The following is a 72089-nucleotide window of genomic DNA, read 5'->3' as shown; positions in this document are numbered from 1 at the left end:
GTTAAACGAAGATGACCTTTTTAGTGTATTGTAAAATATATGTCATCATAGTTTTGGTGTTTAAAAAAGTGGAAAGATACAAGTTTTTATGTGTTTGAATTTTTGAAAAAAATTAATTAAAATTACAATATTTAGTTGGCTACATTTCTGACCTTTAATAAACCAACTTCTATCCTTATTCTCTCCATTTCATAATTTCGCTTTTGGGTTTACATAAAGAAAATGAGAAATAACCCGAACACAAGATAGAAAAACTGTATTTAAAAGAGTGAGTAAATAAAATAATATGATAATAAAATCAACAATAGTTGAATTAATATAAAGAAGAATTGATCAATATATAGATACTGGTTTAAGGATTAAGTTTATACAAAAGTAAAACAAGAATTTAAAAATTGTAATTAAGGAATCAACTCTAACTCTTGATATTAGTCCTCTCCCAGAACATTTGGCATTTAAACCCAGGGAACTCCTTCACTGTCATGGTCTGGACAAATCCAGTCTCATTGAATTCACGCTGGGACAACAAGGTTCTAAAGTATACAATTTGTGGTTTTAAAACTTGTTGATACTAAACTAAACCCTAAACTAAGTGGGGAATGGTAAGGTACTAACCTGAACCCTGAACTAAGTGGGGAATGGTAAGGTACTAACCTGAACCCTGAACTAAGTGGGGAATGGTAAGGTACCAACCTGAACCCTGAACTAAGTGGGGAATAGTAAGGTACTAACCTAAACCCTGAACTAAGTGGAGAATGGTAAGGTACTAACCTGAACCCTAAACTAAGTGGAGAGGGGTAAGGAACTAACTTGAACCCTATAAGTAAGGTACTAACCTGAACCCTGAACTAAGTGGGGAATAGTAAGGTACTAACCTGAACCCTGAACTAAGTGGAGAATGGTAAGGTACTAACCTAAACCCTGAACTAAGTGGAGAATGTTAAGGTACTAACCTAAACCCTGAACTAAGTGGAGAATGGTAAGTACGAACAGTAACTATTCTATTGTGTCCAACACTAACGCAAACAATATCCAGAGGTCTATCTGTTTCAGGTTCTGATCCCTAAATTAAAACAATTTTTAAGACTTTGGTGCCTTTTTAAAAAAGAGGAAAAATTAAATCTTTGAATTATTAGTGTAATTGTAATCTTTGTAATATTAAACCTAAAAAACATGGTCTAAAAATGTCCATATTTAAACCCCCAATAAACTCTATAAAAATATTCCTTTTCATTAGAAAAGGTAACTTTATTTTATTCAAAACATTATTTCCAAATTTTATCATAGTAAACCAGAGGCCGAATTTAAAGAATTTGAGCCGGGGTTTCAATTTAAGCCGCGGCTCAAATATGGTTGTTTCCACTTAAAATTGTATTAAATTTTTAAAGATTTAATTCTGCGCTTAATTGAAACCGGTTTTTGGGGAATTTGAGACGCGGCTTAAATTTTTTAAATTCGGACACAGGAGATATGTAAATATTGTAAATGGTACCTTAGTTACTTTTCCAAACTCAGACTCCCATTCCATATTCCTAAAAAACGTTAAATATCTAAAAATCTAGAGGCTAATATTTTTGCATTATGTTGGCTTGCTTGGTTTCCACAAAAAAAATGAGTTATTTTATACAGTATTTTGCTTTAATAAATTTAACTTATTATCATATTTATTGAATACTAGCTGAAGGGTGCGGCGTTGCCCATGGAAAAAAAATTTGAAAATTTGTAATACAAAAAATTTTTAAATGGAAAAAAAAAGAAATTTTGAGAATTTGTTTTTAGCCTATAACACCCCCGGCCACCCTGAGTGTCCACAAAAAAATGTCAGCACAATCGGTCCAGTCGTTTGGGCGGCTATAGGCAACATATATATATATACGAATGTCTTGTTTTATTATATAGATTTATGTATTATGTATCTTATATTTACCTGAAGTGGGAATACTGAAGTCGAAAACTCCAATGTTTGGGCTCCTAGAATTATATAAATTGCTTTAATAGTTTTTAATGAACCTTTCTCTTGCACAATTCTATTATGATATGATAGATAACAATTGTACAGCAAGCTTTAAAGTAAAGATTTACCTTACGCCGAGCTTCGAAGTAATGATCAACCTTTACCACTACAGAAGGCCAACTAAAGTATATTATATAATTGTAAAGATTGATTTTCAAGGAACAAGCCACACTTCACGTTGAAATGGACAAATACCTCCCTTACTATTTTTTCTATTTTAAACAAAATACGATCTGTTACACTAAACTATAGTACAGGGTGTCCCAATAAACATGGGAATTCAGTGACGTATTCGATATGAATAATTTTTTGATTTTGTATAGTGATACCTACTGAGAAAGCTGTAATCTGTAAGACTTTCGTCTGCTATGTTCACATTTTGTTTGTTTATGTTTTGACTGCAAACGGTTGTGCTTAGTAAAACAGGAAAATTGCAGTATACTAACAGTGTAAACTTGACCGTCTTCACTTTTAATCTTGCGGAGACATTACAGACACATCTTTACAGTCTTTTACCCTTTTCATAAAATAAACTCTAGCAGACATAGTAATATTATGGCTTTTGAAATTAGGTATTACAATGCTAATTCATAACAAAGACGATATCCAATTCGTCACTGAATTCCCATGTTTTTTGGGACACCCTGTATATTGCACTAAATCCCAACATTAAACAAACAAATTGGATGTTACAGGACCAGTGTGGAAGAAGTTGTTCTCGAAAGATAAAGAGGTTGTTATGAGTATGACAAGTTTTAACAAACTACAATAACGCATTCTCTCCATGATGTGTAATCTGTGATTGTAGATAAATACTGAATGGGACTGTACTTATAAAATCCAGTGACTCTACATTTACAGATGGACGGCACTATAAACCTTTATCTGATTAATGATGAGGAGAATATTCTTCTTGTTTTGGTTAAAAAGGTTTTATCATTGTTTCTGTAGCAGAAATCCGCAAATCACATTCAAAGAGAATCAATGCAGTGAAAATAATAAATTTTTTAACTGAAAGCATTGATCGAGATCTTATTAGTTTTTGTTCTTACAAACCTTTTAATGGTATCGTTGTGAATTTGACATGTCGGGACCTTATAAGTGGAAAATCAATTTGAAATTACGCTTACAATCCCTTTATTTACTGGATAGAAATAAAGTTTAAAAATCTCACGGGACATGAAGATATTCCAAAAGTTCTTTATAATGGTTTGAGTTGACGAGGCTATAAACTCCCTCCACCAGCTTCTCATCTAGATCATCGTTAGGATAGTCCTCTCCGATCTAGATAATAATAAACTCAGATCTAGAGAAGAGAACTTTAGAGTTTTCAATCTGCACAAGCTGGTTTTGGATTACAAAGTTCTGGGGGTAAATATAGCCTTTATCCCTTGGTCTTACAAACAAGATATAATCACTCAGTTAGTAATTTTAGACAAAGTTCTTTGAAAATAAGATGATAAGACTAATTTTTTTTCTACGCCATTGACAAACCTGGGTCCCTTCCTAGGTTTTCAGTTTCAGTTTTCAGACAAATATTTTTGCTCTCATAAACTATAAGATAAATCATTTAAACTAAAGTCTGTTGATACAACAAATGAACGTACAGAAGACAAAAACAGTTGAAATACGTAGACTTAGTTGAACCACTTTTTTAACTTATAAGACCAGAGACAAGTGGTTCAACTAATTCTACGTGGTTCAAAATTTCTCTCTTTTCAGAAAAGCTGGTCCCATGTATTAAGAATCTAGGAATGTAAACTACAATTAACCCTTAAAACTCAGTTATTTATTATTTTTAGCATTTTTATTAATTCATTGAAGTCAATATTGTTATCATTTATCTCTTTTTTGGTACTCAGTAGTTCTAGAAATATGCAGAAAGCTCAAAAATCTTTTTTTAAAATACCTTTTGTACTTCATCATAGTAAACACTGTATTCATTGCTATCATTCTTTTCTCCAGAAAATATCATGCTGAAATCCGTGGTATTTGCAGAAATCTTCTTCAATCGCTTGTTGTTTTTTTGCTGACGTTTCCATGCGTTATAAACCTAAACGTTTTTTATGTGATTTTCTTAAACTTAATAAACATAGTTGAAGTTTACATATATTTTATTTTATTGGCAACTAAAAATTATACTTTATTTTTCTATTGAAAACTCTTACTTGGTATGAGAAAATACAAATTAGAGCCCCAGAAAGAATTCCAGTGATATGACGAGGCGACAGAGAAACCATTTGAACTAATTTGCGGATTTTACAAAAGTAACTGGAGCATTTTCAGATATATAATTTGTTTTGGAATATTTCAAGTCAAGACGTGAAAGTTTAGATTTTACCGAGCACGTTTGAAGCAGTTAAAAGAAATTGAGTCTTTGCCACAGACTCTGATTATCTAATCCCTATATTTATTGCAACCTGATGATGAACACTTTCGATATTTTAAACCTAAATTATTTGATCTAACAGAATTTATAGTTTGAAATATCTAAAAGGTCTAAGACTTTGGGTTGTTAAGATATAGGGATTAGAAAACCAGAGTTTGTGGCAAAAACTTGACTCCTTTTCAAAGTAAATTATAAATTATGAACGAATAGATGAATTTATGAGGAATACAACTATCCATATAGCTAACCCCCACTGTTTAATGTCCCCTGTTATAATTAACGAAGCAATTATTCGTAGGATTCGTAACATCAGAAAGGATTATAGCATAACAAAGCTTAACCAACGTAAGCTCATTTATGAATGCTACACCTTCCTTTATGTACATTGTACACTGTGTGGTGGGGGGGGGGGCATGGGTGGGCAAGGTGCCCCCTCCTCACTAGAAAGTTTAAGAAAGAAGTCGTAGTATGTAAAAAGAGTTACTCACGAAGAATGAGACTTCAGAGACGACTGTTTGAAACTCATTCTGCATGTTTCCTTTTATTCTTGATCCCATGCAACTTAAAACTTGTTAACTTAACTCCTTTGCAAAATCATTAAATAAGACATTAAAAGACTATATTCCAGGCAAACGTCTTAATTTAACCTTGTGATCTTCATATTTCAGAGATTCAAGGCGTTTTTTACCGTCTAATCCCATGTAGGTAACCAGCTGTATATCAAGTAAGCACGGACCAGGGTATGTTTATATATGTATGATCGAAGACCCACGATTAAAATTTTTTCCGTAATATCAAAAGATTAAGTTTTTCTTTACATCTATCTTTATTTTCATATGCCCAAATATATGCCACAGATCCATGGCACGAAAATAGGGTTAAAGTTTGAAGTTGCATGGTTAATAATCTTTAGTTTCTACCTTTTGCAAAAATCTATATCTATTTCTAATTAAACATACATTTGCTACCCACAGCAAAACTCTAAAAACAACAAAAAATTTAAATTTTCTAATTACTTTTTTTTAATTCAGAATCTTATTATGTTCCTTCCCTTTGCATCACTTTTTATAATTAAAGTGCTGGAATCTGACAGTTTTTACATGGTTTAAGATTAAGTGTTTCAGATAATTTCTATTGAACACATTGCTTACATTGCTTACACACCATTATTTAAATAATAGAGAAATATTCTTTTTTACTTTAACATATCTTCACTCTTCAGTCACATACATCAATCTTTTTAAACATCTTCTTTACCTTTCTTCTTTTCCCTCTCCTCCTTCTTTTCCTACTTTTTATCATCCTTCTCCTTCTTCTCCTCCTTCTTCTCCTACTTTTTATCTTCCTTCTCCTTCTTCTCCTTCTTCTCCTCCTTCTTCTCCTACTTTTTTCATCCTTCTACTTCTTCTCCTCCTTCTCCTCCTTCTCCTCCTACTTTTTATCATCCTTCTCATTCTTCTCCTCCTTCTCCCCCTTCTCCTCCTACTTTTTATCTTCCTTCTCCTTCTTCACTCCTTCTCCTTCTTCTCCTTCTTCTCCTCCTTCTTCTCCTACTTTTTTTCATCCTTCTACTTCTTCTCCTCCTTCTTTTCCTACTTTTTATCATCCTTCTCATTCTTCTCCTCCTTCTCCTCCTTCTTCTTCTAGTTTTTATCATCCTTCTCCTTCTTCTCCTTCTTCTCCTTCTTCTCCTCCTTCTTCTCCTACTTTTTTCATCCTTCTACTTCTTCTCTTCCTTCTCCTCCTACTTTTTATCATCCTTCTCATTCTTCTCCTCCTTCTCCTCCTACTTTTTATCTTCCTTCTCCTTCTTTATCTCCTTCTCCTTATTCTCCTTCTTCTCCTCCTTCTTCTCCTACTTTTTTTATCCTTCTACTTCTTCTCCTCCTTCTCCTCCTTCTCCTCCTTCTCCTCCTACTTTTTATCATCCTTCTCATTCTTCTCCTCCTTCTCCTCCTACTTTTTATCTTCCTTCTCCTTCTGCATCTCCTTCTCCTACTTTTTATGATCCTTCTCCTTTTTCTACTCCTTCTCCTTTCCCTCCTTCTCTTCCTTCTCCTCCTTTTCCTTCTTTTCCTCCTTCTCCTTCTTCTAATCCTTTTCCTCCTTCTCTTCCTTCTCCTCTTTCTCCTTATTCTCATCCTTTCAACCTTCTCCCTCTCCTTCTCATTTCCCTCCTTCTCTTCCTTATCCTCATTTTCCTCCTTTTCCTCCTTCTCCTTATTCTCATCCTTTTCCTCCTTCTCTTCATTCTCCTCCTTCTCCTCATTCTCCTCCTTCTCCTTCTTTTTCTCCTTTTCCTTCTTCTCCTCCTTCTCCACCTTCTCCTTCTTATTCTCCTTCTCCTCCTTATTCTCCTTCTCCTCCTTATTCTCCTTCTCCTCCTTATTCTCCTTCTCCTCCTTATTCTCCTTCTCCTCCTTATTCTCCTTCTCCTCCCTCTCCATTTCTCCTCCTTCTCCACTTCTCCTCCTTCTCCACTTCTCCTCCTTCTCCTGGGGAAGGGGCAAAGCCCAGCGTGATGTCAAGAATCAGAGGGATTCCATTTGTTTGCATTCCTTCCTCCCAGGTATACCAGGTTTACAGGGTGTACCAGGATACCAGGTTTACAGGGTGTACCAGGATACCAGGTTTACCGGGTGTACCAGGATATACCAGGTTTACAGGGTGTACACTTATAGCAGGTTTACAGGGTGTACCCAAGTATACCAGGTTTACAGGGTCTGCCAGGATATATACTGTAGCTAATACCTACTTCATAAAAATTTAATCGAGACGTATCTATCCAGGTCTATCAGTTAACACAATCAAAAAGGACCAGCTCTAATAGTCACACAGGGACACAAGCATCCAATAATATAGAACTCAAGCTTAGACTCTATACTCAACCAGGACCGGCTCTAAATGCCACACAGGGACACAAGCATCCAATACTCTCTCAGGCTTGTTAACAAGCCGTATCTCAACTTGTATAATTCAACGAGGACCCAAGCTATCTTTCAAGTTATATTCGATTAAATTGCCAATTATCAAGGCAAGATCTATCCTTCTAATAATGTAATCAAAGCTGAGTCTCTATCAACTAACTTTATTCAAATAGCTTATGTTACAAAGTTAACAGGAATTGACCTAGTTCAATTCCTACGATGTTATCTATATCATATGATTAATACCATCGTATTACGTATTTTACAAGATTAGAGAAAATGTATATCACGCAGTATAACTATCTACGTACATATTTTTATCGCGTAATTCAATTATGTCGCATGATTCAAGCTAACCATATTAAATATTCCATTGAAACGCAATGTACAATGTACTGCAATTTCACAGAATATCATGTTTGCTACAATACCAGGTTTACTGGGTGCACCAGGATACCAGGTTTCAGGGTGTACCAGGATACAAGGTTTACAGGGTGCACCATGATATACCAGGTTTACAGGGTGTACCAGGATACCAGGTTTACAGGGTGTACCAGGATATACCTGCAGGTTTAGAGGGTGTACCAGGATATACCAGGTTTACAGGGTGTACCAGGATACCAGGTTTACAGGGTGTACCAGGATACCAGGTTTACAGGGTGTACCAGGATATACCTGCAGGTTTACAGGGTGTACCAGGATATACCAGGTTTACAGGGTGTATCATGTATACCCTACAGTGACATACACTCTACAGGGTGCATTGAGGGAGGTCTTGTATTTGAGAACAAATTTTAAAAGTGTCAGTGGTTTCAGACATTGATATTTGGTTAGATAGCAAGAGATACGGAAATACAGTATTACAGAGATTCAGAGATAAAGATACAAAAAACAGGAAAAGATAAAAAAATATATTCCTTGAACTTTACAGGGGTGTTTATTTCTAAACAGTAGACAGTAGACAGTAGACAGTAGACAGTAGACAGTAGACAGTAGACAGTAGACAATAGACACTAGACACTAGACAGTAGACAGTAGACAGAAGACAGTAGACATTAGACAGCGACAGTCGTTGTTTGTAAATAAAAGTGTTTGTATGTGACAGGGTGGGGTGATATTAAAGCTTAATAAAAGTTCCAAATTGACACAAAGTCCCCGCTAAATCCAGCCTGATTGATCAGAGGGCTTATAGATAGATAGATAGATAAATAGATAGATAGATAGATAGATAGATAGATAGATAGATAGATAGATAGATAGATAGATTGATAGATAGATAGATAGAGATAGATAGATAGATAGATAGATAGATAGATAGATAGATAGATAGACAGACAGACAGACAGACAGATAGATAGATAGATAGATAGATCATAACAAACTATATAGCAAGGTAATCCAGCTTTGCCTGAAAACTTAACTTTCTCTATCAAAATGTACCCAATCAAGTGGTTCACCGAGTTCCCCTATTAAAATTTTAGACAAAACGTTGAATTCACACTTTTATGCCGATTCCATTAGCGCCTGATCCAATCAGGGTTCAGTCATGTGTTTGTTGTCTATTCTGAACCAATAGAAATTGTATGGCGGTAGCGTATATCTTTCAATATCATTAGAGTTATGAATCCTTTGCTCGGCGCTATCGGTAAATGGAAATATTTATTATACTACTGAAACTATAGTGTGAAGGTGTTCATGATTGGACATACAACCAAACATAAATTACTACCTTATTTACTTTATTTTCTTCTCATGCAAACGACGGATATACTCAAAAATTGCACTGATTGATTCATAATCGATTTCTCTACCTTCTTTTTTTTACAGGACGATTCTCCCTTTAATCTTACTTCATAATTCTAATTATAGACTCCAGGGGGGGTACTTATCGTATATTAAGACTTTTAAATGGGCGTCTGGTACATCTTAAAATCCCCAAAAGGGAATATTTTCAATTTTTTGTTTTTATGCAGGGGGGTATTATAAAACAGCCTGCTTTAAAATCATACAAGAATCCAGCAACCATAATTAAGATTTATTTTGTTAAAATTGTGGAAACTAAAAATATACTAATTTTAATTAGCAACGTTCTTGATTTAAGAAAAAAAAATGCTAAATAAAGTTATTAAGATTGAAAGAGCCCTTTAAGGCTGTTTAACCCATAAAAATTAGGAGTTAAGATTTAACCCTTACCCCCCCCCCCCTCACTCCCCCTCCATATCTCCCCCCCCTTACTCGGATAACAAGGTATGAGTTATGCTCAGTTTTCTGAGCATAAAATTACCCAACACCAGTCTATAATTTGCCCAGTTTAAACCCCACTTTTCGAACCATTCACAATTAACAAAAGTTTTTAGAAAACTTTCAAAAATAAATTTTTTTTTAAGAAATAAAGTTAAATTAAATTATATAAATAAATGACATTTGATAAAGTTGTTGAAATTTGTTATTAAAAGTTAAAAAATATAATGTTTTTGGACGGATCCTTGGTGTGCATTAAGACATTAGAATTCAGGTCTGTTCTACGGAAATTAGATGTTGAAATCACTTTTTCATAGGTCAAAGAGGCTTCAGGGGTTGAGGGGGGGGGTCGGAGGGGGCAGGATGAAGATTTTTGTTGAAAATGCATCTTCCGCAAATTTGTTAATCCAAGATTAAATCTAAAAAAGAGGCAGCTATAGTTTATGCAGAAGGGCTGCTATTAAGATATTCATATAGTTTTTTTTTCATTTTTAACATTAATAAGAGTTATAATACAGTGTTGCATGTTGACCCATAAAGCTAGGCTGTATGTAAAGCAATTTTTGTGCATCCTCAATAGTTGTGTCCGATATTTCTAAAGCTACTTAAATTCATATCTAATTTTTCGAAAATACGCGAAATCAATGTGTTTTAGTTTTTAAAAATAGGCATTTTTAGCATTTAAAAATTCTAGCAGGAAAATATATTTTTTGGCCTGCAGATTTTAAATTTTTTTTTTTGTTTGTTTAAGGTCCACATTCACGTTTTTTAATCCCGTCGTAGTGACTTAACCTTTAAACAAACAAAAATATTAAAAATAACAAAAAAAAAGTTTTTCCCAAATGTTGACACAAGAAGGTTGAATATATAAATTTATTCAATTCACGTTCCATAAAAATGTGCGATTCTTTTATTTTATACAAATCAACGAAATATAAATAGAAGCCTGCTGTGCCAGTTATAAAATGATACTTATTTACTTAATTGTGAATATAAATGTGGCATATTGCTCTCAAAATTAAAAAAATATCTGAAAAATAGAGACTTGAGAAGCACCCCCTCTTTTCACTAGAATCTTAATTCCTTTAAACATTCTGGAGAAATTATAAATACATTTAGAATAAATCGACATAGGTACCAGTTGGTTTTTTTTTAGTCCACTTTCATGAGTGTTATGAAGTATGATTAGGATATATGTATGTTATAGTTATTTCTTTTTTAAATTCAATGCTTGATTCACAACGGTACCCTCAAAAAGCTTTGTTTGATCAAATATGAATAATGTATGAAGAAAGCTGATTATAGTTTCAGTAGAAGTAAATATTTCCATTTACTGTTATAGCTCCGATTGAAGGATTCATATCTCTAATCGGATAATGAGATAGATAGAAAGTTAGATGTTACCGCCATACTATTTATATTGGTTCAGAATAAACAACAAACACATGGATGAACCCTGATTGGATCAGGCGCTAATGGACTCGGCATACAGAAGTGATTTTCAAATGTGGGTTCTCTACAAAAGTGACTTGCGAGCTAATACAAAATCTTTCACATTTTTTGGCAGATAAAGGGTTCAAGGGTATCATTGTGACACCATTGTGACACCATTGTGACACCAATATTGTGAAACCATTCCAACCATTGTGAAACGGGCATTGCATGAAGGGTCACATGAAATTACGGTTACAGTCCCTTCAAATCTATTATATCTATTTATATATATTTATCAATATATATGTCCCCCTCCCTCTTCTCAGAAGTGTATTCCGTAATATGATCCTTTTCTATAAACATTGGGGATATGCAGACCACGTAGTGTTTATACTTGTCAATCTAAGCTGTCTTCATCTGTCATGAGCTGTCTTTAATTGCCTCAAGCTGTCTTTTGTTGTCTCCTGCTGTCTTTAGATGCCTCCAGCTGTCTTCATCTGTCACGAGCTGTCTTTAGTTGTCTCAAGCTGTCTTTAATTGTCTCCAGATATCTTTTGGTTCCTTCTGTTGTCTTCATATCTCACAGCTGTCCTTAGCTGTTATGACTGTCTTTGTTGTCTTAATCTTTAAGTAAATCTACGCTCATAGTTTCATTTAGTAGTTTTCTTCTCTAATATCTAGTTTTCTCTAGCTGTCTATATCTGTCGTTAGTTAACTTTATCATAATGTCAGTAAAGTTGTCTCCCATTTTTCTTTCTCCACCTGTCTCTTTAAAATAGCTGTCTCTGTAATTGTTTTTGCCTTTTCCTCGCTGTTTTCTCCCCCCATCTACCTGAAAAAATGCACCCCCATCCCCCCCGTTCAAATCTTAAAATTCTTTTTTTTTCACCTTTAAAATCAACTTTTAAATATTAACATTACGTTAATATTTAAAGTTGATAACATTTCATTAAAGATCTAGATGTTCCTTTTCCTTTCCCTCCCACCCTCACCTCCCTTCCTTATACACATCATCCTTTTCCTTTCCCTCCCTCCCTCATCTCCCTTCCTTATACACATCATCCTTTTCCTTTCCCTCCCTCTCTCCCCTCCCTTCCTTATACACATCATCATGACTCTCATGGTACTACATGACAGGGCGTTTTCCCCCATCTTCATCCTTCCCCCTAGCTCCTATACCCTTCCCCATACCTCCTTCCGCTTTTTAACAACCATGCTGAGAATATGTAAATACAGAAAGAAATAAGAGGGTTTAAAATGGAAGGGGGGGGGGGAACTTATAAACTTAAAATTAGAGAGTTTTCTACTTGATTCAGAGTAATTATAAACACTTTGTACACCACCTTTACATAGACATTGCACACACGTCAATCTAAAGTTAATTGAACGTAAGATTGAAATCTGACCTATATGCCTTGAATCATAACTCCTCTTATTGAAGAGCTACTGAGAAGAACTTGAATAAGTTTTAAAATCAGCTTATATCTTGTATTAGTGTTTAAAGTATAAACTACAGGAGCTACGAGATCCCTCAGTCGTTCCAGTAATTTCGCATAAATTTGAACATCTCCTTCACAGTACACGGATAACATCAGATTTATGCTAAAATTAAGTCCACATAGCGTTCTTGCAGTAGGACCTAGCCTATAGAAGTATCTATATATAAAGCTTGTCTGTTTGTCTGTCTGTTTGTTATTCCGATCATAACTCAGAAACCCCTGGACCGATTTGCCTCAAATTTAGTTTCTCTGTAAAATCATCCGAGTATCCTGGGCAACGCTGGGATCCCAAGCTAGTGTCTAATGAATGTATTTACTTCAGGTTGAGGAGGGGGGGGGGGGGGTGTTTAATGTGTATATTGAGAATAGGTTAGGATAGATTGATGTTTATATTTCTTAGATGTATAAACATATATTAGTGTTTAAAATATAAACATATGTAAAATTTAAACCTTAACTATACTTTGCTTAGATGTGAGATATCTCGAACTGCGAAATAAGATAAACTAAAATAATGCGAGATATCTTGAACTGCAAAAATAGAGAAACTAAAATGATGTGAGATATCTCGAACTGCACTAATAGAAAAACTAAAATGATGTGCGATATCTCGAACTGCAAAAATAGATAAACTAAAATAATGTGAGATATCTCGAATTGCTAAAATAGATAAACTAAAATGATGTGAGATATCTCTAACTGCTAAAAAATGAAAAATCTACTAGATATTAGTTATCTTGAACTTCTAAATGAGAGAAAATTTACGAAATGTCTTACTAAAAAAAGAACAGAAAAACTAACTATTTGTAAATATATTGAACTGCTGAGACAAATACAGTGAGACACATAAAACTGTGGAGTAGAAAGACTCAAGTTATTATTTCAATAAGTCATGTTGATACAATTAATAATCCATATAATCGTGTTTTGAAAAAAAAACAAAACCTCTTTTGTATGATATGTATATATATGTATCATTCAAAGTTTGCTCAAGTCTCCATGGATAAAGTTTGCAAAATGCATTCTGTGCAAAAGTTATGGCAAAGTTTAAAGTGTAGTCGGAAAGGAAAACGTGAAGGTATCTTACCTTTAAAATATGCAAATTTAACTTGTGCTGAATTTTTAGATATTTTCATAAAAAGCTATGTTTAGTAAATTATAGATACAGAAGATTTTGACTGTCAAAATATATGTGCACAGAGCTGAAAACTTTAGATTGAGATATCCTTAATCCCGATTACTTAATCTGAGTTTCCAATGGACATACTTTTGATTTTTTTCTTAAACCACTCTTTCTTGGGTATTGTAGAGAAAAATCAAAAACCGGGTTTTTTAAATAAGAGAGTCCCTCCCGTTTCAGAACATTAATCTTAAATGGCGTGCAAACTTTAAAATTTATCGGCTTCATATACAAGACTCTGATTGGTTAAATTTAAACACTTTTCAGGATAGAAGTACAAGATTAGGTTAGTCTCAATATTAAGAAAAATAATGGATCAAGCATAAATCTTGATATCCACCATTCTAAAGTTTTCAGCTCAGTACATTCATGACCACATAGGTCCAGGCAACTAGGAAAAGTTGCATCAATTTTCTGGATCAACGTGACACAACGTCTTGGTATTCCATTTATTCCTTACTCACTTTTACATTTCTATATGTCTATATTTCTATATTTCTATATTTCTATATTTCTATATTTCTATATTTCTATATTTCTATATTTCTATATTTCTATATTTCTATATTTCTATACTTCTATACTTCTATATTTCTATATTTCTATATTTCTATATTTCTATATTTCTATAGTCTTAACAATCTCAATTTGGAACCATAACATATATGTTTCTAGCTTGCTTCAATATGTAACAACCAATTGGCCAAATTTTAATTTGCATGATGAGAGCTAAAAAACGTTTGATGATTGTGAAGGGTTATACCAGAGGTCACGATATAGATTTTTCGGGAGAAAAAACTAGGTTGAATACTAAGCTTTTAGGGAAACTTAAATCCGGGTTTAGCCTTAAAATATTGTGGGACTAATTTTTCTTAGAGAATCTAATTTTAAACCTGCAAATCAATTCATCAAAACTTACCAAGTTGGATCTAACTTTGATCGTTAGAATTTGTGACCTCGTAGCTCCTGTAGTATGAGAGTCAAACAAAAACATGTAATATGTTAATAGAAAATATAAATAAATGATTTACCCAAAATCTCTTCAGAAAAAGGAAGCTATGATTGAAAACCTGTTAGATTTCAATTAGACCTGAAAGTTTACATTAATTTGATACTTCCCACTGTTAAAGTTAAAGGAAAAATAGAAATAGTAGTTATCGTTTTTTTTTACTGTCATCAAATAGATTTAATAAATCATTATATGTTAAAGGATTCGATAATGATAAATGATAAATATATTACCTGATTGCAAAAATCCATAATTTAAAATTTCTGTAAACAAAGGAATTGGGTATTTGACAAAAACTCTAGCTTTCCAATCCCAATATCTTTGTAACCCAATGGCGTTGACCTTAATTATTTTAAACTATGAATTCTGTTAAATCAAATTTATAAAGATTAAGATATTAGATGTTTAAACAATTAGGTAGCAAAGATATAGGGATTATGAAATTTCAGTTTTGGCAAAGACTTTTGACCTACACCATTAATGTATTTATTTATCTATGTGTATGTAAGTAAATTTTTGAAATAAAAATAAAAATAACCATATTTTTACTACTCGAGGTTTGGTGAATAACCATAACAATTTAAATTGATGAGGTTTTGTGATTTATAAACAATATTGACTACAGATGAAAAGGTTATACCAGAGATAAGGATTAATAACAAATAAAAGAGGTGATTGATTAATACTGCTTTTTATTTATATTTTTTATATTAATGATTTTTCACACTGTTGTCTGAAGACTTATTCATACTTTCTTATTTTAGGGTTTTCTTTTTTTTGTTAAAAATGACTGATTGTCCCGGCCTGTGCAGTTTTTATTTTTTATTTTTCTCAACTGCAATTGTACTGTATATAAAAGTTCTCATTTGGTGTATAATAAACACAAATAGTATACCAGGGGTATCAAACAAGTATGTTCACCTTTTTTATTTAGAGCTAAAATTACATTTCGTTTTTACAATTATAAAATACTAGCTGAAGAGCCAGGCGTTGCCCGTGGAAAAAATAAATATGAAAAAAAAATTTATTTTAAAAAAATTGAAAAAAATATTGAACTTTTTCGCCTATAACAACCCCCGGCCACCCATGAGTGTCCACAAAAAAAATCAGCACATTCGGTCCAGCCGTTGGGCCAGCTATAGGCAACATATATTAGAATGTCTTGTTTTATTATATTTATTTTTATTATATTTTTATTTCTTAACCTCTGTTCATGTCAAAGTGTGTTATTGTAATGTGGTTTTTTCCAATAAATAAATTTAGTTAAAGAAATATTTTGGAAAAAAATTCAGCACATTCGGTCCAGCCGTTTGGCCAGCTTATAGACGACATTTATATGAATGTCTTGTTTTATTCTTTAGATTTCTTTTTATTATATTTTTAATTATTAACCTCTGTTCATGTCAAAGTGTGTTTTTGTAATGTGGTTTTTTTTCAATAAATAAATTTAGTTATAGAAATATTTGTTAGATTTAGAACTTCCATTAGACACATTACATGATTGAATGCTTTAAACCAATAAAATTTTGGAGTTCATGAGTTATGATCGAACATACGAACAGACAGGCAGACAATTAGAAATGTCTACTTCATAAGGTATATAACGGGTGTCCAACCAAAAAACTGCATTTTTAGTTTTTTTGTCTATTTAAGAAAAATATACAAAATATGTTAAAAATATTCAAAATTTTCTTTTGTTTCCATAAATCCACCATTTTCTTTGTCTTTCCTTGAAAAAAATCATAAAATTGTATCGTCTTCTGCTAAAACTAATCTGTAAAATTGTTTTGACGGTTCTGATGAGAATTTTAAAACTTTAAAGGGAATGTAATCGTAATTTCGAGTGACCCTCCAATTACATACAAAGTCTCAACGGTACCCTTGAAACCTTCTTAATCTGATCTGTAATGTTAAATGTTTATTTCTGATAATTCCAATAAGTTCTTCTGAAGTAGAAGTCCTTTTGTAGAGAAACCCCAATTAAAAATAAACAGTTTTTAAAATAATTAAAATTTATATCCTTATTTGATCAGACAAAGCTATTGTATATTGGGCATTGCCATATTTTTATGGAAGGTCACTTGAAATATATATATATATGTACTCTGTATATATATATTTATTTATATATATATATATGTAAGAACCTATTACTCTGGAAGGTTGTGAACAAGGGAATATTATAGAAGATTTGTAGACTGTAGACTGTAGACTGTAGACTGTAGACTGTAGACTGTAGACTGTAGATTGTATGTAGACTGTAGACTGTAGACTGTAGACTATAGACTGTAGACTGTAGACTGTAGACTGTAGACTGTAGACTGTAGACTGTCGACTATAGACTGTAGACTGTAGACTGTAGACGTAGACTGTAGACTGTAAATGTAATCCTATGGGTTTGTATGTGTATTGTATATTTTAAAATTGAACCCCCCTGTAATCCTATGGGTTTGTATGTGTATTGTATATTGTATATTGAACCGCCTGTAATCCTATGGGTTTGTATGTGTATTGTATATTGTATATTGAACCCCCTGTAATCCTATGGGTGTGTATGTGTATAGTATATTGTATATTGAACCCCCTGTAATCCTATGGGTTTGTATGTGTATTGTATATTGTATATTGAACCCCCCTGTAATCCTATGGGTTTGTATGTGTATTGTATATTGTAGATTGAATCCTCCAGGGACTAGTTTGTTGCAGCATGAAGCTCTGTAGATGTGTATAGTGTGTAGAGCCAACAATAAATCCTCTAAACACTCCAAACACAAATAGTTATGTTCTTTTTTACAGCATGTACAGCGGGAAACATAAAACTATGAAATAAGAAAACCACTGTTAACTTAAGTCGAGGTGTTATGGAAACGGTTCAACACGGAAACTCCAATGAACATGAAACAGAAATTGTGTCCAGTATAAACAAAGCTATTTCACTTAATATCTTGATCTTAGATTCACAAATAAAACATGTATTTTATAACAACATTAGATAATAATACTTAGATGGTGCCTTCTTATTCCAAAGTTGTATGGGTCCCTAGTACAAAGCAAGAATGTTCTACATCAAACTAACTCTCCTATCTATATTTATTTGATGCTTTGAATTTATATGGGAATTTTTAGAATAAAAAATCTAACTGTCGAAACTGATCAACTGGTTTCTTCCAGTTTATTCAGACAATTCACATTTGTTCGCTAATTTTTATCTCTTCTATATCTTTCCTTTAATTTTGTTCCTATTTTGTCACTTTTCTTTTTTTGTTATTTTTCAACCATTTTATTCTTCTTTTGTCACTTTTTATCAAAATGTTAGTTCAACATTTTTTCTTCTCCGTCTTCTATATATAAATTTGGCTTGTCTGTCTATTTGTCTGTCTGTTTGTTTGTATCCAATAAACGTCAAAACGGCTGAACCGATCGGGCCCAAATTTTTTGTGGGACATCACGTTGTACTCGTAACGTTGTTTTTGAGACTTTAAAAACATAAAAGCTCACTCATATCCAGGGCGAGTATTCCCTTATAACCAGCGCACCACATTAATACACGAGTGTTATGTTTATATAAGCTTTATTGAAGTAGTTTATCCTCAACTTCAGCTCTCACACTGTGAACTGAAATTAAATTATTATAATATAACAGAATTTATACGTATATGTTTACAAAAATTTGCTCCAGGTCTCAATAAAGAAATTTAGTTTTTTGAATCATTAAAAATCATATTGGCAAAGAGTTCAGTATTTAAAAACACACTTACAAAGTTGCTCGGGCTGGGGTCTTGATATGAGCTACAGTTCAGAGAGAGATTATCTTATGCTTCATTCAGAGTCCTTTTGAGTCTAAAAGAGAATTCTCGGTGAGATTTGATCGACAAAAGATCAGCTTATAGATCACTTATCAAAATATTAGCACAGAAATTGCAGTGTACCTTTAGGTGCAATCCTTAAAGCAGAGAAGGAGAGTATCGGAGAACCAAGGGGAAGACGACGTCCTTGATATTGTTCTCTGATCTTGAGGAATCTAAACAAGACGGGGTTTAAAATCCTGTTCGTCAAGATCGTTATATATATTTCTCGTGTGATGAGTCTCACCTTAACAGGACACGTCTAAAGCATATGACGTTCCAACATAAGTCCTCGAAATCTGTGTTGTCCAGTCGGAGGCAGCTCGGTCAGATCAATCAGTACTCCGAGTCGTGATTCAGAGGAGGTGAGCTCACATTCATAAGCTCAGGATGATGGTCAGGATGGTGGAAGACGGCCAACGGAATTTAGAGTAGTTCTGAAGATAGAAGACGACATCAGAAGATTTCTCCAGGTGGAGAGTATTTACTCCATCAGATCTGTCAGACGGAGGAGTACACGAACATCAAGGTAGGTCCTGAATACATGTATTTAAGGTATCTGCATGTGCATAATATTATCGATGAACATTCCAAGGATCAAGGTTCAAAGTCTATTTATGATTTCGCATGGTTCACCTGAGTTTCATTTACTCGACGAATGAAGATTTGTAGATGAAGTTGTAGGTAATAGATTTGTAGGATGATGTTGTAGGTGGTAGATTTGTAGGATGGTTGAAGTTAGGGAGAACACGTTTAATCTAAGATCTGTATCACCATTATAAAACATCATTACATATATCAAAGTTTTTTTTTTTAGCTCAAGACCTTTTTTATTATTGGAAACAATCTTTAAAAAGATGTTTCATAAACCTCGTAAAAGTGGAGACCTGGAGACTTAATCGGGATATAAATATATCAACCCATTCTTCGTCTGAAAAAAAGACGATATATAGTTTTTTAAGTTAAAATTATCCTTTCCAAATTAAAATTATTATTATACTAAGCTAAAATCTTTACTTTTTAAATTAAAAACTTTCTTTCTTTTGAATTCTCAATAAGATAAAGAATTTTATATAAAACATCTCATGATTAACATTGCTCATGGCTTGATAAGATTAAAAGAATATATAGGGTTATATAATTCAGAACATTGATTTTTTAGTATAAGGATAAATAATCAAGAGTTTTAGAAACGTAGGAGAAAGTTCGAATTTTCATGTGTAGATTCAGTTTCAACCTTCTCCGCTCCAACTTCTTCACATTCATCACAAGGATTCTCCAGGTTTTTCAGAAATCCTGAACATTGAAAGTTTATTAGAATTCTTCAAATTCCACACACGTGACCACAGGGAAGGTTTATGAATGATCAAAATTTCAAATATGTGTCTCCATCAAAATTCGATCCTCATTAAATTTTTGAAAATTTTGAAAATCCACGAAATTTTTTGTGAAAATCCGTAAATTATTTTTGTTTTGTTTTACGATGTACACAAAGAGAACATGTTCACAATTAATTTAGAAGATGGGCGCGAAGCGCCCTCTAAGGCTAGTTTGTTAATATTTTGATAAACTTTTATTCTATTTTAATCTGTCTTTAATCCAAGTTTATCATTCTTTATTTCTTTACCCATCTTTAGTCTCTATTTTATCCATCCTTAGTATTTTTGTCGCCTTTTTACCAACATAACCGACCTATGATCCACCCATCATCAGAGGAACGTTACAAGTTACTTTACGTGCCGTGGGACAATTAAGTAAAATAACGACCTGCTCTTTGAAGTTTTCGAGAAAAAATTCTCGAATTTTCATCTCAAAATACGATAAAATTGTGTCAACTTCTTTTTCTGAGCATTGAAAATTGTACTTATAAACCACATTTTATTATAATTATTATCCATCTTTTTATTAATTTTATCTATATTGTTTTTCTCTAACCGTCTATAGTTTATCTTTAAACCACATTTATTTAGTCCTTTACCATTCTTTTATTCATACAATCAATCATTCCTTTTATACATCTTTTAAAACTTCATCTATCTTTATACATGCATTTAGATTTTTTAACCTACTCAACTCAAACACTTCTATCAAAACTACATAGTCATTACTTAATATGTATATTATTATCTATCTATTGTATAATATATGTTGTATATAAAAGTAGGGTAAGTATATGAACCCCTGTGATAAATGTGAACAATGAAGAGGATTGGAATGGGATGATGAAGAGACACTAAAAATGTCATAAAAGTGTTGAATTGACCATTGTAGGATAGGAACAGAGAAACTTCAGATATATTTCTTCATTCGGGTGACAATTGGTCTTCTAGAGGATTCTTAATGGTTGGAGGAAGTTAGGAGGGGATCAAGGGAAGGGGGATCAAGTAAATGGTATAAATTATACATGGAAAGGAGGAGAAAAAAGAACGAGGAATAAATTGGAAAGGAATGGAAGGGGAGAAGAAAGAATGAGAAGGGAAGTCGAATTTAAAAAAGAATAATGAGGATGAAGAAAGGGATTAAGTGGACAACCTATCCCCTTAATATTGAACAACTTGAGTTTCTTCTTTTTAAAGTAATAAACTTTGTAGTTTCCTTGAATTTTTCACTTTTAAAACTGTTTTATCATTATTTGGACGCCATGTGATTATGAAGTAAATTAAAAGAGAAATTGGGAAGAAATTGAATAGAAAGGGACAAAAAAGAAAAGGGAAATAGATTCGGAAATGAAAGAGATTGTAAAGAATAAAAAATGGAGGGAAGGGGAGGTTGTGCTTGAATTGAATCTATTTGCTGAAATGAATTCTAGAATACATATTGTATATTTCTACTTGATTGTACTCATCTAGAATCCTGTCAACAATTCTTACAATTCATACAATATACCCAGCTACAACCAGACTTGGGGGGAATTCAGTCAAAAAGAGGCTTTTTTACTTGATAGCTTCTCTTTATTTCTGTATATCCATGCTGTTTAAAAGCTTGATATAAATCAAAATTTAAATCGAAAGTCGTCTTCATTATATTGATATAATCGCGCGTTTACCACCGTATAAAAATTTCGAAATAGGTCAAACTTGTAGCAAAAATGCGCGTTTAAATGCATTTTACAGTTTTAAGTAGAGTAATTAAATACCAGAGACTCATTTACATTGTAAAAAGCATTTTTCCCCTTTCATTTTCATGATTTGTTTGTTACATACTGACATCAAATTTTTTCCAAAATTTTGCTTGGAACTTGATAAAAGTAGATATTCTTATTGACCAAATACAAAACTTCATGCAGAATTGAGGATTTGACATCATTCAAAAAAGCTTTTAAAAACGAATCAAAGTTTTTTTTTATAAACGTTCAGCGTAAATGAAAGGAATTGAGTCTATGTCACAAACTCTGATTTTCTAATCCTTATTTCTTGGCAACTTTATATCATTGAACTTGAATATTAAATAAAAGAGTCTAAAAAGAGTCTAACGTTTGAAATATCGAAGGTTTACACCAGCAGGTTGCAAACTTTTAATTCCCTTGCTGCAAACATGATCTGAAAAATTGTCATAGTTCAAATATCAGTGTTCCAGTTTAGATAAAATGAACCGTTCATTCCTTCCTTCATTCTTTGTAGTCAGTGTTAGTTAAAGCGGGGAAAATTCCCCCTCCCCCCCTGGCAAAATATGGGGCGCAACGAGAGAGGGTACCATCTTGTCCGTGTAATTTGTTTTTTTAGTTATTTAGTTAGCCGCTTCTATATTTAGTAACTAATGAACACTGTTGTTCATGGTAATGGCAATCTAATAAATCTAAATGCAGAACGTATTCTAAAAATCCTTATTCATAAAAATCTGCCAAATATTTCTTATAAATGCGCAAACATGGCGTTCAGCTCGAGAGTGTTGTTTTCTTCTTTGTGTTTATTTAATTGCATTTCATTATGTCTTGGACTAAATTACGGCAACATAGTTTGCAATCGCGATCTCCTTCGATGGAACTATAAAGAAATCATAAAAAGTAGTATGTATTCAGGTAATAGCTTTGTTTAAATTACAAAAGCCATAACTTTCCATCTACTTTTATATAAAGGTTACGACGAGAACAATATGTTTGTTATTGACTGGGCAGCAATGTTTGATGATGAAAACCAAGGTAACAATTCTTTGATGAAAACCAAGGTCATGTAAACGTCCGTAAGTGATGAATCTTAGAAAATTTTGCAGTGGAACTGTTAATTCAATTATGAATAAATACAAAGGTTATTTGTTTTTAAATTAACACAAGTTAAATTTTTTATCTAAAGGTAGCCATCCATCCTATGTTACCCAAGGCTGGGGGGGGGGGGAGAATACAGTGAAAACCAGAAACTCTGAAAGAGAAAGACGGCTTTTAGAATCAAGTTATGACTTTAAATTTAGTCCAATGAACATGAAACACGGCTATTGGGGAACGACCCCCTTTTAACCTCATAGGTGATTTAATATTTAACTATTTATTAACTATTAATTTAACTATTAATTTGCTTTGTAACAACATCAAATGCACTTTAGTATTGCTTTCATGTCGTCTTCATTTTCTACACATTTTTGGTTCTCATGCACTGTATGTCACATTTTTTTTATTTTTGTAACATCTATCTAAGTATTACAGGTTGGCTTTCAAGGTTACATAAAGATTATTTTTAAAGATCTGCTTTACATTAAAGATTTTGTCTTTTAATGGCTTTTTTTGAGTCATCATAAACATGAGTTTTAAAGATTTTGTACAGGGGTCTAACAGGGGGAGACTAAATACAGATGTACAGGGGTACAACAGGGGGAGACTAAATACAGATGTACAGGGGTATAACATGGGGAGACTAAATACAGATGTACAGGGGTATAACAGGGGGAGACTAAATACAATTGGGCCCAATTGTGAAAATAAAGGTCCGCCCTTTAAAGAATATTATTTGGATTTGTTGTTGTTAAAAAGCAGTTTTACTAGTTTTACTAGCAGTTAAAAAATCAACTTATTCGAAAATTGCAGCAATGTAGATTCTGTCTGTGTTCACTACACATATTAGTTAATATTGTGTTATTTAAAGTCATAACTTGAGTCCAATACTCGTCTGTACCCATAGATAAAGATAGATTGCGCATAAGACGACATTTTTCATCTTGAAAGATATAAATGTACAGAGATTATAAAGATTACTTAGGTCGGTTGTGAAAATTGGCTGTTGTTCTTATGTCATTGAGTGCTTGTGGTGTACATGAGTTCTGCAGAGAGAAATTTAAGTTAGTTTAGTCCTTCTTATGTCCTTCTTCAGTTCTCGTCAATATGATATATTGCTCAGTGAAATATTGTTGTTCAAATAGTTCCGTTCCCGGAGTTATTTTACACCACTCTATTATGAAATCCATTAAAACACCAAACCACCCCGCTTATCATTGAAGTACACTTTGACCCCTAGAAGTATGAATTCGCTGACTGTACAGTTCTTGTTGATTTTGCGTACATAAGCTATCAATCTATGCTTATCTATTTATCTATGTCTGTACCTTTTTCACTGTGTTCCACATATTTTAATAAAATTTTAATTACAGATATTTCTAAGAGAACGCCCCGGACAGGCGGTCCTCGACTTCAACCTGTACCACGCTACCTGATTTCAAAGAACCGTGAGAAATAATTTTATATATATCATTTTAAATCAAAATTTTTTTTTTTTTTAATTTCGTAAATTATTTGCTTGAAAAAGTATCTCCGGGTAAAATTAAGAAGTTTAGAACACATAAAACTAATTACAAGGAACAACAGGATGTTTGTATCGGAATAAATTGATCTCTCGTTCAAAATCAAAATAGCGTAAGAGATCATGTTATAGTTTTAAAAAAGTACTTAATATGAAAAATGAAAATCTACATTTGATGGATGAAACAGGGTTTTTAAGTTAAGAATCAATAGGCTTTTAATCAGGACGTCTGATGAACCTCAAAGGTTTGTCATAATTTTTGGGTCATCCTTCTCTCTGCAAATATGGAGGGTCACGTCACGTGAAATTACGTCTATTATATAATAATCTGTTTAAACAGAATCAAAAATAAGAACATGTTTAATCTTAAACAAAAACTCTCACAACGAGTCCCTAAAACAAGGTAAGGTAAAAAAAACTTTAAGAATCCATTTATAAAAAAATTGAGTCTTTGTCACAAAATCTGATTTTCTTATCAGCTTATATCTTTGCAGTTCTCTGGCATAGACATTTTAAATTATGAATCCTGTGAGATCAAACAACCATCAGGTTGCATAGATATAGGGATTATAAAATTTGAATTTATGACAAAAAAATCTTTTTCTTCATGTTTTGTTTAGCGTTTCAACCCTTACCTCATATGGGCTGGTGTGTGGATTCTATTCAAGTTGTATACGGGATAAACGATCAAACTTTAAAGGAAATGGACAGTAAGTTCAGTTTCATTTTCTGAAAACTATAACAATTTACTGAAAAAAATAGTAATTCAGGTAATATTTTCGAATTTGTCGAATGTCGAGCTTTTGTTGTGGCAACAAGAAATGGCCTGAGTTCGGAATTTTCGTGTACAGTATCTTAAATCTTAACCGCTTGAGCTCCATATTCGATGTGGGCACTTTTAAAATCAATTAAAGTTATCTTTGCAGGGTATGACACCCACGGAATTGTAAAGAAGAATTAAATGAATCCGTTAAAGACGGAGATCAATGTTTGATCCCGCGATTCACATCACAAAAGTTGTGACTTGTTATTTTTTATCTATATTTTGTTTAGTTTATAAATGTTGTGAGATGATTAAACGGATGGAACCTCCATACCAGAGAAATAAACGTAAGTATTAGTTTGATATCTAACATTTTTATTACAGGAATATATTCTCCATATAACGACGATATTTTCCATAATATTAATCAGATTAAAGGTTAGAGGGAACCACCCTCAACTAGGCTTTCAGTGTGTATTGCAGTAATTTGCAGTACACTAACCAAAGAAATAATGGTTTAAGTGAAGAGTGGTAGGGTTGTGTATCTGGCATGCGACGCCCATCTTGAAATAAAGGAATACTAGAAATTAAAACAAGACTTCATTATAAGTCGGAAAATATGTTTTTTAGTTATTGCTAGATTTTCATAATATTAGTCTTTGAGTTGGTGGAGTTTGGCTGATAGCGATAATTTTACTTCTAATAATCTATGTTCTATACCTCATCAGGTTCATGTTTTTAAACTCTTTAAGTTTAAAAAAGAAAATATTTAGTATGACTAACCCTGATCAGAAAACTACAAGGTGGAAGGAAAGGGGGCACTCAGATCCACACAACTAAAATTTTTAATTAAAATTGAGACATTTATTGGACTTAGGTTTTACCTTGCCATTACCTTTTTGTAGCCCTGGACATGTACAATTTTAAACTGTAACACGATTGTTTCTAGCTTCAGATTATATGGAGTAATTGACAAAATAATAATTGGTTTATGCTTGAGAACTTGTATAATTTAGTTAACAGTAAGGGAGGGGAGGGGGGGTGTTGAGGTGAGTATAGCACCCCCCCCCCCCGCTTATAGTTGCGCCGATATTTATTTGTTTTCTGCTTCATGATTTGTGTTCTAGGTCCAGAAGATAAAATGTGCGATTGTCCAAGACTAGGATATGCTTATAAGAAGGCTAACTACACAGTCAAATGGAGTGGCCTGGAACCAATTCGGTCAGATATATTGTTTAATTATGTATTTATCATTTAATGATTATTAATAGCATTTTTCTAGGCTTCCTATCTGCTCTGATGAAAGTAATGTGATCATAACCTTCTTCTATAATTACTGGTGGGAGTTCAGCTCTTATACTAATTATAGATTTGTATTTAATGAAACAAGATCTATAGACAAATGTGATTCGTATGCTGAAGCCATTCCAGGTACTCAAGGGACAGTTTACTGTGATTTCAAGTGACCCTTAATTTAAAGATATGCGTTCCTGATTCACAACGGTACCCTAGAAACCTTTATCCGATCAATAATGTGGAAAATAGCATCTTTTTTCTATCTTGTAAAGTGTTATTTCCGTTAATTACGCAGAAGTTACTTTTGTATGGAAACAGCAAACAAAAATACCCAGTTTCCAAATACAAAACATAGAAATCTAATTCATACTTGATTAAACAAAGCTTTTAGGGTAACATTTTGAATCGGACATGCCACTTTAATATTAGAGGGTCAATTTACTGTCCCTTAAAGTCTTAAATTTAAAATATTTCAACTCTGTCATAGATTATACAACGTTTAAACTGTATCCGAATTTAAAGAATTTAAGCCGCGTCTCAAATCCCCCAAAAACCGGTTTCAGTTGAGGGCCAGCTTAAATCTTGTAAAATTTAATACAATTTTAAGTGGAACCAACCATATTTGAGTCGCGACTCAAATACTTTCAATTCGGCCTCTAGATAATCTAACCTTCAGAAACCATTATTTTTATAAAATCATAATATTTGTCATGAATATGATGTGTAAGGAAAATAATATGAGCAATCATTTTAGTAAATATATTCTATTTTTAAAGAATACCTTTCCATCAAAGCTGAATATGGTTCAATATTTTTGTTCTAATATTCTGATGATTTATTTTATTTAATTGTATGAATTAGTGCAAGAAAAAACTACCAAAGGAATTCTAATTCCTATATCTTTTTAAACCCGATGTCGTAAACTTTTAGTATTTCAAATTTTAAATTTTGTTATAACAAATGCTCTGAGTTTGAAATATCACTGGTTCATCAGGTTGCAAAGATATAGGGATTAGAAAATTTGAATTTATGGCAAAAACTCAATTCCTTTTTGTCTGACAATTATTTGCATTTATGGATTATTGTATGGGTTGAGGCCGCCAAATATCTTCATAATAAATGCTTTGATTATCATTTTTAAAATATGTTTGCAACATTCTAGTCACAATGTTTAGAAAAGAGGATCGAAAATTGTATTTATAAAACGAAAGACAACTTTGCAGATGAAATTATAAAGAATTCAGGTTAGTGCAGAAGTGTAGAAAATTCTTGTTTTTATCTTTTATCAGTTTATCTGTGATTGGTTAGGAAAGAATAACAAATTATTTGCCAGAAAAATACTTTTTCTTTGTCCTTGTCATTATTTATAAGAAGAAATGTTTCCTTATTTTGTATTTTGTTATGTATACTTATTTTTTATACATCATAAGTACACAGTCATATATATAAATATATTTGCAATATTATTGTAAAAGGATAATATCGATATAATGAAGACGAATATTTTATTTAAGTTTTCATTATTAACAAGCTTTTTTAGAATTACAAGTTTACAAGTAATTGACAGCTTCTCTACAAGTAATTGATAGCTTCTCTTTGTTTCCATGTTTTTTGTCTCCAATAAACAATATAAATTAGATTGAAATCGAAAGTTGTCTTCATTATATTGGTATAATCGCCTACCACCGTATATATAATTACACAAAGGATACTGACCCGCACAAAAATAGGTAGAAGTAATTTAACACATGCTGCGTGGAGAGACGTATTTGTTCCCCAAAGAATTACAACACGTTTAGTATTAATGTTTCATCGGATATTCAAAATCTCAATATCATAAAAATGTGTGTACAAAAAACTCCTAACTGAATAGATATTAATGTTAGTCACAATCAGGTTTTAAATGTCGTACTTTTATGAAATATGGAAAACATGGAGGCATAAACTTTCACTTCCGATCATTCTGGTCTTCAGGGACATTTATGAGCGGGTAGAATGGTTGTGTTCCAAAGTCCCAAAAACTATGGTTATTGTAAGTATTCTGAAATAGGACTATAAACAAGAATTTAGCACAGGACAGATTAAATGTTGTAACAAGTTTAGTCCTATATTTAGAATATCTGGATGAGAAAAGACCATGGATGATAACAATGGACTGGACCAAAGCATTTCCAATTGATAGAGGTAACCAAAAGTCTACAGGGTAGACCAAAACTATTGTCATTTAAATTAAAACCAAAGAAAACAGCATATTCCGCTGAATATATGGATTTTTATGACATTATAATTATACAAATTTTTATTTCAAATTATTTATTAAAACTAAAATATTTATAATTTAAATTATCCGTCTTTTTGAAGCGATCACTAGGAGTCAGTACAACTTTATATTTAATTAATCTTAGTAACTTATGAGGTATGAAAGATTAAATGTGAGTTTAAAGTCGTAAACCTAATATCCCACACTGTTTCTAACTTCATTTCTATAATAATACAAATTGTTCCATTACAATTATAATGCTGACGATTATAAATATTTGAAGCTGCTAGGATTAAAGTTTTTCTTAACGGTCTTATAATTAAAGTGATAAACCCAATCATTGTTTTTAGTTTTAAGTTTTAAACAAGTAAAGTTGATATAATTTAAGTTTTAATTAAAAAATACTTGTATTTTTATAATTATGTTTTTTTTCTATAGTTACTGAATCACCTCTCTACAGTTAATTGTTTATATTAGATTCTGGGATATCGTATGCTAGATGTTTCCTGGATATATTTATCCAGTATGGACCAATACAGGCATCAGATCTAGACTCTATAAAAGGTAAGTTTTTACAGAGTTAGAATGATATTTAGCCATATTCAAATTCCTGTCGCCACGATCTCTGTATGTTTTTTGCCGGGATTGTTTTTTTTCTTGTTTGTTTTCACTACGTTCGGTGTAAAAGTAAAACAATTAGGTGTGCTAAATTTCCTCATAGTTTAATAAAATAAAAAAATAAAAAACTCATAATGCTATGATTTGTTGTTAACAGGAATATTTTACCGCCCAACGATGTCCCTGAGTCTTTGTCAAAAACTCAAATTTTGTAATCCATATATATTTTTGCAACCTGATGGTGTAAACCGGCCTTTGATATTTTAAACTTAAGACTATTTGATCTAACAGAATTCATAAATCTACGACAATAGGTTACTAAGATATAGGGATTGCAAAATCCGTGTGTTGTGACAATGATTGAATTCCTGTAGATTGTTGTCCTGAGGACCGTGGTCGTGAATACGAATATAATAAAGGATATCCGTATCTAAGCACTCCAATACCACCAGATACAGACAGAGGTAAGAGAATGTATTCTATTCAATTATAAAAGCTTATTTTAATCGGTAAAATCGGGTTAACTCTATTCATGTTAACGTTAGAAGTTTTTAGATTCGTAGTTTTTCATTTCATTATTTATTTTTAAAATTATTTTTTCAAAATTTGGTTCACTTTGTTTTTGCGTAATTACGTTGTAAATCAGACTTTCAAATTGAAATTGAAATTGACTTGAAATTATCCCAACAGTCTCTTTAAGGTTAAAACACAGATTAGTATTCAATGTTATTTGTTGGACACATTGTTTCATGTCTAAAAGACTACACGGCATATATTTAGGAGCTCTATTTGAGAATGATAAAACTAGATGTTCCTGTGATAATAAAGGAATTTATCTCAAGACAGAAAGACTTCATGCTAATATTGACAGAGACAAGAAGTTCATGTAAGTTTTTTTTTTATTTACATATTACTTTGTATGGACTTATGGACTAAGAGAGATTTTCTTAAATATCAGCACTTTGTGACTATCTTAATTTTTTTATATAAATATATCTGATTTTAGCCTTCCATAGTAGCTTATTGTCTGATAATTTTAGTCTATACTAAGTTAAATGTTTTTAATCAGTCCAATTAAGTAAAAGAGAAAAAGGGATTATAATAATTAAAATTACTTTTGCCATCTTAAAAGTCTACTGCTACTCCTGCTACAGACTATACTTCAAGAAGAAAACATTGCAGCTTTTTGTTCATTTATCAAAGTAAAATCTTTCTTTGACTTTAACAAGAGGCCCATGAAGAAAACTTATTAATGTTGTTATTTTTAACAATTTAATAAAACACCGTATTTAAACATAGGTTTGAGTTGTGTGGAGATGCCCCTGTTGTGATTATATCCTTCTACTATGGATATATTAGTGAATATGGTTTAATAAATAAACGTATAATCTTCCCACAACGAGACTGTCCTATCACTACAACAACAACAACTACAACAACAACAATTAAACCTCCTAGACCATCTACCGTAACACCAGCAACAGCCAGACCTCAGGTCAAGGATGAGAATGGAAATGCTGTTGTTATCCCCTGGGCAAAAACAGCTGTGTTCCCTGATCCTGTAAGCTTGTTGAACAGAAACTTGAATAAGGTTGTTGGTATTAGTGTAGGAGCAGTTATTCTTCTTATTACTGCATTCTTTGCTTACTACTTGTACCGTAAAGGTAATTAAACTTTTATAATAAAGGGATTATTAACTTAATTTATATATACAAAGTGTTTGTCTGTCTGTTTGTTTGTTTGTCCGATCATAACTCAGGAACCCTTTGACCGATTTGCCTTAAATCTTTATTGGTGAACTCGGGAGAACCAAGGGAATTTTCTTAGTCTGGTTTTAGATTATAAGTTTAGGGTACAACTTTTATAGCGAAAATTTAGTTTCCCGGTAAAATTGACCAATTATTTTTCAATAATACTGCAATCACTCCCTTTAAACCGAGAAACCATACCTTAACACGTTAATTCTGCATACATACTCTAGAAAGAAATGATGAGAATGTCCCATTTTAGAATCAGAGTGGATCATTTGTGAAAAACAAAAAGTAAAAGTAATTATATTATTGGAAACTTATATTTATGACATTATTAACATTACAGTTTGCTTCAGTTTCTGACACAAAATATTTTCTTAGATTAATAATGCGTTTTTTAATTTGTAAATCTTAGAGATTAAACTATTTTTATGGGATATTGCATCTATTGTTGTTGTTTGTATTTTGTATCAAACAAACGTCAAAACGACTGAACCGATTGGGCCTAAATATTGTGTGAGACCTCACATAACCTCAAGAGAGATTTTATGGACCAACAAAATGAAAAAAAAATCATGTAAAATAGTCTAAATATTTTTTTGAAAATGCGCTAATTCGAAAAAAAATCAGTCAAAATTTGAGAATTATTAAAAATGACCGACTTTCGATCCAGGGCAACAGTTTTAAGCTAAATTATTTACAGGAAACCTAGTATCTTATAGGATATTCTATACTGTGTACTGTATAGGATATCCTATACTTTCTACGGTATAGGATACTGTATATATTGTAAACTAAAGAGACTGTAAACTGTATAGGATATTGTATATATTGTAAACTAAAGAGATTGTATACTGTATAGGATATTATTTTACAACAGAAGTTTACATATATTTCACAACAGAAGTTTACATATATTTTACAAATACAAGTTTAATATTTTACAAACACAAGTTTACATATATTTTACAAACTTTCTTGTTGCATAGTTTAAATTTTTGTGTCCAAAATTAATTTCGTAAAAACTTTTTTTGACTCAAATCTTTTCTCGTGATTCTAGGATAGTTTTATGGTCGGCCAAGATTGCAACTTTTTCCTTCAAATCTTTTTCGATTTTTACATTAAAACAAAGTGTATTAACATGTGCTGGGTATTTTGTATTGCTGTTTAATTGTACGAAGAAAAATTGCTCGCAAATCAAGCAACATCTAAATGTTTTGATTTTTTGGAAAGAGTTGCACGAAGCGTTCAGGAAACAAAGTTAATTTTAACTATACTTCCTGTAGTGCCCGGTGTTGCCAGTAGAAAGAAAATTTTTAATTTGTTGAAAAAATGTCAATTTTTTAGTCTATGTTACTCCCCGGGCACCCATGGGTTGCCTCGAAAAATTTCAGCCTATTCGGTCCAGCCGTTTGGACAGCTATAGCTAACATACATATAAATATACAAATATATATATATGAGCGAAGAAAATTTTTATATAGATTTATAAACACGATGAGGGAGAGATGGGAAGAAACTAGTATTTATTCAAGAAATCATGTGATTTACACAAATCATCTTCATATGTACTCTTATCAAGGAATCAAATATGCCCTAGTTCTTACAAATATATATTAGCACTGTACGAAACAGAGATGATATATCCAGAGAGAATCATAAACCTGTGGAATAGGAGGACGACATTTAAGCAATATTTAAAGTGTATTTGATGTTGTGCATAGAATCAATACTTTTCATAGTAGCTTAGAAATTAATTATAAAGTCAAATGATCTGTGAACACTGCGCAATTGCTGTGTGACATGCATATTGGACGAATCAGAATCATAAATATAAATTAAATGTTAAGTTGCACTTTAATTTTAGAAGAGAACAAAAAATAATAAAGAAAAAGAAAAAGATATTATTAAGAAGAACTAGCGTAAAGTAAAAAAAAAGAATCGAAAGATGAATATTGAAAATTAACTAGAATGAATTTATCTTGATAAACATAAACAATAAACTTTGTAATTAGAAGAGAAAGGGATTAATTAATATTTGAAGGAGAAGAAAGAGTAAAGAATAAACAGAATAGAGTAAAAAAAGAACTAGAGAAGTTCCGTGGACTAACTAGAACTATTCGGTTTCATCGATTTGAACTCAATAGCATTTTGGTCTATAAAAATAATTCACGGAGTAGTCTTTTTTATTTTTAATCATAAACGGATCCGCCGTCTATCTATAACAAGACATTCATATATATATGTTGCTTATAGCCGGCCAAACGGCTGGACCGAATGGGCATCACCAGGCCCTTGAGCTAGTAATATATATAAAGAGAAAAAAACGAAAAATTTATAATTTTATATGTGAAATATTGACCGAAAGTCATGGTTTGCTGAGACAATGACAGGGTTGTTAGTTGAGTGTGGAAGAATAAAAAAGGGAAATGAGAAATAACCCCTCACCCCTCACCACCCCATGTAACAGCAAAAACTAGCTATATATATAGATAATATAGATTTCCAGAGGGGATTCAAAAATGAATCAGAATCTAAAAAAATAAAGAAATTTCACGGAAGATTGAATTATTGCTAATATGCATTTCAATCTATACTCTTTGATGAAGAGCATATATTGAGATGAAAATAAATGTTTTGAATTTTTAATATGCTAGCTAATATGGTAGCTACCAGATAAAATTCTTTTCTCATACCATGGTGTAAAATCAAGGAGGAGCTATAACAGGGGCGTATTCATGGGGGGGCTATGGGGGCTAAGCCCCCTTGGACCATTGTGAAATCTATTGATTTCAGGTGGTTTTCAGGCCCCAACGAGAGCTGAGCCCCACCCCCTGGAAAGATAAAAAATTTAAGCCCCCCTGGACAAATTCCTGAATACGCCCGCATATTAAAAATTCAAGTTTTATAATTTTAAAAATTGCATTACATAAATATTACCTATATAAACCAAACTAGTACATGTTTGCTCCCCCCCCCCCCCGTCCTGTATAGACCACGAGAATACTGTGATAAGAAAATAAAGATGTGGTGAGAATTTCTCAATAATATTGTTTATATTGTATGTCCGCAATATTTTCAGGAAAACTTTTATGCGTAGTTGAGAGATGATATACCTACAATTGAAATTATTTATATAGTTTTATAACATTGAATTATGCATATTTCAGAAATACATATCTTCCACAAAAATCAACTTTTTGCATACATATACCATGGAAGGAATAAAGAACTTTATCAATTTTTGGCGACGCCAATTTTTTATGATGAACTTTCATTTTACAACAGAAGTTTACATATATTTTACAACAGAAGTTTACATATATTTTACAACAGAAGTTTACATATATTTTACGACAAAAGTTTACATATATTTTACAAACACAAGTTTACATATATTTTACATCATTTGATATTTCAAACTTGGAATATTTTACCAAAAGAATTCAAAGTTTGATATCTACGAGTACTCTATAAACTCTATAAATACAAATAAAATACAGTTCGGAACTTTTTTTTACATTAAATGTTTACAATAGCCTTTAGCCTTGAGAATTGAGAAAGATAAAAATATTTTTTTTAAAACTAACTATATAGTATAATAAAATTTCTACAATAACTCTATTGGTTTTATTATTCCTATGATGCTGATTTTCGCCATTCTTTCTTTCTTTTCATTCTGCAGGGGAGGGGGGGGCGCCCCCCTCTCAGGTGCTAGGGGAGGGCGCGCGCCCGGCCGCCCCCCCCTAGTTGCGCCTCTGGGGGGGCCAAATGTGCGCAAAGCTTTATATTTTTTTCTATGGGGGCACTGTCCCCCTTGCCTTTTCCTGTATATATATACGCACTTGGCAGTGAACAATATATTAATGCAGTAAAATTTTGAAGAATGGTACAAGTACTATAAAAATCTAAAGGAAAGAATAAATGAAAAAGATTGATGTAGAAGAGTTACGTAAATAATATGGAAGGGAATTCAAAGCTAAATTGCAGTTTTTAAAAAAGTTTGTCATAATTCCAGTACTTGCTAAAATACTGTATAGGATATTGTATATATTGTAAACTAAAGGGACTGTATACTGTATACTGTATAGGATATTGTATATCTTGTAAACTAAAGAGACGGTATACTGTATAGGATATTGTATATATTGTAAACTAAAGGGACTGTATACTGTATACTGTATAGGATATTGTATATATTGTAAACTAAAGGGACTGTATACTGTATACTGTATAGGATGTTATGAGCACAGTTTACCTCCTGATGAAGATGTAGAATATAAGGGTAAATAGGTAAGTTAAGTAAACTATCATCTATAGGAGGGGTTCCGTTCGTTAATCGTTATACATTAATAATTCAAACCAAATCACATGGCGCTAGCGCTACAGAGGCTTGTCAATTTGTTTTCTGTGTTGTTTAAATTAAAAACAAAAGTTCAATGCACAATAATCGGTATTTTAGTTACAGCACAAAAGACCTGGTCAATAATTATTTTATTTCTAGGAGTTATTATGCTGTGAGAAGTATCCATGTTACAGTCTGATTCAAATCGTGAAAATATCTTTTTTTGTGATTGTAAAATGTAATTTGATTTGTCATGCATCTTTAATAAATATGTTGGACACAGGAATGGTAATTTTGCCATTTCTGGGAGTTTCTTTTAAAATGTTGTCAACTTGGGAAAATAAAAATAATAATAAACAAAACTCATTAAAAATAGTATCTTTATTCGGCGTAGTCACTAATCTCAAATCAGCTTATCAAGAGAAGGGGGTGGGGGGATGTTTTGGCAACAACCCAGAGCTAGAAATTGTTTTTCATTTTCCGAATATTCATCATTAATCAAACTATTCTTCTTTCCAGCCATCTACGATCATCTTTTTCTTTTGCATATTAAAAATTCAAGTTTTATAATTTTAAAAATTGCATTACATAAATATTACCTATATAAACCTCATTTTAAAAAATTCGCGAAACCATTTTTTGCTGTAATAGATGAGTAGAAAAACTAAAGTGCGGAAATAATTTATTTCTATCACTCCTTAAAATTTTTAACAATTCAGATGATTAGTTTTAGAGAAAATGTACGAAATTAAATTGACAAAATCCCCAATTTTATTGTTAAAATAGTCGATAGAAGCGTTCGGACTCAGGCGCGTGCACAGGAATTAAGCCAGGCGCGAAGCATGAACATTTGTTTGCCCCCCCTGGCCTTAAAAATGCTGTTATTTTATATTTAGTCTACTACATGTCCCCTAGGTGGCCTATTTAGTATTCAAGGACTAAATATTACATTAGTTCTGTATTACTTTCTGAAGTCCTGAGTAGTCTCCTGAGACTACTCCCCTTTCTAGTCCACTGTAGTCAAAGGGTAGGTTGAGATTTTAGATAAAAGGGAAATACTACGGTAAAATTTGAAAATAAATGGTGCAAAACACCAAGAAAATTTTCAATTATACTTTTTAAGGGGGAAAACACCCCTTTGATGATGAGGGCAAGCTCTTTTTTTTACCCAGAACACCTGATTTTTACCTTTGCCCAAAAATCCCAGGCAAGAGGACTACTGCCCCCCCTGTGTACGCTACTGTTCGGCCTACAATAGTTCCTCAATTTTCAACAGAACAGAGAATAAAAAAAAATTAAAAAGAATAAAAATCATCGTAATGAATTTTGTTTCAAAAATAAAATTTCGGATTTTCTCTAAAACTACTCATCTGATCTGTGGAAGATTTTAAGGTGTGATACTCCTGCACTTGTTTTTCTACTCATCTAATTTTGAATTTTTTTTAAGGGTCTATCAGATTTCAGGGCTGATACAGGATTTAAGTGAGGGGGGTGCTAGATTTATTTCGAAACAAAATATCCAGATTTAGGAACCAAAAGACGCGCCGCAGGGAAATTTTTTTTTACTTAAAAGACTCAAAAAGAGTCGAAATTAAAGACTAAAGACTAAAAAGCTTGATTTCTAACTAACACATTAGTTTATTAAGAATCTGTGGGGGGGGGGGTGCAAAGGTACTGCTGCCCCCCCCTTGTATCTTCCCCTGCTATCAATTGCATATAAAAAATTCAAAATCTGCTGTATTATATGCAAGATCTCGCTATATTCACCCTTTTTTTTTGACTCATCCTGTAGAAAGTAAAAATCTCGTTTTTAAAGCTTAGAAGCCATATAGTTCTTCTTGTTAGTCTCATCTAGAGAAAATGAAAGAATCTGCCCTGTACTTTTTATATGTTTTGAAAGTGTTCTTACAGTATTAGCTTCTGTTAAGACAGTTTCTAAACCGAGTGCTGTGGGTAGAACAGGGTAAGGGGCCGAGTGCCGCGCCACATGTCCAACTTTGCCCATGTGAAGAAAATCTATGTTCAAAGCTGAAAGGAGGTGTGGGGGGGGGGGGGTCCAAAAAGCGTTCTCTAGGAAATACCAAAATTAACTTTTTTCATTAAGTTGTTCAGTTGTCTGTTAATTTCAGGTCAAATGGGTTAATAGCCCGATAGTACAGTTACTACAGTTTACTAATGAACAGGAGCGGACATTTTTATTTTCTATTTCATTTTATTTTTCATATTTGATTTATTTCGGATCACTTCACTGGAAAAAAGACCATCACAGGTTGCAATATCGATAATTAGAGTTTACAAAAAAAAAACGAAAAAAAAGAGCCCCGAGATCGTTAAAATTTAAAATTTGGGGGGTAAATCAAGAAAAAGGGGAAAAAATATTTAAAAAATTAGTTTACTTTATCAAATTGTTTATGAACTTGATCCGGTTCCTGATTTAGTTTTTACTATGATGGATCCAGGATCCGGATCCTGATTCAGTTTTTAACATGAATTCAGGATCCGAATCTGGATTTCCTGGATCAGGATTCGGTTTTAACATGATCTGGATCCAGGATCCGGATCCGGATTCATTTTTAGCATGATGGATCCAGGATCCTGATCCGGATTCAGTTTTAATATTATGAATTTAGAATCCGAATCCGGATTCAGTTTTTAACACGATGGGCTTAGCACTCGGATCTGCATCTCAATTAAATGTATCCTAATTATTGGAATAAGTTTGGTCAAGAATCTGTAAAATGATTCTAAATCGGATCACATAGTTCATTTTCAAAGTGAGACAAAAGTTAAAAACTTGGCAATTAATTCTTTAAAAGTTTTTCCACATGTGTTCTTCATGACATTTTTCATCAGTTGTTGCTTAATTTAAAACCCAGAATGTTTAATTAAAAATGTCCCGGGTTCATCAGACCGAGAATTGCCATCACTATTCTTCTTTTCTGCTACGGCGTCTGCTGTGTCAACAGGAATATATCAATCGATCAATCATTCAATTTATCAATCAATCTATCTATCAATGAATCAATCAATATATCAATCAATCCATCTATCAATCAATCTATTAATATATGAATTAATCTTTCAATCAATCAATCTATCAATCAATTTATCAGTCAATTAATCAGTCAATAAATCAAACAAAAAATACGTTGCTTACACATAACATTACGATTGATAATTTTGTAGAAAACCCAAAAAACCTAAGGCCTAAGATTATCCTGTGATCTATTTGCCTGCAGTACTATTTTAGTCAATTATTGTCAGTTTAGCTTTTTAAAATGGAATCTTCAAGTACAGGTGAGTTGTCTAAAAATATACCTAATTGTTAAGAAGATTTTGATTTGATTGTTGTTAATGTTTTATACACCACCAATTCAATAAACTTACAAAAAATGGTAAACTTCCGTAAAATATATATTATAAAAAAACAAGAATTAGACTCGGGTTTAATGTTAGATAGTCCAATGAATATATAATACTTAAAATTGATTTTTCAGCTAATGTTAAAACTGTAGCATTATAACAACATCGTATTCACAAGATTATAGAAATATCGTCTTCCTTTTATCCAGTTTTATGGGTGTTACTTTTGTAAAATAAAGCTAAACTAAGACTTTCTTTGTTTAAGATCAACCCGAGCTCCCCAGCACCATAGAAGCAGACAATATCAACGGTAAAGAGACATTTTAATTATTCAAGAAAACCATTTTTTCACTGTTCTTTGCAGCGCTTAGGATCCTGATCCGTTGGATCCACAGAATTTTTGAAATGGGACCCGGATCCGCATAAAAACGGATCCTGATTCAAGGGACAAAATATCAACAAAAGTCTGCATAAAAAAATTTTGCGTTTAAAAAACAGCTGTTAAATGTTGACCAATACATTTACTAATAAAAGCTTTATAATCTTCGGCACAAAAATAAGCGAATAAGAAGAAATTTTTTTTGAAATTTCTTAATTAAAAGATTCAGTAAATCTTTAAGAAATATTCAAGACCTGAATCCGTATACATTTTTTCAGAGCGGAACCGGATCCGCATAAAAATTAAATGGATGCCTTTATTCTTAAAAAAAAACTCTTTGTTAACTGGTAATTCTGGAGTAGGGTTAGTCTTAGTTTTTTAAACTTTAAGTTGATCACTAATAGATTAATAAAAACTTTCTAATCTTTAAGCACGGTATTAAGTTTCAGCAAAAAAAAACAAAGATAGAAGAAAGTTTTTGACAACCTTTTATTTGTTAAATTCTTGCAAAAATCCGGATCCATTTTGTTTTAGAATCTGCGAAACTTCAGAGTGATAATTCAGAAAACTGCAGCGGCAATAGCAGCAGCAGTAGTGACAGCAGCAGCAATGAAAGTAGTAGCAGTGGAAGCTGTGAGAGTAGCAGTGAAACTGAAAATTTACTTAAGAACCTTGGAACAGTTATTTCTCAATCTTTTTCTGAAAATGCTGAAAGATACACAAACCGGCCCCCATCAATTATGGCAAGTTTTGAAGCGGACTTGGGAAAACTGCCCTTGGAAGCCAACTCTGCGGAAGTGTATATACGAACAGTTCGTCGAACACTCGATACAACGGATATTATTAAGTGCGCTAAGGAGGATGTCCCTGATGTAGTTGTTGAGGGTGGTGTACCAGCAGTTCATGTTATGTCCCTCTTCCTGCTAGGACTAGTAGAGTTCCTTTGTGGTAATGCTCTGTCCATCCTTTCTCCGTTCTACACTACAGAAGCTGCTTCTAAAGGATTATCAGGTTTTATTTCATTCTTTCTCCTTCCTCCAGACAATTTCTCCTTCAATTTATTTCCTAGAATTTAGGAAAAAATTTGATTGGTTCCAATCAAGAAGGGCTAAAAACATCAAATTAGGAAATGAAAAGAAAAATATTAAAATAAATTTTCCAAAACTTTAAGCAGTAATTTCTAGTGACCCTTTTTTTTAAACAAAGAGTGGCATGTCTGATTCACAACAATGAGGAAGATATCATCGTTGAATTCTGACAATTTTCTGTATTTTATCTGTTGCATAAATCCGTAAGTCACTATTAAAAAGAAAACCAGAATTTATGAAAACCAATTTGCTAGAAAAATGAGGATATCTCCTAGTTCCTTGATCAGACTCAGGTTACCGTTGTGAATAGGACAAGATCGGGTTCCTGAAAGTTGTGTCTACACTCTTCAGTCCTTTTTACTTTACTGCAAACAAATAAATTTACATACACAGGGTAAGCGATTATATCAATACAAAGAAGACGACTTTTTATTTAAGTTTTGATTGATTTGTACTACAAGTTTACGAATAATCGAAGAGTAGCTTTGTAAAGTGACAGCTAATCTTGACTTCTATGTTGAAGTCTATTTATGCTGTTTAACAGTTTGATATTTATCACAATTGAAATCGAAAGTCGTCTTTATTATGTAATATAATCGCCTACCACTGTACCAAGACCCAGTAGACAGTTTCCACTTGGGAGTTCCAAAATGTGCGTTCCAAGTTAGGACGAAATTTTTCCACTTAAACTTTCTAAGATTTTTCTTGGAAGAAAATATATAAATCTATTAAAAAAATCTTTCCTAGTTACAGTGATAACCAGAAAACTCAGGAATATGAAATCTACTTTTAAACTAAAGTTATGACTTTAAATATTACAGTTAACATGAGGCACAGCGTGATTTTATAACTTCCTGTTAAAGCTATTTGCTTTGTAGCAACACTTCAGTTTTGCTTCAAAGTCGTTTTCATATTCCACAGTTTTCTGGTGTTCACTGTAGCAACACAGGGTTTATACGGTTTGTAAGAAGCCTTATTAAGCTTCTCTTTTATCTCTTATTTCCTTGTAAAGTAAATTTTTAGAAAAATAACAAACTGTATTTTATTTTGTTTCAGTGACTGCTAGTTCTGCTGTATTTGCTACCGTGTTCATTCTTCAGATCGTCTTTACTCCTATATTCGGACGATACATCACTAGTATTGGATCTATTCGTCTTCTAGTAGTAGGTTAGACACGCCCCCCCCCCNCCCCCCCCACTCTACCCCCGTATTAGGACGATACATTAATATTATTGGAGGGGTGTATATTTTCCTAAAAAATAATTTCCCCCCCATTTTTTAGGCTTTTTTTCGCTGAACTGGGGAAAATAAATGATTTAACAGGGAAATAAATGTGTGTGTGTTTTTTTTTGGGGGGGGGGGGCGTAAAAAGTATCAAAAATAATTAACTTGCATTTTGATGTCTCATTTTGTTCTGTGGAAAAATGATTGTTTCCCTGGAAAACTTTGTTATCATGAAACACGTGCAGGCTAAATACAGTCATGCAATCACATGGGTCTATACTGAAACAAGTTTAATATTATGCGTATTGTATATAACGTATGTATTCTCACTTATTTCTTTTCCGTTTTATTGTAAAAAAATCAAAAAAAACTTGGAACTGGAGAAACAATTTTTTAACTAAACATTTCATCAAGATGAAGGGGGGGGGGGGCTCGTAATAATAAGATGAGACTGTAAAGACGACATAATGGTTTAATTAAGTCTTCTGCCTTAAATACAGTCTTTTTATGACCTGTTATTTGTTAAATGGTTTTGTTAAGAGAGAAGCACGTTTGCAGAGAATCATGAAGGAAAGGAAACAGATCGTAATAAGTCCGTACAGTTATCTCTGAAGTGGCATCCTCTGTACGTGGGCAACCCTGTAGTTGCTGGGTTGGAAATAAATATATTTTTTATTCTCGGATGAATCAACAAATTGGAATTCAGTATAAATGTAATTTTTTAACACATTAAAAACAGAAACAAAAATCAAGAAATAAGAAGATAATCAAATTTGATTTTTGGTAATTTTATGCTTTGAAATCCTCACAAAAAAAGGAAAAAAATATTTCGAATTCTTTATATCTTACCATCAGTTATCATCATAAAAAGATTTTGCATTAATCCTTAAATATTAAATGAATGCGAATTGTGCTTCCCATTTGTAATGTTGGCACAATTTAACTCCACACCGGTCTTACAAAGTTGACATGTGAAGTGACAGTAATTTATATCATGCATAGTGCATGCATCAAGCATCTGCATATGTTCGTACTTTACTCAGGGTGGAATATTTTCCTTTAAATTCCCCCCTCCCTCTCTCTCTCTTAGAAAATCATTTATTTTCCCCATAATTTATGTATGGCTGCGCGGCGCGCCAGCTTTTTTTCTGCTGAATTGTGAAAATAAATGATTTTTTTATTAAAAAGTATCAAAAAGAATGAAAAAACTGGCCTTTTGATGTCTCATTTTTCATCCCCCCGCCCCCCTCCCCAATTAATCAAAAATATGTAATTCTAAAAAAATATGCACCTTGACTGCTTAGTTAGTCCTTCTCTAAATTTATTTATAATTCAACATCTAAGAAATTAAAAGTTTAACTGAGTCCTTGAAAATCTTGAGTGTTTTTTTCTCTTGTAAAACTCCACGCAAAGTGTGTGCTTAACTGTTGCAACGAAATTGAACTTACATAAATTACATATGTTTTTACTTTTGCCCCACCTCCCTCCCGAGCACACAGGGAGGAAATAGGAAATTATTATTTAGTTTTAGGGGAAAAGGGGAATGAAAAACACTACTTTACTTTTAAAGTTTTTCATTCATTTAAAAAAAGTTATTCCTTATTTATTTTTCCTACACAAACTCATTTTTTTTTCAAAAAAATCACTGTTTCCCCAAGAGCTTAATATCAGCGATTAAATCCTAAAACGACTAAATCTGAACATAAGAATTCTAAAGGAAAGAGGGAAAAAATTTTTCTAATCAGTTATTTATATTTCAAATGTTGTTTGTGGAAAATTACAATTTTCTTCTTTTTATTAGAATAAGATTTTAAAAATATATATTTTGAATTATATAATGTATAATGGTACAGAGCGTCCCATATGATATTGAATTATCTCAAAGCGTTAACGCCATGCGCACTCAAAAAACCTAGTATTTACAATTTTTGATGATTTATTCTTTCTAAATTTAGAGCTCTAAACGATCCAATATAATATAGAACACCTTGTATAAAAATAATCAGTACTTTTAAGTATCTGAAATATTTTATTAAAAATAAAGAATAAAGACGTTTTAGTTTTTTTGTCGTATTTATTTATAATAAAATTATAACATATGTTTTAATAATTCACATTACATTAAATTAAACAATTTTACAAGATTTTTTATTTTATTTTCGGGACAAAGAGTAGTGCTTACTTCATAATAAAATTTATTATTTTGAATTAATAATTAAAGAATTGGAAAAGTATATGATATGTTATGTTCCATTGGGCTGTTAGCTAAATGTAAGTAATGTATTTAAATAATAATTATTTGGAAGATTATTTTTAATTTCGTGAATTCGCTAAAATTGTGTTGTTTTTGGTTTAAATTCATACACAAGAGAATAGTTTTGATCAAAAAACAAATTTTTGATAATTTTTTTGTTTAGGTTCCATAGTTTCTGGTTTGGCGAACATCGGATTCGGATTCGTGTCCGATATTAACGATGGTAAGTTTATCGCACCGTGCCTCCTTGAATTACTTTTTTGCGGATGTTCGTGAAGTTTCGTTACCTTGCTTTGGATCTTGGAATCAAAAAGTTTTTCTCTGTTAGATTTAATTTTCAGTTTTTGTCTGATAAACGATCCATAAATTGGCCTAACTTTTTTAATAAGTTTATAGGCAATAATTAATTACTTTCTAATTCCCGCTTAAAATAAAATTTCACTCGCTCCTTTAAATTAGAATAACAATAATTTGATTTTGAATTATATTTGATTTTTTTGGCTGATTTCTTTTATGATAGAAAATGTTTAAACCTCGGTAATAAAACGGATTGAAATTATTGTATTTTAGTTCAACTGTTTTTCTGGATCAGTATCCTTATGCGTAGTATTACAGCTCTCGGAGAATCCGCCATCAATACTGCTGTATACCCACTTGCTAGGTACACAATATAAAACCATGATTAAAGTAACCCTTCACACAAATTGCAAAGGACAACGGTACCTTTGAAACCATAATCTATTCAAACATGAGGAAGATACCGTCGGTCGTTTTTCTGACTCGAAAAGTATTAATATCTGATCATTTCTTATAAGTATTAATGCAATTGCAGAGAATTTACAAATGAAAATAAAGAACTTAAAGAAACAAAAGCAAGATATCTAATTCATTCTTGATCAGACAAGCTTTTAAGGGTACCGTTGTAAATCTGGCATTGCCATCTTTGCAAAGGTCACTTGAAATTGAGCATACAGTCCCATTAAACAATCCACATTTGAAAAATTAGGAATTTTAAAAAAATCAGATACTTAATCTTCATGTGTGATGTTATTTTAATTAACTAATACAACAAATTCTTGTCTAAATTGTTTAGATTTCCCGGATTACGTTTCGTACCTCCTCCCCCCCCCCCTTTATTTATCTTATTTTGGTTTAAATTTAGTTTTTTAAAAGATCTTTTCTACTGAAAATTGCATTTTAATTATCATCATTTTGTGAAAGTAATCTTTAATTGAACACTTAAGTTTTTAAAACATTTAAAAAAAGAATTTAGATATTAAATTTCAAATTCTATTTAGTTTAATTTTTAGAAGTATGGCCCCTGCCAAGTATGCATCTACTGCAATGTCTTGTATGGAAACATCTTTCGGTCTTGGGACCATGATGGGACCATTCCTTGGAGGTAATTATAATTTAAGGGGGAAGGGGGGACCATGATGGGGATATTACTTAGATTAGGTAGCCAGTGGTTATGGGGGATTGGGGGGGGGGGGGGGGGGTTTCCAGGTGTGCTTTTCGATACATTGTAGATGTGCTTAATAAACTATTTCTATGTGTACTCAATAAACTTATATTCTAAGAGCTTATTATACTGTACTTAATGAACGTTTTCAGGTGTCCTCTATGAGCTTGGTGGATTTTATCTTCCTTTCCTGTTCTGTGGAATAATGCTCGGTAAGTTCTATTTATTTTTTAATCGTGCATTTTGTTTCTTATACTCTTAAAGGGGTTAATAACATTTTATCAAACGCTCAAAATACCACAATTTTTTAATTTCAACGAACTAATCTTAACCCTCAAAAATGTCCCTAAAAGTGTTGGAACAATTGATATTTGTAAATACGGTAAAAGTTGGCGTTTTTTGTCAGAAAGCACCGTTTTCTTTAGAGATCCTGAATTTTAAAATAGTTCTTTGTGATGTATTGAATATTTGATTTCAATTAAAAATCATTCTAAACTTCAGAAACTTAATAATGTTCCTAATTCTAATTTTTATTATTATATGTAGTTTCAAACTTCTCTTTGATGAAGGTTTGAGTGGTATCGTGGCTGGTCTTCTCATATACTGCTGGATAGTGAAGAAGGAGCAGGGAGGAGGAATTCTTGATTTCGTTCCTGTTCGGGTCAAATACAGAGACGTTATCACGGTATTGAATAAGATTAAGTAACAAATAGGGGGGGGGGTGGTATATAAACAGTTTATATTACACCAGGGGATCTTAGAACTTGCCCCCCCCCCTTCACTCGCTCGGATGTAATGATGGATGCGAATTAATCTTAAAATTATTTCAGAAACCTGGAGTTCTTATTGCCTCCATAGTTCTTATTTTCTCAGGTATTAATACTTGGATCATAATTTTAAATTTTGCAATTGATTTATTGATTAAATGATTGAATTTTTTAATGTTTGAATGTTTGAATGTTTGAATGCTTGAATGCTTGAATGCTTGAATGCTTGAATGCTTGAATGCTTGAATGCTTGAATGCTTGAACGCTTGAACGCTTGAACGCTTGAATACTTGATAATTTGATCGATTGATTGATAGATTGATTTAATACATGCACTGATTGATTGATTGATTTCTGAAGGAATGAGCACACAATGGTATCAGCCTACAATGGAACCCTACCTCTCTTCTCAATTCAACATCTCTCCGTTCAAGGTAAACAAATAAAATCAGATATTTACAATAGTTCACCATCCTTGCCATAATGGAGCGAGGACGTATCATGCTGCTTGTTGATGCGCCTGTTCCCTAAATAAGGACTGGAGGTCCCATGTCGGGTTCCCTTTTAAATCATTACATTAATAATACTTAAAATCTATTTTAAAAACGAAAATAATCAAACTGAAACCATATTTTATTGCTGACTTCTTATTGCACCAAGGGGGGTTTTATGTAATAGACACTTTCTGGAAAACTCATTAAATAAATAAATGAATTTGTTGGTTACTGTTATAAAAAAAGGGAAGAAGAACTTGTTATTTTTAACACAGATCTTTAAAAACATTCCTCCGGGTTCTTAGGGGTAGGGGGGTGGGGTTGAGGATTCAGATCACAATTTATACTCTTTCTGGAATTAGATAGACAAATATAAGAGTATTTAGTATGAGTATTTGGAACAGATGAACCGAATGGGCTGAATGAATATATTTAGGACGAGCCTGTTCCTTGTTATTGATGGAGCTGTGTATGCTGTTATATCTCCAGTATATATTTTAGGCGAGCCTGTTCCTTGTTATTGATGGAGCTGTGTATGCTGTTATATCTCCAGTATTTTAGGCGAGCCTGTTCCTTGTTATTGATGGAGCTGCGTATGCTGTTGTATCTCCAGTATTTTAGGCGAGCCTGTTCCTTGTTATTGATGAAGCTGTGTATGCTGTTATATCGCCAGTATTTTAGGTGAGCCTGTTCCTTGTTATTGATGGAGCTGTGTATGCTGTTATATCTCCAGTATTTTAGGCGAGCCTCTTCCTTGTTATTGATGGAGCTGCGTATGCTGTTGTATCTCCATTATTTTAGGCGAGCCTGTTCCTTGTTATTGATGGAGCTGTGTATGCTGTTATATCTCCAGTATATATTTTAGGCGATCCTGTTCCTTGTTATTGATGGAGCTGTGTAATGTGTATGCTGTTGTATCTCCAGTATATAATTTAGGCGAGCCTGTTCCTTATTATTGATGGAGCTGTGTGTGCTGTTATATCTCCAGTATTTTAGGCGAGCCTGTTCCTTGTTATTGATGGAGCTGTGTATGCTGTTATATCTCCAGTGTTTTGGGCGAGCCTGTTCCTTGTCATTGGTGGAGGTGTGTATGCTGTTATATCTCCAGTATATATTTTAGGCGAGCCTGTTCCTTGTTATTGATGGAGCTGTGTATGCTGTTATATCTCCTGTATTTTAGGCGAGCCTGTTCCTTGTTATTGATGGAGCTGTGTATGCTGTTATATCTCCAGTCTGGGGTCTACTCCTGGATAAACGAATGGATGTTAGGTTAGGATTTAATTTCCCAAAGACAATTTACCTGCTTTAGTTTGAATTTGTGAAACAAAGGAATCTGACATCCTGCCGTAATCTCCCTGTTCTCTAAAGGTTTCTGTATATTTAGCAAACTCCGGGAGATAATTTTACGATTTAACTTATTCCAGTTTTTCCTACTTTCCGCGATTTTTATAGTATTCTTAAAATTCTGTTAGATATTAGATACTGGGAGATACACAACTAATGAATTGTTAATTATTTATACCCTTAAAAGCTTTGTCTTATCAAGTATGAATTAGATATCAATGTTTGTGTTCCTCTAAACTGTTAATTTTCATTTGTGGTTTCTCTGCGAAAGTGATATTCGCAATTTTTATGCAATGGAGAATTTACACTTTTTTGAGTATCTTCCACATTTTATCAGACTACGGTTTCAATGGTACCGTTGTGAATCGGGCATTGCCATCTTTGCATGGAGGATCGCTTAAAATTATGCTTACTGTCCTTCCCGTATATTTTTTACGCTTTAAGGGACTGCAGAGTGAAGAATAAAGGCTTTATGTTAAGTGACCCTCCGTTTGTAGGATGGAATTTACAATAAACAATGGTACCCTTAGAAGTTTGATGAAGAATGAAATAGATATCATTCTTTTTCTTTATTTTCAATTTTTGTTTGTTTATGGAGTCTTTCTATTCCATAAACAATGTAGGAAATTGGTAGAATTTAAAAATTCCCCTTCACTTGATTATACATGACAGTCCATGTTTAAGAATAAGGTCTTATGATTTGATACAGATGTACAATCAACCTGTCATATATATACATAATAAAATTAATTAACAAAAAATAAGTTGAGTATTAACAATGGTTTTGACATTTGTTTTGATAAACCAGTTTTAAATCATAAATGTAAGGAAAAATTTCTGAGACACTACAAATCCCTTCCTTGAAGATCTATCTATAATCATTATTATCAAAGAACAAAATCAAAGAAAGAAAGAATTTTCGTAAAAAATGTGGAATATCAACATTCATCAGATAGTTCGGGTACAATGTCTAAGACACGCATGGACTGAAAGATGGAGCCGTAATCATATCCAAGAGAAATCCGTCTATGATTTTTTTTTAAATGTATAAATATATATAATCTTAACAAAATGACAGGTAAGAAACCCGGTGTTTTAGGGTTCTGTTAATGCTTGGGAGTGGTTTGATATCCGTATCTTTTATCATCCTTGGACCAGTTTTTCTTCCCCTTGAGGCGTCATTAGCTCAGGTGATTTCCAGAATTTAAAAATGGGTTTTAGATGTTAAATAACTTTTTTCATTTTACATTATTTTTTCATTTATTTCCCCTAATGTTTAGCAAAATTGAATAACCTTCTTCAACATAAATGAAAATATTTTTTTTTGATGACAGTGGTTTTCTTAATGAAATCTATTCTTTTTTAGGTTGGAGTTTCAATGGGAGTACATGGTTTAGGAATGGGGGCTAACTTTATTGGTAAGATACATTTGATTTATTTATTAATTTTATTTCAGTTAGCTATTTAAAGAAAAGCGGATTAAATGATTAATTGATTTTTTTAGTGACTGTCTCACTGATATATAGATTGATAAATTGAGTTATTGATTGATTGATTGTATAGGTACCCTGATCCTCCTGACCAGAGAAATAGAGAAAGGAGAGAATGTAAACAAAGAGCAAGCCCAGGTACAGCCCCTTTACTAACCAACTATCCATTATCCTTTCCAGTCCCTTTCTTAATATCCATCTATCCAACATAGTCTCATAACTAACTATCCATCTATCCTACACAGTCCTTTACTTACCATCCGTCTATCCTTCACAATGTCTTTACTAACCATTTATCTATCCTTCACAATTTCTTTACTTACTATGCATATATCCTGCACAGTCCCTTTACTAACTATTCATATATCCTACACAGTCCCTTTACTAACTATCCATATATCCTGCACAGTCTCATAACTTAATATCCATATATCCTGCACAGTCCCTTTACTAACTATTCATATATCCTACACAGTCCCTTAACTAACTATTCATATATCCTGCACAGTCCCTTAACTAACTATTCATATATCCTACACAGTCCCTTAACTAACTATCCATATATCCTACACAGTCCCTTTACTAACTATCCATATATCTTACACAGTCCCTTTACTAACTATCCATATGTCCTACACCAGTCCCTTTACTAACTATCCATATATCCTGCACAGTCCCTTTACTAACTATCCATATATCCTACACAGTCCCTTGATTGATTATTTATTTAAAGGGTCTAGCTACCAGCTTGTGGATCACTAACGAGTGTATTGGGAGTTTTATTGGATCTGCATTAGGTAAGGGCAAAACCCTTTTTTGTAATTTTGATATTTCTTATTAATTTTTCTATTTTTTTGCTTTAACATTAGCCAAATAGTATGAACCACTTCTTCTTTTCATTTTTCTATTTTTTTGCTTTAACATTAGCAAAATAGTATGAACCACTTCTTCTTTTCATTTTTCTATTTTTTTGCTTTAACATTAGCCAAATAGTATGAACCACTTCTTCTATTAATTTTTCTATTTTTTTGCTTTAAAACTAGCCAAATAGTATGAACCACTTCTTCTTTTCATTTTCATAGACTCTTTCTTTCTGAACATATCATGCATATTAAATTTATAAAATTCTCAACAAACAGATTAAATTAACGTAATTAATGTAATAAAAACAATTATGATATGTGTTAAGGTGGGTTAACCTATGATAAGATAGGTTGGGAGTACAGTTGTCTAGTTATTTCTCTAATTCAATTTATTGGACTCATTCTTTGCCTCTTCCACAGGTAAACCTTCTCTACAGTCTACATTCTCTACGTTTTACCAAAATAGGAGAGGTTAAAAGGACTGTGGACAGAATTTTAAGTGACCCTCCATTGGTATGTCCGATCCACATTGGTACCCCGTATTAACCTTTTCGGATCAAGAATGATTCTGGCTGAAAATATATGATTTTCCATTGTGGTTTCTCTCTACAAAGTGACGAACAGATTTATATACAGCAGAGTTATTGAAGACTATTTTGAGAATCTAACATATTTTAAGATAGGAAAACGAATATATCTTCCTCATTGTGAGAAACTGACATCCCACTTTAAATGGAGGGTCATTTGAAATAAAGTCAACAGTCCCTTACACGAATTTGAATTCAAAAACTGAAATGTAAAAATAATTTTTGAATCTACGGTGGGCGGTTTGCATCAAAGGGGAGGGTGAGTTTGACCAATTTGAAAACATTTAGAAATACTGTCTTCATTTTTTGAGGAATCTGAATGAAATTTTACATATGGGTTTCTTTTAAGAAAATTAAAAATAAACATTTGGAAAAAAATATTCCCCCCCCCCTTTCCTATTTTTCCATGTTTTTTAAAGCTCTTTCACCAAAAAGTCTAATTCAAATACCAACTAGATGTTATAAACACTTACTTGTAAGTCAAGAATCTCATTACCAACATCAGAACGAAGTTCAAGGTTTTCAGAGTCCTCCTATTCCCCCCCCCCCCCCCTATTTTTATCATATTTTCCCACTGTGTCAATATTTTCAGATTTTCTGGATTCATGGATTCATTTTTCATCGAAAATTTAAAAATCTTTTGCACACAGGCCTCAATTGGATAGTATTATTGTAAAAAAAAATGAAAAGGCGAATATTTTTTTCTTCCCCCCTTTTCTCACTCCCCCACTTTTTAATTTGATCTGAAAAACCTTAAACTTCGTTCTAATGTTAGTTATGAGATGCTTGACTTCCAGGTAGATGTTTAAAACACCTAGCTTGTCTTTGAATCAGACTGTTGGTAAAAAAGCTTTATAAACATGGAAAAAGAGGGAAAAAGGGGGTAAAAATGTTTCTCCCTTTTTATTTTATTTTACAAAATCCAATTGAGGCCTGTGGACTAAAGATTTTTGAATTTTCGATGAGAAATGAATGAATGAATCCAGAAAATCTGAAAATATTAACATAGTGGGAAAATATGATAAAATAGGGGGAAAGTGATCTATTAAACCTTAAACTTCGTTCTGATGTTAGTAATGAGATACTAGACTAACAGGTAAATGTTTAAAACATCTAGCTGGTATTTGAATCAGACTTTTTGGTGAAAAAGCTTTAAAAAACATGGAAAAATATGAAAATTTTATTTATCAAATTTTTTTATTTTTCCTAAAAGAACAACGCTCAAAATTTCATTCAGACTTTCAAAAAATGAATTCAGGATTCCCAAATGTATTCAAATTGGTCAAAGTCACCCTCCCCTTTTCTTCACAAAATTTTCACACGAGTCATTGATATACCAACTGGTAAACGGTAATTAACCTCTAGTTTTTATTCAGAAATCTAGCTAATTGTAAACATATGTATTTTTATGCTTCATTAGAAAAGTAAATTATAAGTATTTTGAAATCTTTAAAAGAAAAACAAGATTTTTATGAAAATTAGTTGAAACCAAGAAGGAAAACGAGCATCATCTTGAAGTTTTTAATGTGGACGAGTACTTTGAGGCTGAGAATTTGATTGGAATATTTTATATATGATTTTAAATATTCGATTTAACTTTAAAGCGCTGGCTTGTTGAAATTATTGTTGGAAAGGAAAAATACGCTAGACATTCAGGCCGTCAAGAAAAGTCCTTAACTTGGAGAGGAATGAAATGAAATAGAAATTTCTCAAGTTGAAAACCTTTATTTAGCCAATACGCATACAATGAACATGTAGGCACATAACATAACAAGGAAGGTTTATGAATGATAAAAATTTTAAAGAAATGTGTTTTAAAGCTTTTTAATTTTATAAAAAAAAATTAATTCTTGAAAATCCGCGAATTTTTTTTTTAAATCCGCAAAAAAAGTTTCTTCCTTGTTTTAAAGTGTAAACAAAAAGAACCTAGTTATAATATACTCCAGTGTACTAGGTTTTATAACGTTTTCATGTCCAGTTTTTCTCTTATTTTCCCCAAACCTTCAAAAATCAACCCCCCCCCCCCATTAAAAATTAATATTATTTCTAGGGTAAAATTTTACATTTCGACCAGCCATACATTTTTCCTTTGATCATAAAGTTTGGATCCGATCGATTCAGCCGTTTTCACGCTTATTGGATACAAACAAGGCAAATTTTTATATAGATATAGATAGATAGATAGGTAAATGTTTAGGGAAGAAAACGTGACTCTGATACAAAGAATGATTGTCAGGGTAGGAAAGATTGAAATATGAGAAATTCAGGGGACATTAAAAAAAAAAATTTTAGGATTTAATTTTTTACACCACCCCCCCCCCCCCCTGTATTCACAGTTCTCCTTCGTTATATTTTTTTCATGGTTTCCCAGTTAGCAATATGGGAAAAAGGAAAAATCTTTTAATTTATTCTTCTTTTTTTTCATTTTAAATTTATTTTGTTGCAATCATTAAAATTATTAGTAAGAGTCATTTCATTCTTCTCATTTAAAATTTGATGTGGATGATGATCTAAAGTAATTACTTGATCCACATTTTTTTGAAAATATATTTAGATCTGGGTTGACCCACTTCAGTTTTAACGATGACCGCGCAAATCTCTTTCTTTAGAATTTTTTAATTTTTGTTATTTAAAATGCCGGTTCGCCATTGATGTTTCATTTTATTGTCTGAAAAATAATATCTAAAAAAAATTAACATCAGAAATTTTTCAAATTATTCTTATTAGTTAATTTTTTTTTGTCTTTCATCCACATCTAGAAAACCGGGCACTGTACATGTTAAATAGTTTACTGTACAGTGTACAGTGTGCGATTAAATGGTTTAATGATGTATTATATTTAGGGTTTCCAATCGGAATTCCGTCTTGACATGTTTTGTTTTTGAAAGTTTTTCTTCTCTTACATGTTTTCTTTGGTTTAATGATTTATTAGATTTTATTAATCGTCTTTGTTTTTTAATGTTTTTCTCCTTTTTTTCTTTTAAATGGCCCTTGAATTTCTCAAGTTTTTTAAATAGATTTAGTTTGTTTGCTATTAAATCTTTTTTTGTTGATTTTTTTTATCAAATTCAATATTTTTTTATAAAATATTTCTTTATTTGGTATATTATTCTATTTTTTTCATTGGATTATAGAAATTTAAGCTAAATTTTTTAATTATGGTTTTTTCTTCGTATGAACCATTTTTTAAGGTTTTTTATGATTTAAAACATTTTAGCATGAAAGATTCTACATATTTTCTTCTATATATTTTAAATACCAATTAAGGGGTTCTCAAGAATATGATAATTAAGTTTCGGATTTAGATGTTTCCTTGATCTTTGATTTGTATAACAAAGAGCATGCAGATAATAGAAATAATACCCATATTTATTTTTCTTTTTTGGAACTCCCTTTTTCAACTTATGTGATATGACTGTAATTCATATTTTCAACACCTCATGTCATTTTAATGTTCCAGAGGTTGGTACAAATTAGAAAAGTTTTTGTAAGTTGTGTTTGTCTCAAATGTCTTCAGTTCAATTTGGACGGGCTCATCAACTAAATTGGAGTCTACATTAATCCAAAAAACTATCTTTCATTATAAATTTTATTTTTTCAAATTCTATTGTTGTCTTCATTTCTCTTGTTGAGAAGGTTGAATTTGAATATGATGTATCAACGTGACTATGTATCTATTTATATTAAGAGAACCATTAACTATTCACGAGGCCATTAACCTTTATCTGAATAGCGATGGTATAAAACTTTACTTTATTCTACCAATTCTTGGAAGAATCTCATTTCTCAATCTTTCGTATAGAAACTCTTCAAGTCGCTTTCAGGAATTTTCCCGTAGGCGGGGGCTTACCCTTTTCTGATTTTCTGGGGGCTGGGCTAAGCCTCAGAGCCCCCCCCCCCCATGTTTACGGACTTTGTGGTTGGCAGTCTTCAAATGATTCAATGGCACACGTGACGTAATTTTGTGGAATCCATCCAGTTAAATTTTTGCACGAAGCACGGATTATTCATAATTTGTGTTTCTTAATTTAAATAATTTTGTTTTAAACGGATTGCTAATTTTTTTTACTTAACTTCAGATATAGTTTGGTTTGCATGAAAAAAGCTACAAATAAATTCATAATTTCCAGTGTGTTATCACTGCAAGAAATATGTATTAGATAGTTTATGGACGATCATAGTGTTATAATGTCGTCTTCATTTTTCACAGTTTTCTAGCTCACACTATATGATTTTCTAGAGTGCTGGACGGGTTAAGAAGGAAAAAACAGGATGCGGAAAAGGAACCTCTGATAAGAAACTCCAAACCTTCCTACGGTTCAAATAATNAATTACTACTTAACCGGGAGTTTTCATGAGGATAATTAAATTGAGGGGAAAACCACTTAGCCTTGGGCCTCCTCGACCTTTTTGGGGTTCTAAACCTCCCTCGCTACGCTCGTGAGGTTTAGAACCCCAAAAAGGTCTTGGAGGCCCTCGGCTAAGTGGTTTTCCCCTCAATTTAATTATCCTCCCTTAATCTCCCGGTTAAGTAGTAATTAATAGTTATAATTCCTGTTTTTATATTTACAATATAATATCTGTTTATTTGCCCTGTACAGAATACAGGGAGTAACAAAAGGCATGAGACTGTCGTGAAAATTAAGTTTATTGAATAAGATCTGAATTTTGCCCACGAAACCATGGGGCAACAATTATTTTTTTCATGTTCTACAATCTACATTGTCTCATACTTTTTGCGGCTCCCTATAATTAAATTTAGAATGTAAATATTATTTAATTCAAATTGTAATTCTTAATTTATTTAAGACGATTTTCCTTAATTTGGGGATTATACTTATACATTTAGATTGTAGATTTCAAATATATAATACAATTTTTTAATATTAATTTAAACCATTTAAGACCCAAAAACGAGTCATATTTCACGTGAAAGCATTTACAAAGTGTTTTTGTGCTGCGTCTGCATATAAGAAATTTATACGGTGGTAGGCGATTATATTAATAAATGAGGTATTTTTATTTAACTTTTGATTGTTAACAAGCTTTTTTTATTACAATATAAAATTGATCTATCTAGACATAAAGCTGCACAAGTTTAGGAATTTGTGAGATTAAGAAGAACAAAAGTTAAAAACTTTGTTATCATGGCGAGATTTTCGAATAAAGACTTGGTGGATGTGAAAGCCAAATATCTTTAATTGGAGATTAGAATGCTGGACTTGGAGACAGAAACTTTTGAGGGGTTTGGAGGCCATTCTGCAAATCTGGAGGTTATTTCATGGGGCTCCCTACTGTAACTGAATGGGTACAATCGTGCCTTCCCTTCCCTGTAGGAATACAAATCATTGTCAAATTTTAAACAATATCTGCCCTATCTACAGTGGTAGGCGATTATTTCATTACAATGAAGACGACTTTTGAATTAAATTTTGATGTATACCAATCTGTTTAACAGCATGAATACATTTAAACATAAAACATTGTCAAGAGAAGCCAACAATTAAAAAAAAAGCTTTTCATTGATTATTTGCAAACTTGTAATTCGAATAAAGCTTAGTAACAATCAAATTTTTAGAAAAAAAGTCGTCTTCATTTATATAATCGCCTACCACTGTATATGATGGCTCTTCGCATTTATATATAATTATATGTTAGCAATAGCTGGCCAAACGGCTGAACCAATTTGGCTAACATTTTTTGAGGGAATCCATGGATACTGCCCCCCGCTAAAAAATATAATTTTTCATTAATATTTTATTTTTATCTCAAATTTGTTCCAGAAGTATAATTTAAACCCCAGACTAGATTTAGTCGTTTATTTCCTACACCGTTTATTATTTAATTATCGTTTAAAAAGTTGAATGATTTTATTCAAGGATTTATTATTATTTCAAATGCTTGCAAGGCTATCAATAAATAGATTTAAGAATTAGAGCGGTGATATTTCTCCAAAAGAATGAAAAATATGGTAAGTATTGTGCAACTGTTTACTGTGTTATTTATATGATAAACTTAAAATTACAGCGGATCAATTTCAATAAAAAGTTGGGGACCTTATACTAATATATCTCTCAATTGATCAGACCCAATCTTAATGAAATTTGAGGATTGGATAGCAAACGTATATTTTCACATTTTTGGTTTACTTCAAGTTCCATATTGACGGGGAAAAGTTTCGTGGAAATGAAAACGACATTCATTCACAGTTGTTTTTGACTCTCTCTGTAACTACTATAATTAAATGAGTAGAAAATAATATAAATAATATAAAATTTCTATCCCTGCTACTTTGGTAAAATCTGAATAGGTCAACTGAGTAAGTTCGGAGAAAATGCGCGAATTTAAATTCAGAAAATCAGCTTATAATTATATATGTGTGAATAATATAGATAGACAAAATAATATAGATATACAAAGATATTAGGATAAGAATCTCTTTTTATTTTTGAAACCTGTTTTACATATTTACAAATATTAGAAATTCAAGGCGCTTCGCTCCCTTCTTTCTAGCCTTAGAGGGCGCTTCGCGCCCATCTTCTATATTAGTTGTGAACATGTTCTCTTTGTGTACATCGTAAAACAAAACAAAAATAATTCGCGGATTTTCAAAATTTTTAAAAATTTAATGACGATCGAATTTTGATGGAGACAAATATTTGAAATTTTGATTTTTTTTTCATAAACCTTCCCTGGGGTCCCTAGATGTCCCACAAAAAATTTGGGCCCGATCGGTTCAGCCGTTTTGACGTTTATTGGATACAAACAGACAGACAGACAAGCCAAATTTATATATAGATATAGCATTTTAAAAACTGAGTTATTAAGCATATATTTTGAATTCCCATATAACAGAAATTATATTGTACTGAACATGAACATAAATGAAGTGTAAAAGAACTGAATAGAAATTTATTGTTAGTGGTAAGTGTTCATTTCTTTTTCCAATCCATATCTCAATTCCAATCTTTGCAACCTAGTGGAGTTAACCTTAGAGGGGGACATTGTGTCACAAACTTAAATTTTCTAATCCTTATTTCTTTCAAACCTGATTGCGTAACTATTTTAACATGGGAAGATAAATTCAGAATATCCGCAATTTAGATGTTGAATGAGTAATTTTAATGATTTTTTTCTTTCAATATTTTTTTTGTAAATGAATTTTAAGATATGTAAAATGTCTGAATAATAAAAATAGGAAAATATAAGTTGTCCAATTCTCTTCTATTTTTCTATTAAACGAATTAACACAATATTTCTACATACTCTTTATTTAAGATATGCTTACATTAACTTATTGATAGATTTATTTAGCTAAATGCATTTATTTACATAATATTTTTTATTTCTTGAAAATATTAAATAAATTATTAAAACAAATTCTTCATATAAATAAAATAAATAAAAAATAAAAATATAACCCTTCCCTAATAGTAAAATATATTATTAAAATATATTATTAAAATATATTATTAAAATATTCTAAATATAATCGACGGCTCTTTTGGCAGTATAACATCAGATCTTAAATTAATAGTGTTGCAGGAAAAAAGTACATTATTTTCACCAGTATTTTAGACGCACATAAGTACATGATAAGTACATGATAAGTACATGATAAGTACACAATAAGTACTTGATAAAACAAGTTGTTGTCCATTGTACACAGTACAATAACAATCAAAATAAAACAATTAAACATTATTTTTTCTTTTAATACAAACATTTTGTACAAATATTATGCAGTGTTTCTGTATGTTCAAGTAATAATGTACGTTTAAATTTTTGTTCTAGTTTGAGAAAGCCATTTTGAAAAATGTAGATATGATGACGTTTTTACATAGCAAATAGTTGGTCTATTTCAGATTCTCATGGAGCCCTTTAAGAAGTTTAAAAAAACGTTTACACCGAACCAGAAAACGATGCCCAGGCCCACCTCTACCCAACTGTCGGGTTTTCAATATCATCAGTGTGCGAGGACGGATTTAGTTATGGAAATAAATGGTAAAAGATGGTCATCAATTTTTATTTGAAAAAAAATTCTTTAACTTCTAAGAAAATTTTGTAAATATTGCCCAACTTAATTGTTAAAATGTTTTCAATAATTTTAGACTATTTAAGCAAACAATTGAGGTAAGATTAATTCTTGAAAATATGGTATCTTGCCTTAATCTTGTACGCATATTTCTTCCAAAAATATTGGGATTGAAACGTCATTTCAAGTTGATCTGAATTGATATAGTGACATGTTCGATTCATAAGGTACCTTTAAATGCTTTGCCTAGTCAAGACTAATGAATTACTGTCCATATATTTATTTTTAAAAACTGTTCATTTTCATTGATTCTTTCTCTGCAAAAGTAGCACGTGCATTTCTTATTTCACAAACCATGTATAAGCATTTTCATAATTCACTTTTCAAGCCAGAAAAAAACGTCGTTATCTTCCACCTTATACCAAGGGTACCATTGTGAGTTGCTTAAAGGAAGTGACCGGCAATATATGGTAGTTGAACTGAAAATGTAGTATTGTGGAGAAATTTTCTAGGATTCAATTGAGACATAATAAAACGTTTTAATAATGAATAATTACTGAGTTTGGGAGCAAAGTCGACGTTCAAAATCATACATTTGGGTGGATACGTTTTGAGAATCGATTTTTTAAAAATTATTAAAAAACGACGACGAAAAATGTATCAAATTTTACAGTAAACTTATTAGATGTAGAGGAACATATTTTTCAATAGAAATTTGTCAATAAATCAATGTTAGAATGAATTATTTTTATTTTTCATCATTGTATTGAATTTCTTATTCTGTACGAATTTGTTCGCAGATTTCTACAAATTCTTCAAATGTCGTCTTTTCAATAATATTCCAGAAAATCTGCAGAAAATATGTGTACAAAATGAGAGATTACTGAAACTAATAACTGAATAAGATTACTTATTTTCAATGATAAGAGTTAATTTTTATTATCTCAACCTGTTCCTAGACAACTAATAAGTTTATTGTAGAATTTTTGTTACAATTTTTTTGTCGTCGTTCTTTAAAATTTTTAAAAAATCGATGCTCAAAACGTTAACACCCAAATGAGTGACTTTGGACGTCGACTTTGCGCTCAACCTCAGTAATTATGCATCATTAAAACGTTTTATATGTCTCAAATGAATCCTTAAGAATTTCTCCACAAAACTACATTCTTAGTTCAACTACCATACATTGATGTCACTCCCTTTAAGATATCAGATCACTTAAAATTGCGACGTCAGTCCCTTTGGAGAACAATAGATTAAACTAACAATTTTAATTAATTTTAGTTAGTTTTTCTATTCCACTATATATTGGCGACTACTGTATTATAATGTAGTTAGTTGAATACTAGGTTAAATTTGCACCGGTGTTTAGACTAGTTCCTTAGTTGGTAACATTCAGATTAATTCTCTTTTCATGCAGTACATAATATATATTCGATTGGGATTGAAAGGAACTTAACTTTTTGTTATTAATATCTTGCTATGGAAAGGCAGATATTCAATTATTGAAGGGGAGAATGGGAAGCGAGTCTAAAGGGTGTTCGCACATACATCCCAGTTGTTAAATATCTAGAAAAGAGGGCTCGATGGGAAACTTTTAAATCTAGCTAGGGTTGATGACACATGTCCCAGTTGTTAAATAACAGGAGTAGAAGGAGTGGATGGGACACTTTTAAATCTCGCTAGGGGTGATAACACATGTCCCAGTTGTTAAACAACTGGAGTAGAAGGAGGGGATGGAGTTGAAGCAGGACTCTCTTTATGTTTGGTTAGACCTTCATCCTCATCCATTTTAACCTAAATTTAAAAATTTCATTAAGGTAATTAAACCTCAGTGTTCCTCTTTCAGCCCAGTGCAGTGTCCTTATCCTTTTTACATGTGTCCTTTTTGCTTGTAGATCTCATCCTAGTATATCTTGTTTACCATGTACATTCTTCATCTTTCTTCTCATCCTAGTATATCGTGTGTACCATGTACATTCTTCATCTCTCTTCTCATCCTAGTATATCTTGTGTACCATGTACATTCTTCATCTCTCTTCTCATCCTAGTATATCTTGTGTACGATGTACATTCTTCATCTCTCTTCTCATCCTAGTATATCTTGTGTACCATGCACATTCTTCATCTCTCTTTTATTCTAGATATGCCCTAGTATTAATCCATTCCTGTCTCTTTACCCATCCCTTTACAATACTAATGTTTCTGTTTCTCTATCTGCTTATGGGACAACTATTCCTTTTTCTGTTTCTGTTACGCTATCTGTTTCTGGTACAAATATTTCTTTTTCCTGTTTCTGTAACTTTATCTGTTTCTGGCACAAATATCCCTTTTTATTGTTTCTGTAACTCTAATCTGTTGTCTATTCATTAATTGTCCTACTCCTTCGGTATCTTTCACTTCTATGGTATCTTTCACTTCTTCGATATCGCGCGGTATCTTTCAATCAACGGTTTCTATAAATTATCTGTTTATGTAAAATATATGATTTCTATCAATGTCCGTGTCTGTCACTCTATCTGATTACAATAATAGATCTGTGTCTCTCACTATCTGTTTCTGTCTACCTATCTGTTTCTGTCACTCTATCTGTTGTTATCACTCTATCTGTGTCTGTTCCTCCATCTGTAGCTTTCACTTAATCTGTGTCTGTTACTCCATCTGTTTTTATCACTCTACCTGTGTCTGTCACTATCTATATCTGTCAGTCTATCTGTGTCTGTCACTATCTATGTCTGTCAGTCTATCTGTGTCTGTCACTTTTTGTTTCTGTCACTCCCTTTTGTTATCTCTATCTGTGGCTGTCCCTCTATCAGTGTCAGTCCCTATTTATGTGTCTGTCTCTTAATCTGTGTCTATCACTCTAGGCCCTCTATCTGTGTCTGTCCCTCTATCTGTGTCTGTCCCTCTATCTGTGTCTGTCCCTCTATCTGTGTCTGTCCCTCTATCTGTGTCTGTCCCTCTATGTCTGTCCCTCTATATGTGTCTGTCCCTCTATCTGTGTCTGTCCCTCTATCTGTGTCTATCCCACAATCTGTGTCTGTCCCTCTATCTGTGTCTGTCCCTCTATCTGTGTCTGTCCCTCTATCTGTGTATGTCCCATTATCTGTGTCTGTTCCACAATCTGTGTCTGTCCCACTATCTGTGTCTGTCCCTCTATCTGTGTCTGTCCCCTAACCTGTTTTGTTTTCCAAGATCTAGAGTAGAGAGGAGGGATGATTAATGCTACAGGGATAATTAACCCTAGCTGTAGAGGAGGAAGAATCATCTAGGTTTTAAACTTAATTATCAAAACTTTGGTCTCCATTTTTTTAAATAGAATATGTTATCACACGTTATATGATCAACTACAAAGTGAAATTAGAATACACTGCATCGCACAAATAGATATGTAAATCCAATTATAAACTTCATCAAATAAGAATTTAAAAGATAATTTTAATAAAAAAAAGTTCCTGTCCAATGTTGATACAGGGAAGGCTCTCCATATAACCCAGAAACCCCATATCTAAATAAGATAAAGCGGTTTGTGAAAACAAAAATTTTGCAGGACACAAAACAGTGAGAGAGAAAAATGTCATAATTTTTCCTTAAAAATGTTCTGAATTTAAAGATTTTTCGCCTGAATTTTTCTTTAACAATTAAATACTCTCAAAGACTGCAATTAACTATCAATTATCAATACTAATGATCCGAGGCCGAATTTAAAGAATTTGATCCGCATCCAGACACGGTTCTAACATGGTTGGTATTTTAATAAGTGTTCCGAGATTTAAGCCAGAGCTTAATCGGAATCGGTTATTGGCGGTTAAATTCGGCCTCCGTTGAATCAAATCACTTTTTTAAGAAAAAGTGCATCCACATCAATAACATTAGTAGAAAAAATGTATACGTTGAAAAACAGATTTTTGCACAACTTGTTCCTTTTAAAATTTTGGGTTAAAGGGACTGTTAAGGAAAAATGAAAGGAGATATAGGCTGATACCTAACAACTTCAGGAATTGATCGAGACCTATGAGAGTTCAATCTGATGCTCAAATGTCTCAAGAAATTAATAAAAAACTGTGTCAAAGTTATACCAAAACTTATATTTATACGACTGTCACGTAAGACAATTCTGATTGTGGAACTTGGTAGAACCACGGGAATGTTCTTAGCCCGATCTCAAAGTTTATTGAATTGACTTGCATAATAAAAACTGCAGGAAAAGCTTAATTCCCAAGCTAGTTCAATATAAAATTGTAGTTTTATTTCAACTAACAAATATCAGTGATGTCTACCTTTTAGTGCTCCAAAAATGCCGGTAGTAGTTTTCCCCATAATAAACATTATGAAGATCAGCATTCCTCGCAATCTAAACAAAACAATTAAACCTAAATTATTAAAAAATAATTGCCAAAAGCGTACATATCAAATCAAATCATATCAAATCAAATCATATCAAATCAAATCGAATCAAATCAAATCAAATTTTGCTCATAAATGAAGGTTTGAGTTTCAAGTCTTACCCACATCCGGGTTTTTCAATCCGATCTCTACCAATGTCATGATTGTATTACTTTTTCAATCATTTAACGAGTATTTTTTTGGGGGGAGGAAAAAAAACCGAGTGTATTTTCAGTAAAATATGTTTACTTCAGCTGGTAAAGATCACAGCACACGACCAAATTTGAGCCATACCAGGGAAATATTCAGCTAGAAAATACATCATTCTCTCTTAAATCATATCATCTTGAAGAGAAAAAAATCAATTGAGGAATGTTCCCTAAACAATATCAATCAATTAATCAATCAATCATAAATGTTCCCTAAACAATATAAACCAAACAATCAATCAAAAATGTTCCCTTAACAATATCAATCAATCAATCAATCAATCCATCAATCAATCAATCAATAAAACAACCAATCAATCAAACAACCGGGTTGACAGGGGTGTGAAATTCTTCTTACAACCCCCCCCCCCCCAAAAAAAAATATTACAGATTTAATCTATCCCTGGATTTAAGCATTTATTTTTTAAGAATCTGATGTAAAAGAGCTTTCTTCTTAATTTCAAGTGCCCTTCTGTTTAAAGTAGTTCATGTCAGATTGACAACGGTACCCTTTAGCCCTTTTATCAGATTCACAACTTTTCCCTTTAGCCCTTTTATCAGATTCACAACTGTACCCTTTAGTCCTTTTATCAGATTCACAACTGTACCCTTTAGCCCTTTTATCAGATTCACAAGGATTCCCTTTAGCCCTTTTATCAGATTCACAACGGTTCCCTTTAGCCCTTTTATCAGATTCACAACTGTTCCCTTAAGCCCTTTTATCAGATTCACAACGGTTCCCTTTAGCCCTTTTATCAGATTCACGGTTCCCTTTAGCCCTTTTATCAGATTCACAACTGTTCCCTTAAGCCCTTTTATCAGATTCACAACTGTTCCCTTTAGCCCTTTTATCAGATTCACAACGGTTCCCTTTAGCCCTTTTATCAGATTCACAACGGTACCCTTCAGCCCTTTTATCAGATTCACAACTGTTCCCTTTAGCCCTTTTATCAGATTCACAACTGTTCCCTTTAGCCCTTTTATCAGATTCGTCTACAGTCCATTTGCTAGTAAAGATCAATTCAAGAATTAATTTTGACATATCATAATCCATTTTCAAGATCTCTTAAATATTTTTAAATTTTAAATCGGTTACTTAGGATAGGTTCCCGGAAGGTTAGGTCCAGCAAGACTGATAAAAACCTATAAAAAAAATATTTTTTTTTAGAATTCCAAAACTATTTTTTACGCAGTACGCAAAATTCAATAAAATAACATGCTCAATGTGCATGCACCACTGTGCATCAGTACACAAGAAATAGAGAACTCACTTTGTCAATGCATGAAATCTGTTGCATTGTAAGTGTTTACGTTAACTTGTTGAGATAAAAGTTTTGTAAGTGTACACTGTTACTATACTGTACAGCGTGGATGTACATAATAAGCCTAATCTTGTTTTATGTAAGTGTACAAAATAAAGTTTAACTTGTAATACAAGTACACTGCAACTGTACATAATAACCTTTTTTGTGTAAAAAAAAACATTTAATTACCTTGTAAGTGTACATTGTGAAAATCTGGAACGGAATAAGAATAATCACAGGAACATTGGTTGGCTCTAGGAACACTAAAACAATTTTATATCAGCAGAGGCCGAATTTAAAGAATTTGAGCCGCGTCTCTTAAGAGTTATTTTTTAAAACATATAAAGATTTCACTCTTACGTACAATTTACTTTAGTTTGACGTAATGTATTAAATGTAAATATATGTAAATATATTTAAATAAAAAATAACCTTTTGGTTGTGGGATGTTGTTGTAGGCAAACGCAGAACTTATCATTATATTCAGAATGTTCAACGAAACTAAAAACATAAAATTTATTCTAATTTTTTCTTAAACAATTTATAGGCTTCAAAAACATTATTTGTTTGTATATAAGAGAGTTAAGAAATAATGCATGAACAATTTTCCGATAAATAAGTAAATAAGTTAAAATTGTGCTGGGGGGGGGGGTCAATTTGACCCCCCCCCTGTAGATTTTTTTACATAACTCAAAAAGTATTGGTCTGAGGCTGTTGAAATTTTCTGACTTTTCTTACATACCCAAAGCCCTCCATATAGGCCTAAAACAGGGCTTTAATACTAACTGCCTGAGTCCTCAGGCACACTGCCTGAATGACTGCTTTTTCCTGTATCAAACTAAATCTTTGTTTTGACCCACTTTCACTTGTCAGATTTTGATAAAATTTAGCTTTTTGGAAAGCCTTTGACAAAAGGAAACAAATTGCACAAGTTTTGCGAAAAAAAAATTGCAAATTTTTTGCAAACAACCTGTCAAAGGAAATTTGCACATTTTTAGTTTTTCTTGATTAAAAATCATGTTATTTAAAATTTTGCAAAAATTTTTGCATATTTGAAATGGCATGGTCAAGGGCTTTTCAAAAATGTATAATTTTTCATTTTTTTGACAAATTTTTTTTTGCACACATTTTTACTTTATAACTGGATTTTGCGATAAAAAATTCAATTTTTGCAAATTTGCAAATTTTTTTGCAGATTTTAAAAGTAGAGCACAAGAGCTTTCTAATGATGTATCATTTTTCATATTTGGACATCAAACATGGGATTTAGAGGGGGGGGGTCAAATTGACCCCCCCCCCCCAGCGTATCCTGGTTTTCAAGTACCCCAGCAGAGATAGGGTTAAAAACGTGACAGAAAATATCTATATCTTTTAGGATTTTATAAGAAATAACATCTGTCGATTACGTGACGACAAAAATATTTATTACAAAAAGTGGCAGTAAGATTTAGAATAAATTAAGCATGACGTCATTGGTGTCAAATGTGACACAGTTTAAACCCGTATTTTAGGGTTGAGTAAAGTATATTTTAAAAAATTGAAAAAAAATTTTATTCCCATAATCGAATTTTTAGTCAAACACTGAAAATTGAAATGTCATTACAGCTTTACTAAATATGATTTGTATACAATATATGTATATTTACATATGCTCCATTGCCACCTATTGTACTTTTAGATGGGCGGGTTTTTTTTTCATTTCGTTAGTTCATCGTTCGTGAACGACCCGTTTCGTTCGGTTTTTTGAATCGTTCAAAAAAAATGATTTTGTTCGTTCTCAAAATTATCGTTCATTTCCCATCCATTTCGTTCGTTTTCTCAGTGAACGACCATTCAGTAAAATCGTTCGTTCTTCCTCAAAAATTGCTAACATATTTGACGTAAATCAAGCTATTTTCAGCTGAAGGGACTAAAGTTAATTAATGACTTAGGGGTTCAGTCCTGAAACTAATGGTTTAAATTGTGGCCTCATGTCCATATTTTCCCACTACTAACCTAGCATCGGTAAAGGTAGGAATATGAATTTGACAAGACACGGTGTCATCACTGGTCTGAAAAAAAGGTTTTAATAGTACAATAAATCAATCAATCTTATCCGATTATTAACTCGATCCGTAAATCAAGCAATCAATCCACCCTATCATCACTTACACGATTATCAACTCCATCAATCACGCAATAAATTAAATAATCCATAAAATCAATAACTTAATCAGTCAATCAATTAATCGATCAATCACTCAAAAAATCAATTAGCCAAGTATTATTTATCAAATTTTGCTCAATATCATTAATGCGATGGAAAATTCTTTGACCACTCTGTTAATTTCAGGGGTTATAAATTTCAATAATTCAGGGGAAAGCGATTTTACATGATTTGGGGGAAAAATGAAAGACTGGACGAATTCAGGGGGAAACGATTTTAGATGATTTGGGGGAAAAATTAAATACTGGACGAATTCAGAGGAAAGCGATTTTAGATGATTTGGGGGAAAAATGAAAGACTGGACGAATTCAGGGGGAAAAGATTTTAGATGATTTGGGGGAAAAAATTAAAGACTGGACAAATTCAGGGGGAAAAGATTTTAGATGATTTGGGGGAAAAATGGAAGACTGGACGAATTCAGGGGGAAACAATTTTAAATGATTTGGGGGAAAATTGAAAAATTGGAAATCAAAAGGCAACTTTTTTCTTTCTTTTTCATTCTTTTAAATACTTCCCAATTATTCAGTAACTAAACCTTAAAACTGGTATTTATATGCTCTGGAGAAAAATTATTTTCAAAGGGGGGGGGGTCGAGAAAATATACACCCCTGGCTGATTTAATTAATAATTTACTTAGGGCAAGGGATGAGGCAGCAGAGAGGAGGAGTACCAATAGGACAGCTCACGGTTTTGCTACTTTAATTACAATAAATATTTTCAAACTTCAAATTTATTTCAATGAAGGTTTAAAATGTTGTGCTATGTGTTATACACTTTTAGAAATCTTAAATGAAAATTATAAATGAATTAAATAATAATTATTGAGTATTAATAAATCAAGTATGAATTAGATATCCATGTTTTTGTTTCATAGAACGGTTTTTTTTATTTGCGATTTTTCTGCAAAGTGTATTGCGCATTTCATGTTTATAAAAAGCAATGGAGAAACTCGCAGAAATAAAAACTTATCAAGTTTGAAATCGACAATATCTTACACATTTTTGAACAATTGTACCGTGTTAATCGGGCATTGTCATCCTTGCAAGAAGGGTCATTTGAAATTGTGCTTCCAGTCCATTTCAGCCAGAGGTATGATTTGATAAATCGCGACCGTTAAAAAACTAAATATGGCTCATTGGGCATTCATTTTCTAGTTCAGTAATTCAAATGTTTCACATAGGTTCTGAACTCCTGACCTCTTAAAATATTTATTAATTTTTATAAATTTTAAAATTTAGTTTATCAATGGGGTTGTTTGTGTCCAGAACACGTCAAAACAACTGAACAGATCAGGCCCAATTTGTTTATGGTAATTTGGATAATCCCTAAAAAAGGTTTATAACCGGGCAAAAATATATAACTTATAATTTGTAAATTAAATTTGTAAATCTATCATAACAAAAATCCACAAAATTTACATTCAGTGCAGTAAATATATTTGAGCTGAAAGTGCAGTATATTACAGAAAAACCTTACGATTTTTTTAATACGAGACATTTTTACAGTGTACAATTTTTAAATAATTGAGTGTAAAGTCGTTTGTAATATTTCACCAGTCTAATTTAAAAATTGTACACAGTAAAAATGTCTCATTGGTATCAAATGAATCCTTAAGTTTTTCTCTACAATACTGCATTCTCAGTTCAAATATGTTACATAGCCGGTCTCTCCTTTTAAAGAAACATTTTATATCTATATTCTTTGCGCTTTGGGAGAAAGAACGAAGCACAATATCTTGATATACCAGGGAAGAGAAAGGGAAGAAGAAGGGTCCTTGATTACCTGGTTGAAGGATATAAGCCTAGATATACCAGGGAAGAAGAAGGGAAGAAGGGTCCCTGGTTACCTGGGTGAAGGATATAAGCCTGGATATACCAGGGAGGAAGAAAGAAGGGAACAAAAAGGGTTCCTGGTTACCTGGTTGAAGGATATAAGCCTGGATATACCAGGGAAGAAGAAGGGAAGAAGAGTCCCTGGTTACCTGGGTAAAGGATATAAGCCTGGATATACCAGGGAAGAAGAAGGGAAGAAGGGTCCCTGGTTACCTGGGTGAAGGATATAAGCCTGGATGTACCAGGGAAGAAGAAGGGTTCCTGGTTACCTGGGTGAAGGATATATATCTGGATATACCAGGGAAGAAGAAGGGAAGAAGAGTCCCTGGTTACCTGGGTAAAGGATATAAGCCTGGATATACCAGGGAAGAATAAGGGAAGAAGAAGGGTCCCTGGTTACCTGGTTGAAGGATATATATCTGGATATACCAGGGAAGAAGAAGGGAAGAAGAGTCCCTGGTTACCTGGGTAAAGAATATAAGCCTGGATATACCAGGGAAGAAGAAGGGAAAAAGAATGGTCCCTGGTTACCTGGGTGAAGGATATAAGCCTGGATATACCAGGGAAGAAGAAGGGTCCCTGGTTAACTGGGTGAAGGATATAAGCCTGGATATACCAGGGAAGAAGAAGGGTCCCTGGTTACCTGGGTGAAGGATATAAGCCTGGATATACCAGGGAAGAAGAAGGGTCCATGGTTACCTGGGTGAAGGATATAAGCCTGGAAATACCAGGGAAGAAGAAGGGATTCACCGACAAAGGGTCAAACGACCCAGGGTCAAACGACACAGGGTCAAACGACACAGGGTCAAATGACAAAGGGTCAAACGACAAAGGGTCAAACGACAAAGGGTCAAACGACAAAGGGTCAAAAGTGCGACAAAGGGTCAAACGACAAAAGGTCAAAATGATAAAAATATTTTTTGATTTGAATCATAGGAAACTCGCAATTTTAATCACAAAACACCGCCAAACTTTTTTGAAGATTTAAAACTTTAGTCTGATTCTGGCTTCCATAATGGTCGGGTTGGCAATATATTTGACCATGTTGCCGCAGCGCTCGGCCCCCTAGCTTGTCCTAGCCGCAGCGCTCGGCCCAGAAATTGTCTTAACTAACCTAACCCGTGGCCGCAGCGCTCGGCCCCCTAGCCCGTCCTAGCCGCAGCGCTCGGCCCAGAAATTGTCTTAACTAACCTAACCCGTGGCCGCAGCGCTCGGCCCCCTAGCCTGTCCTAGCCGCAGCGCTCGGCCCAGAAAGTGTCTTAACCTAACCTAACCCTAAATAATAATAAATAAATGGATATAATTGACCATGTGGCCACAGTGCTCGGCCCCCTAGCCTGTCCTAGCCGCAGCGCTCGGCCCAGAATGTACCTAACCAAAGCATAAATAATAATAAAAAAAATACTAACTGACAGAATTAAAAAAAATTTGCCCCTTTGTCGCATTTTTTGACCGTTTGTCGTTTGACCCTGTGTCGTTTGACCCTTTGTCGCGTTTTTGACCCTGTGTCGTTTGACCCTGTGTCGTTTGACCCTATGTCGTTTGACCCTGTGTCGTTTGACCCTGGGTCGTTTGACCCTTTGTCGGTGAATCGAAGAAGGGAAGATGAAGGGAAGAAGAAGGGTCCCTGGTTACCTGGGTGAAGGATATAAGCCTGGATATACCAGGGAAGAAGAAGGGAAGAAGGGTCGGGATTAGAAGAAGGGAAGGGAAGAATTGAAGATATGTCAGAGAAAGATTTAACTCTTTTGATCGAACTCTGGAAATAACAAAAAAAAATCATAAAATAATCGATTAATTCATAATGATATAACTAATAAATATTGTAATAATTAATAATAAAATTGTTTTAATAATCTATAATTTTTAAAATATTTTTTTTTTCTTTACCTGTGATAAAATGCGTAAGAGAACATTAAAAGAGTAAGAAAAAGACTAACACAGTAAACTGATGCCATCAACTCATATCCTTGACATTAAAATATGATGAAAAAATGAAAAATAAACCATGCAATATCTATAAAAATATAAATTGGGATTATTATAAGTAATTTTTTAGAGAAAAACAAAGTATTTTGTATCCTATATAAATTAAACTTAGGATAACATATGGTGTGAAATTACAAAAATTATCTCGTAACACAGCAAACTACAGGGACATCCAACAAAATTCTTTTTATTTTCAAAATTTGCCGAAGTATGACTGAAGGATTGACCAACAAGAAAAAAATGAAGAACAAGAAATATAGAAATCTTAAAATATTTCCATCTGATATCATATAAAAATTTTAAAAAAATTATTAAAGTTAAAAACAAAAATTATCTATATTTATGGAAAATTGTAAATCTTGTAAATCATCCCGGAAAAAAGGAACACTAGCAGGGGATTTGGCCAGGGGATGAGGGGGGGGGGGGGTGCACAACTTTCTAGGAAAGGGGCTCCACCATCATTTCCCCGGAAACCATAATATCTTTACTTACCCAGTGCGTCTAAAATTTCCTGAGGGCCAACTGTACTGTTACAGGCTCCCTCCACCACTTCACTGTAAATAAATAAGTTTAAATTTAAGGCCAAAATATAAATTCTATACATTTTGACTTATATTATATATTGAAGGAGCTATGTTAATTACCTTCCTGTTAATTAAAACATGCAATTGCAACTCTGTATAGTTTCACAAAATATGGGAGCTATGTCAATTGGCCTACAATCATGTGTCCTACAACCATTTGTCCTACACATCATTTGTACTACAGATCATTTCTCTTACAAGTGGAGGAAACATCATTTGTCCTATACATTATTTGTCCAGCACATCATTTGTCCTATACATTATTTGTCCAGCACATCATTTGTCCTAAAAAATCATTTGTTTATACGTCATTTGTCCTACAGAGCGGAAAAATAATCATTTTTCTTACACATCATAAAATATATACATATATATTATATGTTACGTTCTATTTATATTGAACAGGTGAATATATTTACTAAGGGTAAAACGAAATAGGATCAAAAAGTGTGACAAAAGGGCAAATTTTCTTTGGGGGCGGAGGGGAGACAGCTCATTATTTAACATTTAAAAAGAGCCCCCTAGCCCATCCTAGCCGCAGCTCTCGGCCCAGATATTGTCTTAACCTAACTTAACCCTAAATAAGGTGAGAGAGAGTAAAAGAAAATTATTTAACATTTAAGTGGCCGTATCGCTCGGCCAATTAACCCAGAATTAGGTGAGGGAAAACATATTATTTAACATTAAAAATGCCACAGCGCTCGGGCCCTACCCCATCCTAGCCGCAGCGCTGGGTCCAGAAATTGTATTAACCTAACCTACCTTACCCAAAATGAGGTGATATGACAGCATTATTATTTAACATATTAAAAGAAATTAAATAAAACTTTTTAAACATTACTATAAAACAAATATTGTTATCCATTGTAGAAAAAAAATTGTATTCCCTCTCTGTTGGACAAATAATGAATAATGAATAGTGCAATTAAATTGTA

At 32.5% G+C, this 72089-nt stretch overlaps 5 protein-coding genes and 1 long non-coding RNA gene across 10 annotated transcripts in view; 2 read left to right on the top strand and 4 right to left on the bottom strand.

Annotated features, from left to right (window-relative positions):
- Window positions 1-241: 241 nt before the first annotated feature.
- On the bottom strand, window positions 242-4291 carry LOC111708182 (uncharacterized). Its single transcript, XM_023481480.1, has 8 exons — window positions 4183-4291; window positions 3924-4067; window positions 3189-3298; window positions 2083-2134; window positions 1928-1971; window positions 1493-1532; window positions 954-1063; window positions 242-533 (listed from the first exon to the last, which is right to left on the bottom strand). The coding sequence occupies exons 1-8, from the start codon at window positions 4252-4254 to the stop codon at window positions 416-418; spliced, it is 690 nt and encodes a 229-aa protein (XP_023337248.1). The 5' UTR covers window positions 4255-4291; the 3' UTR covers window positions 242-415.
- Window positions 4292-18070: 13779 nt separating this feature from the next.
- Window positions 18071-19471, bottom strand: LOC111708175 (uncharacterized). 3 transcript variants are annotated; one of them, XR_002766602.1, is made up of 4 exons: window positions 19409-19471; window positions 19175-19303; window positions 18623-19074; window positions 18071-18533 (listed from the first exon to the last, which is right to left on the bottom strand). It is a non-coding gene; the product is annotated as an uncharacterized LOC111708175 (long non-coding RNA). The 3 variants fall into 3 exon arrangements; XR_002766603.1 differs by having other exon boundaries at window positions 18623-18714; window positions 18786-19074; window positions 19175-19460; XR_002766601.1 differs by having other exon boundaries at window positions 19175-19460.
- A 2910-nt stretch (window positions 19472-22381) lies between these two features.
- LOC111708177 (uncharacterized) lies at window positions 22382-35667 on the top strand. Of its 3 annotated transcripts, none has more exons than XM_023481474.1 (16): window positions 22382-22556; window positions 22614-22676; window positions 24113-24187; window positions 24602-24664; window positions 24882-24971; window positions 25315-25371; window positions 26152-26245; window positions 26307-26455; window positions 27496-27564; window positions 28436-28504; window positions 29058-29144; window positions 29573-29662; window positions 29979-30084; window positions 30498-30862; window positions 35187-35242; window positions 35454-35667. In XM_023481474.1, the coding sequence occupies exons 1-15, from the start codon at window positions 22406-22408 to the stop codon at window positions 35240-35242; spliced, it is 1584 nt and encodes a 527-aa protein (XP_023337242.1). In that variant the 5' UTR covers window positions 22382-22405; the 3' UTR covers window positions 35454-35667. The 3 variants fall into 3 exon arrangements, with proteins under 3 accessions (XP_023337242.1, XP_023337241.1, XP_023337243.1); XM_023481473.1 differs by having other exon boundaries at window positions 28424-28504; XM_023481475.1 differs by lacking the exon at window positions 24602-24664 and having other exon boundaries at window positions 28424-28504.
- A 2813-nt stretch (window positions 35668-38480) lies between these two features.
- Window positions 38481-54949, top strand: LOC111708176 (MFS-type transporter SLC18B1). Its single transcript, XM_023481472.1, has 19 exons — window positions 38481-38591; window positions 38923-38967; window positions 39571-40047; window positions 41181-41291; window positions 43766-43825; window positions 44173-44263; window positions 44913-45004; window positions 45217-45276; window positions 45634-45749; window positions 45895-45937; window positions 46192-46265; window positions 47506-47594; window positions 48769-48859; window positions 49036-49087; window positions 49233-49297; window positions 49893-49956; window positions 50349-50442; window positions 52807-52846; window positions 54850-54949. Exons 1-19 carry the CDS (start codon window positions 38573-38575, stop codon window positions 54934-54936), a joined length of 1770 nt encoding a protein of 589 aa, XP_023337240.1. The 5' UTR covers window positions 38481-38572; the 3' UTR covers window positions 54937-54949.
- Window positions 54950-59883: 4934 nt separating this feature from the next.
- On the bottom strand, window positions 59884-67490 carry LOC111708184 (uncharacterized). The gene is made up of 9 exons (XM_023481482.1): window positions 67383-67490; window positions 66539-66594; window positions 64976-65044; window positions 64733-64806; window positions 64336-64382; window positions 62925-62998; window positions 62100-62152; window positions 61823-61912; window positions 59884-60441 (listed from the first exon to the last, which is right to left on the bottom strand). Exons 2-9 carry the CDS (start codon window positions 66585-66587, stop codon window positions 60355-60357), a joined length of 543 nt encoding a protein of 180 aa, XP_023337250.1. The 5' UTR covers window positions 66588-66594; window positions 67383-67490; the 3' UTR covers window positions 59884-60354.
- Window positions 67491-69923: 2433 nt separating this feature from the next.
- LOC111708178 (uncharacterized) overlaps window positions 69924-72089 on the bottom strand; it is a 3814-nt gene continuing 1648 nt past the window's right edge. The window contains exons 2-5 of the mRNA XM_023481476.1: window positions 71063-71124; window positions 70472-70550; window positions 70159-70340; window positions 69924-69952 (exon numbers count right to left, since the gene is read on the bottom strand). Coding sequence (XP_023337244.1) covers window positions 69924-69952; window positions 70159-70340; window positions 70472-70550; window positions 71063-71124 — 352 coding nt within the window. The remainder of the gene's footprint in view (window positions 69953-70158; window positions 70341-70471; window positions 70551-71062; window positions 71125-72089) is intronic.

The sequence above is a fragment of the Eurytemora carolleeae genome, unplaced genomic scaffold (assembly GCF_000591075.1).
Source record: "Eurytemora carolleeae unplaced genomic scaffold, Eaff_2.0 scaffold839, whole genome shotgun sequence".
In the NCBI taxonomy this organism is placed as follows: Eukaryota; Metazoa; Arthropoda; class Copepoda; order Calanoida; family Temoridae; genus Eurytemora; species Eurytemora carolleeae.
Note: the sequence above shows the minus strand (reverse complement) of the source record. Positions and strands in the feature narration are given on the sequence as shown.

Coding starts and splice junctions, on each gene's coding strand:
- LOC111708184 (XM_023481482.1), bottom strand. CDS start 66,587: ATGACACCGTGTCTTGTCAAATTCATATTCCTACCTTTACCGATGCTA. Junction 65,045..66,538: donor CCTACCTTTACCGATGCTAG/GTTAGTAGTGGG, acceptor TTATGTTTTTAG/TTTCGTTGAACATTCTGAAT. Junction 62,153..62,924: donor CATTTTTGGAGCACTAAAAG/GTAGACATCACT, acceptor TATCTTATTTAG/ATATGGGGTTTCTGGGTTAT.
- LOC111708176 (XM_023481472.1), top strand. Junction 45,277..45,633: donor GTTCTGTGGAATAATGCTCG/GTAAGTTCTATT, acceptor TCTTTGATGAAG/GTTTGAGTGGTATCGTGGCT. Junction 48,860..49,035: donor TTGAGGCGTCATTAGCTCAG/GTGATTTCCAGA, acceptor ATTCTTTTTTAG/GTTGGAGTTTCAATGGGAGT.
- LOC111708182 (XM_023481480.1), bottom strand. CDS start 4,254: ATGGTTTCTCTGTCGCCTCGTCATATCACTGGAATTCTTTCTGGGGCT. Junction 1,972..2,082: donor ACTTCGAAGCTCGGCGTAAG/GTAAATCTTTAC, acceptor ATATAATTCTAG/GAGCCCAAACATTGGAGTTT. Junction 1,064..1,492: donor AGTTTGGAAAAGTAACTAAG/GTACCATTTACA, acceptor GTTTTAATTTAG/GGATCAGAACCTGAAACAGA.
- LOC111708177 (XM_023481473.1), top strand. CDS start 22,406: ATGGCGTTCAGCTCGAGAGTGTTGTTTTCTTCTTTGTGTTTATTTAAT. Junction 24,188..24,601: donor CTACCTGATTTCAAAGAACC/GTGAGAAATAAT, acceptor CTGTTTAAACAG/AATCAAAAATAAGAACATGT. Junction 26,456..27,495: donor GTATGCTGAAGCCATTCCAG/GTACTCAAGGGA, acceptor CACAATGTTTAG/AAAAGAGGATCGAAAATTGT.